General features: G+C 42.6%; 2 protein-coding genes across 2 annotated transcripts; one reads left to right on the top strand and one right to left on the bottom strand.

Moving 5' to 3' along the window:
* Positions 1–5,806: 5,806 nt before the first annotated feature.
* On the bottom strand, positions 5,807–9,529 carry LOC117253784 (uncharacterized protein K02A2.6). Its single transcript, XM_078168398.1, is given in 2 exon segments — positions 5,807–6,073; positions 6,745–9,529. Coding segments are annotated over 2 exon segments (3,048 nt in total). The 5' UTR covers positions 9,526–9,529.
* Positions 9,530–27,106: 17,577 nt separating this feature from the next.
* On the top strand, positions 27,107–51,691 carry ddx10 (DEAD (Asp-Glu-Ala-Asp) box polypeptide 10). The gene is made up of 2 exons (XM_033622205.2): positions 27,107–28,558; positions 50,345–51,691. Exons 1-2 carry the CDS (start codon positions 27,209–27,211, stop codon positions 51,548–51,550), a joined length of 2,556 nt encoding a protein of 851 aa, XP_033478096.2. The 5' UTR covers positions 27,107–27,208; the 3' UTR covers positions 51,551–51,691.
* The last annotated feature ends 20,398 nt before the right edge of the window (positions 51,692–72,089 follow it).

Below are 72,089 nucleotides of genomic sequence, written 5' to 3'. Positions count from 1 at the left end.
TGTTTACTGTGGGACTATGCCTCACCCAGGGGCATCATTGTTGGGATCTAAGCCTTAACACTGGCCTGATCACGTAATAGATCTCCAATTAAAGTATCAAAATGGCTATCAGAAATCATAAATAATTAATAATAATTATTAAAAAGGGAAAAATGATAGCCAGTTATTGATAATAATGATAATAAAATACACTAAACTATCAATTTGGAACTCTGATTAATAGTTAAATTAATCACCATCACCAAAATTACCATTGTAATAATAAAGGCTGAAGGATTTCAGAGTTCTTGACGTAGCAGAGGTTGAGGGAAACGCAAACCTGACAGACACTGTAAAGATGAGCAACTGGGGAGACAAGGAATTCAATTCAATTCAATTCAATCCTTGCCCTCGCAAACGAAGAGGCCATTAACCATCAGATGACGGGAACGGTGAACGACGGGCCGACTTATGAGAGAATCACCGAAGGACATACCAGCCGCGGCTTCCCTCCCACGTCACTGTTTACGTCACACGCTGAGCTACACGTTTTGTTACTTGCTCACGCCCCCCATTGCCCCGAAAAAGGCACATTCTGTATAAACAAAAGTAGGTAGGCGGCATTTTGCTGCACTCCCCGATTTTGTTTTTATACTGCCAATGCTGAAAAAAGACTGACTGGGCTTTCCTGCAAATTTGCACAATTCCTATTTAAAAAGGGTGATAGACAGTGCAGGCAGTTCTGCTGCACTGGGGCCCTTGAGGCAGGGGGGTCCATAGAGAGAGTGGGCCCTCCAACAATGTGTTGGGTGAAGAATGGGCCCTCATGAGTGATTGCCACCTTGGAAAAATGCCTGTTTCGTAGAAGAAATCTCATTTGCTAATGCCATTTGCTAATATGCCTTTGGAAACAGCAATCTCATCTCTGTCATGTTTTTTTTTTCTTTTTTTGTAATTCTCTTTTTATTGTTTTTTTTAGTACAAACAATAATATCACTCAGGATACAAAATGCACCATACAAGTGAAAAAGCTCAAAACACAAAGAAAACGGAACTGAATCAGACCCTACCAATAAAAGTAAATAAAAATAAATAAATGAATAACTAATTTAATAATAATAATAATTACATGAATAAGTAATAAAAAAAATAAAATAAAAAAAATAAAAAAGAGAAGTCACAGAGTAAGCAGTATCATCATCAAAAATCGGCATATAACATCATTACAAATCCCAATGCATATCACATTTTCCTTATAAAGCTTCGCTATTCACATCACATCTCATTCACAAGTTGCATAAATCCACATGGTCAGACATAATCACAAAGAAAATACCACCCAGGCCGTCCCAGGAAGGAAATAAGGCACCAAAAGAGCAAGAGAAAGAGCCTTAACTGTATTACCTTATTGTCAATCAGTCAATCATTCAATATCATGTTTAAGTAAGGGCCCCATATTTTAAAGAATACCTCCAGTTTGTTGTTCAGTTTAAAAATGAGTTGTTCATAGTTTGCCATTTTAGTCATTTCTCCACACCATTCATTAAAAGGGATGGCATTTTTTGTTTTCCAGTGCCTAAGCACTATCCAGCCAGTGATAAGAGCTAATCTACACCATAAAACTTATTGGCCTGTCAAACCTGCCCCTTCTGGTATTATACCTAGTATGCAGAGTGTTGGGCTTTGTATCATTTCAGCACCAAGTACCTTGTTAAGGAAGAATATTATATTATTCCATAAATTCCTGGTCATTTGACAATCGTATAACATGTGTTTAAATGTACCTTTGTCACTATCACATCTCCAACACAAATCAGATTCCCGTAGCTTGAGTCTTGCCATCTTACATGGAGTCCAGTAGCTCCTATGAATAATCCTATAAGTGATTAATCTCATCTGTATTTCTCTTGATGTTTTACACCAGGAACCCACAATTTCTCTGAATCTCTCATCAGTTATTTCTCTTTCTAAATCCTCTTCCCAGGCTCGTTTGAGACCACTGAGTTTTGGTGGGAGAGATTGTCTCATAGTACTGTAAAATCTCAAAGCCCCACCCTTCACCTGTTGTCTGTTCTGTAACATTTCTTGTATACTAGTTTGATGTATTAAGGGAAGTTTTCTTGTCATGGACATTATACAACTTCTCAGCTGGAGATATTTCCAAAAGTCTTTCTTAGGAATTTTATATTTAATCATTATCTGTCCAAATGACATAAAATTATCATCCTCGAAAACATCATCAATAAAAATTATACCTGCCTCGACCCAAGTTCTCCAATAAAACGTCTTCTTGCCCACTTTTAAGAGTTTGTTGTGCCAAAGAGGCGATTTTTTGGTAAAAGAAGGCTTTTCCCCAATAATTTGGTGTGATATTTTCCAAGTGTCCCTTGCAAACTCAAGCAATGGGTTCCTAAATGGTATTTCTCCTCTTGTTTGTGATATAAAAGCCTGTACCAGAAGGGGTTCTGTAAGTTCCTTTTCAATTAAAACCCATCCTGGGACTTGGTCTTCTGCCACATACAGTTTGGACATCTGATTCAAAGAAAAAGCATAGTGATACCAGTCAGCTCTCAGTAGACTGAGACCCCCATCCTCATTAGCCCTGCACAGTTTAATTATATTAAAAAAAGGTCTTCTGCCTGCCCATAGAAATTAATTTATTGCCCTATTGAATCTTGATAGTAGTGGGGGAGGGAATCTCAAAAATGATAAGAGTTCCACAAATCAACTATATCACGTCTTTTACCTTTAAGATGTTTATTTTGCCTAATAAGGATAGTCCTAGCTTTGTCCAATTTTGTAAAGTACTCTCAATTTTCTGAATAAGGGGGAGGAGATTTTCCATCATTATATCATTCAAGGCTGGGGTAATCTTAATGCCTAGATAAACCAAGCCTGAAGGAAGCCAGTTAAACTGTGTTTTTTCTAATCGCTGGTGGGCAAATCTTTGACAAAGGCATTGCCTCTGATTTCCCCCAATTTATCTTATAGCCTGAGATCAGAGAAAAGGAATCAATCACTGACAGTATATGAGGAACGAAAAGTTACAGTTGTAACTACGGTTCTATGAGTCCTGGATGACCGCCAGAGGCGGTGCATAAGCACTGGATAACTCCGCCCGCGCTAGCGCATGTTGAGTACGAATATCAACAACGTCACCCGTGACCCCTGCATGAACTCTGGGAGGCTATATCTTCCGGTGTCAGCAGGTGTTCCCAAAATCTGCTTGTGAATGTGCGAGGATTCTGAGTGACCAGACACTCTAGCGGTCATCCGGGACTCATAGAACCGTAGTTACAACTGTAACTTTTCGTTCTATTTCGTCCCTACTGACCGCCAGAGGCGGTGCATAAGCACTGGATGACACATACCAACAATGTCACGAAGAATCCCCCATTCCTACCTCACTGATGAGAAGTCCTGGGGCGAAGGACCACGCCCAGCGGGTGGGGAGGAGCAACACTGAGGCGATAAAAGCGATGGAACGTGGAAGGCGACGCCCAAGAAGCCGCAGCACATGTCGTCCAACGAAACACCCCTCAAAGCAGCCCAGGACGTGGAAACCCCCCATGTTGAATGGCACCTGACCCCGGCAGGCAATGGACGGCTGGTGACCCTGTAAGCATAGGAGATGGTGTCCACAATCCAATCCAACAGACACTGTTTAGAGAGGGCACAACCTCTGTTATGACCCCCATAGCACACAAACAATTGGTCCGTTCGTCGCACAGGCGCAGTGGCGTTGATGTAAGCAGCCAGGGCCCGTACAGGACACAACAACCACGCCCCACAGTCAGCTGATGGGGGGTCGAACCGAGCCAGATGAATCGACCGGTTGAGATGGTTGCGTGGCAGCACCTTTGGCAGGAACGCAACATTTGGCCAGAGAGTCATCCCTGAACCATCCGGCCCCCAACGCAGGCAGGACTCACTGACGGAGAGAGCATGCAGCTCCCCGACCCGCTTTGCTGACGTGACAGCAAGGAGAAAGACTGTCTTCATCGACAGCCACTTAAGATCAGCCTGGGCTAAAGGCTCAAAGGACAAGGAAGACAGGGCATCCAGCATCAGGGAGAGATCCCATGCTGGAACCCTGGGGGCCACCGGAGGTCGCAGCCTCAGTGCCCCCCTGAGAAAAGAGGATACCAACCGCTGGCACCCCACGGTGGCATTCTCAGTCAAAACATGTCGTGATGAAATTGCCGCCACATACACCCTCAAGGTGGAAGGAGTGCGACCGTCCTCCAGAAGAGACTGGAGAAACTCCAGAATGGTGGCGACCGTACAAGAGGTGGGATCCTCCCCCCTGTCTGCACACCAGGCAGAGAACCTCCTCCACTTGCACTCATACTGGAGGCAGGTGGATGGTGCATGAGCATGCGAAATGGTGCACATGACCGACTCAGTGCAACCAGTCAGGAGCGGGTCAGGCCCTGCAGTGGCCAGACTCAAAGCTGGAGAAGACAGTGCCAAATCCGACCCCCCAGCTGTGACAAGGAGATCCTTCCTCTCTGGGAGGTGCCATGGCGAGCCGCAGCAAAGCCTCTGCAGCAGTGGAAACCAAAGCCTCCCCGGCCAAAACGGGGCCACCAGGAGGATCCCGTGGCCCTGTTGAAGGACCCGCTGCAGCGTCGGGAGGATCAGAGGCAATGGTGGAAATGCGTATAGGAGGCTGTCGGGCCACTTGTGCCCCAGGGCATCCTGTCCTAGAGGACCATCCCTCCCTATGGCGGTCAGCTTGCCCAGCAACTGAAGAAACAGGACAAACGGCAGCTGCTTGCCTCTCCTGAAGAGGGGAAGGAGTTGGAGGATGTTGGCCACACGACGCTCTGACAGGTAGGCCCTCATGGCCACAGAGTCCAGGACCAGGCCTAGGTAGGCAGCCTGCTGGGTGGGGACCAAACAACTCTTTGCCACATTGACCGTGAGGCCCAGCCAGGCCACATGTGTCAGAAGGTGGGATGTATCCTGGATCACCTGGGCCCGGGAAGATGCGCATACCACCTTCATGCCTCTAGCCTGTAACGGCGCCAGAGCCACTGCCATGCACCGGGTAAAGACCCTGGGAGACAGGGAGAGCCCAAAGGGGAGCACCCTGAACTGATAGTGGCGGCCCTGAAAGGCAAACCACAGGAAGGGCTGATGATGAGTCGCAATGGGCACATGAAAGTACACGTCCTTCAGGTCGATGGATGTGAACCATTCACCTTACCGGGTCACGCGCATCACATCCGCTGAGGTCAACATATGGAATGGTAGAACCTTCAAGTACCTGTTTAGGCTGCGTAGATCCAAGATGGGATGGAGTCCGCCGTCCTTCTTGCCGACAAGGAAGTAGGTTAAGTAGAATCCCCCGGGTTGAAGGAGGGGGTCCACCGGTGTGATGGAGCCCTTGTCCAGGAGGGTAGACAGCTCCTGGGCTAAGGCTTGGGCCTTGGCCGAGTCATTGATGACCGTCATGTTGACCCGGCCAAAGGCCGGGGGCCGGCGTCAGAACTGCAATTTGTAATCCCGGGTCAAGGTGGCAACTACCCAGGGGTCTGGCGAGCAGGCAGCCCAGTGACTGAGCTGCTGATGCGAAAAGCAGCCGATGACCGGCCCCGTAGCCCTAGCACCGAGGCCCCCAGCCCCTGGAGGAGCCGGAAGTGCGGCGGCCAGGCTTGAGGTCCTGAGGCTTCTGAGGTGAGGGCGCAGAGTGGAACGAAAGTCACCTGCGGACTTCCTCTCGTCCCACCGCTGGCATTGGCCACCCCAGGGAGATGGTCGTGGAGGACCCTGAGGGGCAGATGGAAAAGTCCTCGAGCTGCTTCTGGAAACAGGTGCTCTTTTATGGAAGCCGCCGCCTGGTCTCATCGGCCTCAGCGGTGTGGTCCAGTGCGTCCAGAGCAGCAGAACCAAACAGCTCCCCAGGTTCTGCTGGCACCCGGCGAAGGACCCTGCGAGTTGCCTCCGTCAGAGGTGACTGTGCCAACCAGACATGACGGCGAGTGTGGACAAGTGTCAACATCAGTCGTCCCAGCTGCCTCATCTGGTAGGCAAAAGCCTGCAGTGATACATCACAGATGTTGCGGACGGAGTCATCCACCTGTGCTTCCTGCAGGGAGGCCGAGAGAGCAAGGAGTAAGTGGGAGAGGGTGTTCCCCAAGCAGCCGACACGTGCTGCTGTGTTGTAGGCCTTGCAGACGTAATTGTTATGTCTTGCCTTTACTTGTGCCACATAACAATAATGATATAAACTCTGGTCAGCCGAACTCATGGTTTATTTCTGCACCAACATCCTAATACATCTTCACATGGCTAACCAGCCATGACAACAACTTGTGTGTACCCATAATGCCTCTCGTCTATTCTGCTACAGTGGCCGACACAGTTCAATACATAACATCTCCTCCCCTCTTACAAAAGATGTCATATTAAAGAAACAACAGGAAGGTAGTTGACTCTGCAACATTAAACATTAAACATTTACCATATCACGGTATCCACATGTTATCAACATAAACACATAGCTCAACTCATAACTCCAATGTTACCATACATCAGGTTTCTCTCTTTGTTTTTCTAAAACTGAACATGAAACCTAACTAAGGGATGAGGGTAGACTGCCTCGATCTCTGGACTGGTCCCAAGGGGATTATTCTGCCCCTGATAAGATGGGTCAGTCACTGAACTAACCTAATAACTCAGGCGTGCAGGAGAGCGCCGCTCTCTTGTGGGGTATCTGCGCCCTGCAGGAACATCCGTCTTATTAGTCACTGGCGGTACATTGTCTATATGGTCTGACAATAAGATAGGTGTCTCTGTTCCACCTGCAGCCTCATCCTGAACAGGAACAGTTATCTCTGGGACAGCAGAATGTGGTACTTGTGCAGGAAAGGGAATTGGCATGTTGACAAGTGCATCTGAAGAACCCCCAGAGAACAGCTCTGATGACACTGGTGGAGTCTGCAGAAGTTGATCGGCGTGTCTTCGCCAGACACTGTCCTTTGTCTGAACGGTGTAGGAGACCGGTCCTGTCTGAGCAATAACAGTTGCAGAAACCCACTTAGGTTCTCCACTGTAGTTCCTTGCTAAAACAGTCTCTCCTGGTGTGAAAGTTCGGTCTTTGGCATGTTTTCCTCTGCGCTTTATCTGTTTCTCTTGTTGACCTTGGACAATGTCCTTCACCGCTGTAGGCTTCAAGAGGTCAAATGTGGTGCGCAGGTCTCTCTTTAGCATCAGGTTAGCAGGAGATGTCTTTGTGGTGGCATGTGGGGTGTTACGATAGTTCAACAGAAAGTTGTGCAGTCTCTGATGTAACGTCCCTTGTCCTTTTGATGTTTTCAGTGCATGTTTTAAAGTCTGAACAAACCTTTCGGCAAGGCCGTTGGTTGCAGGATGGTAGGGAGCTGAAGTGATGTGCTGAACTCCATTGGCTTGTAGAAATGCAGACATTTCCTGAGAGACAAGTTGGGGTCCATTATCAGAAACCAACTGAGTAGCAGACCCAAAACGACTGAACATTTCACCTAGCTTTTCGATTGTCTTCTCTGTGGTTGTTGATCTCATTATAGCCACTTCAGGCCATTTACTGTGTGCATCAACAGCAACCAGAAACATTCTGTCTTCCAATGGTCCTGCGAAATCAATGTGCACACGATGCCAAGGTTCTTGTGGGAACTCCCACGGATGAAGGGGAGCTGGTGGCGGATTATTTCTGACTTGGTGGCAAGATGGACAGGTTGTAGCCATTTCTTCGATTTGCTTGTCCATGCCTGGCCACCAAAAGTAGCTTCTCGCCATTTCTTTCATTCTAACTATTCCACTGTGACCTGCATGTAGCTGTTGCAACACTTTTGCACGAAGTGACAGCGGAATGATAACCCGCCTCCCCCACAACAAACACCCGGACTGGACAGAAAGTTCCAACCTCCTCCCGAGGTAAGGCTTTAGATGCATGTCATCACCAGCAGGTTGACCTTTAACAACAACGTCCATGACTTTTGACAATTGTGGATCATTGAGAGTCTCTTTCTTGACCTGCACAGCTGAAACAGGTGCTTTTGTCACCTCTCTGAAGTAGCATATGTCCACAGTGTTTGACTCAGGCTTGGTGACAGGAAGCGGCAGTCTGGATAAACCATCCGCGTTGCAATGAGAGTCTGATTTGCGATACTTGATATCATATGAATGTGCAGACAGCAACAAAGCCCACCTCTGCAGTCTTGATGCAGCCAGAGATGGTATCCCTGTATGTGGTCCAAGGATGGTTGTGAGAGGTCGGTGGTCAGTTAGGAGTGTGAACTTCCTCCCATACAAGTACTGATGAAATTTTCTGACTCCAAAAACGATGCTCAATGCCTCTCTCTCCAACTGAGCATAGTTAGTCTCTGCCTTGTTCAGTGTTCTTGATGCGAATGCAATCGGCCTTTCTTCGCCATTTGGCAGGATGTGTGAAATAACAGCTCCCACTCCATATGGAGATGCGTCACAGGCAAGCTGGAGTGGAAGAGAGGGGTTAAAGTGAGTCAGAACCTCTGATGTGGTCAACACGCTCTTAGCTTTCTGAAAAGCATCCTGACAATTTGCTGTACATTTTCATGTCTTATCTTGGCGTAGCAGCTCATGTAGCGGCTGTAGCAGTGATGCCAAGTTGGGAATAAAACGTCCGTAATAGTTCAACAATCCTAAGAAGGATCGCAGTTGGCTGACGTTCTGAGGTGGAGGTGCATCCACAATAGCTGCGATTTTTGATGGTGCAGTATGGAGTCCTTTAGCATCAATCACATGTCCAAGATACTCTACAGATGGTTTAAAGAACTCACATTTCTCCTTGCGAACTCTCAAGCCATATTCTTTCAGTCTTTGTAAGGTAGCATCCAAGTTGCGCAGATGCTCCTCATCGTTTGCTCCTGTGCAAAGTATGTCATCAAGGTAGCATTGCACTCCTGGCAAGCCACTGAGGATCTGATCCATTGCCCGCTGAAACATCGCCGGGGCTGAGGTGATGCCAAAAGGCAGTCTGCAGTACCTGAAAAGTCCTTTATGCGTGTTTATAGTCAACATTTCACGTGACTGCTCCTCCACATGCATTTGCAGGTAAGCTTGGCTGAGATCTATTTTGCTAAATTTTTCTCCTCCACTCAGTCCCGCAAATAAGTCATCAATCCGGGGAAGGGGGTACTGCTCTACTGTTAGAACAGGATTAAGGGTCACCTTAAAGTCCCCACAGGTCCGAATACCACCATCTTTTTTTTGCACTGCAACAATGGGTGTGGCCCACTCACTTGTTGTCACAGGCTCTAAAACCCCATTCTTGACCATGGCATCCAGGTCTGCTTCCACCTTTGGTCTAATAGCATATGGTACTGGTCTCGCCTTCAAAAACACAGGTTTGCTTCCAGGTTTTACATGCAACTTCACTGTGATATTTTTCATGCTGCCTAATTCCTCACGAAAGACCTCTTCATGTTTTTCCAGTATCACCTGCAGTTGAGTGGAGCTGGGTGACAGCTTCCTCACCTCTTGCCAGTTAAGGCGAATTTTTTTTAGCCACACACGCCCCATTATGGCTGCATAGTTTTTTTTTGGTGACATAAACTGGAAGTCTCACAGTTTGGTTGTTGCACTGTACCAGTACATCTGTCATTCCTTTCATGTGCACTGGGTGTCCCGTATATGCTCTGAAGGTTATGTCGGAGGGACGCAGTGGAAGATGTTTCATACATTTTCTGTATATCTTATAAGACACTAGTGAAGCCTTCGATCCAGTGTCTATTTGCATTTTCACTGAATGTCCTTCCAACTTTGCTTTAGTCCAAAACCCGTCTGAGCTCTCATCCACATTCATTATCCGTACCATATTTACTGTAGTGGACATTTCCTCTTCTGAAGAATCACTATTTCTCTCCTTTCCATGTTCAAGTGTGCAAACATGTTTTTTCTTTTTATATTTTTCACTGTCCTTTTTATTGTCAGTCTTTGAGCTTTTGTCTCTGCTCTTTTTGTTTCTGCATGCCCGCATCACATGGCCTTTTTTTTCCACAGTTATGACAGTCCATTTCTTTGCACCAGCATGCAGACGCCAGGTGACCAGATTTCCCACAGCGAAAACATGGGCCTTGAGAGTTTTGGTTACCACTGCTAAGTTTGTGCACTTTCCCCGTAGCATGTAGCTGTTGGGCTTCTTTAGAGGCCATTTCCATGGTTACACTAATATTAATGGCTTTTTCAAGAGACAAATCACTTTCAGTTAGCAATTTCTTCTGTGCTGCTTCATTTCTTAATCCGCAGACAAGCCTGTCTCTTAATGTGTCATTTAAGACATCCCTGAACTCGCAATGTTCTGCTAGTTTGCGTAAAGCTGCAACAAACATGGTAACAGACTCACCCTCCTCTTGATTGCGTCTGTGGAATCTGAATCTTTCAGCAATCACCAGTGGTTTCGGAGAAAAGTGGTTGGTTAAAGAGTCCACAATTTCTTTGTATGTTTTGCTTCCTGGCTTTGCAGGCTGCAGGAGATTACGAAGCAGATTAAAAGTCTTTGGTCCCATCACACTTAGGAAAGTGGGCACTATCTTTTCATCACTTATTCCATTTGCTGCAACAAAGTAGTCAAACCTCTCTGTATAGGAGCTCCACTGCTCGATGCTCTCATCAAAGGGACCGATTGAGCCGATAACTCCAGCCATTTCTTTTATGCTCCTGGTTACCGCTCAGTCTCTCTGGCAGACGATCCCCTTCAGACTACACACAGCATTTTCTCCTCATTGTTACTGACCGCTGTCCACCTGTACACTCCTCCCCTCGTCGCTGGCAGCACCGATAAAACTAGCACAGTCACACGCGGCGGCTAGCATTAGCATGTAGCTCCCGCGACGAACACAGGAAAAATCCTTACTTTGCCGTGGACAAAATGCGCCGGTCCAGACGTCCTCGTCGCCACTTTTTGTTATGTCTTGCCTTTACTTGCGCCACATAACAATAATGATATAAACTCTGGTCAGCCGAACTCATGGTTTATTTCTGCACCAACATCCTAATACATCTTCACATGGCTAACCAGCCATGACAACAACTTGTGTGTACCCATAATGCCTCTCGTCTATTCTGCTACGGTGGCCGACACAGTTCAATACATAACAGTAATCATCAGTGACCTTACACTGGGCAGGAGGGCACTTAGGGTCAGACTTCATCGCCTCATCTGGAGCCACAATCAGGGCTGCGATTGGAGGCTCAACCGCCGGCATGTGGAGGAGCCCCACCGACTCGGCATCCTCCATGGCAGCCAAGACCCATTCATCTGACCCCGGCCTGGTGAGGGCTGAAGTGTCCCTCCAACAGGAGTGCAGCTCCTTCAGGAAGTCGGGAGAATGCGGCACCGTAACCTTCGCCGAGGGAGGGTTGCGCCTGTGAAATGCACTGGGAGCCTGCCCCTGACTCGGGGCATCCAGCTGCAGATGAGCCAGGGCTGTCCGGATGATCGCCCCCATGGAAGAGTCATCAGACCCCTGCCAAGAACTCTGGGCTGAGGAATGGGAGGAGCCTGCTGCCATCAGAGGGGCCGGACTACCCTGTGAGTCCCGAAACTGACTCGACGAAGCCGCGATTGGAAAGAGCATCGTCCAGTGGCAGTGGTGACTCCAGCAGGGGGCGCCACCCCACCAGCAGGCTGGAGACTCATGGGGAGCACCTTCATTTGCTCCATATCAGCAGTCAAGCGGTCAGCTGTGGAGGAGAGCTGGTCCTTGGCAGTCGCCTTCCTCCTTTTCGCAGGAGCACCGTCCCCACCCCGTGTGGCAGACCTCTTCTGCGCAGGGGCCCCACAGAAGTCTGCCCTCTCAGACTGGAAGGAAGGGAGGCAGGCCAGAGGATCCAGTTGGGCCAGTCTGGCCAACCTCACTGACTGAGGCATGATACAGCAGTTCAATTCAATTCAATTCAATTTTATTTATAAAGCCCAATATCACAAATCACAATTTGCCTCACAGGGCTTTACAGCATACGACATCCCTCTGTCGTTAAGACCCTCACAGCGGATAAGGAAAAACTCCCCCAAAAAAAACCCTTTAACGGGGAAAAAAAACGGTAGAAACCTCAGGAAGAGCAACTGAGGAGGGATCCCTCTTCCAGGACAGACAGACGTGCAATAGATGTCGTACAGAACAGATCAGCATAATAAATTAACAGTAATCCGTATGACACAATGAGACAGAGAGAGAGAGAGAGAGAGAGAGAGAGAGAGAGAGAGAGAGATGCAGGTAATGACAGTAGCTTACAACAACATTAATGAAAGTAATAATATTATAGTTATAGTTCTGGCTACTGTGGTACAATATGTTGAAAGTATGTATTAATATCTGACAGTATACTTGTGTGACAATAGTCATATGTGTATAATAACAGTAGAAGTATGACTAATGACTAATGATGGCAGCAGCAGCAGGAGGCATCTGGCAGGACCACGGCAGCAGCACAACCACACACGTCACGCTGTCCAGGCACCGCTGCGGTATGAGTTATTCAGTTCATGCAGGCTTTGTCAGTGAGGGCCTCCTGCAGGTGGTCCACGCCAAGACAGGCCACACAGTGGTCATGGCCGTCCTCAGGTTCAAGGGAGGTCATGTAGCTGCCACAGGCGTGCTCCATCTGTAACCATGTGGAGAAAGCCAGCGAGGAGCCCAGAAAAGTGTGACACTGCCGGGAGCGGAAGCGTCAACGCAGTAGAAAAGACCACCAGACCAAGTTGGGAGAGGGGGCGGGCACGCAACCGTCACCAACAAGGTTATCAGCCTTCTTACCTTCTTTTTTTTTGTCAATTTATTATTATTATATATTTTTTTAACTATATATATATATACATATATATATATATATGTCTCACAAGCACAACTGAGCTGGGAGAGGGTAGCGGAAACACCACCGTCACCAACCCAAACTGCAAAAAAAAAAAAAAACAGAAAACATTTATCAGAATCCACTTACACTGACCTGCTCACACAGCCTTCAGTAGCTGCAGGCAATGCTGGATGCGGGGGGCGGGGACGCCACCACACTGGCAAAGCCACAATACCAGAGCAGGGATAATTACATATAATCGTGCAACACGCTGGCCACAGCCTCTTGGAGGATGAGCGTCAGCCCGTTACTCCCACCACAGAGGCACGAGGCTGCACAGGGCCAGCAACACGTGAAATCAACAGCAAACGACTTACGTACACCTCGACACGCGATTCGCGAGAAGAATGAGGGAACAGATCATCTGCTGACACCGGAAGATATAGCCTCCCGGAGTTCATGCAGGGGTCACGGGTGATGTTGTTGATATTCGTACTCGACATGCGCTAGCGCGGGCGGAGTTATCCAGTGCTTATGCACCGTCTCTGGCGGTCAGTAGGGACGAAATAGAACAGCTATTTCTGGATTCGATGATAATAACAACACATCATCTGCGCATAATAGCAGTTTATGTTCTGTTTTTCCAGCATGAATTCCCCTAATATTTGTGCTGCATCTAATGGCGGCCGCTAAAGGCTCTAATACTAACGCAAAAATCAGTGGGCTAAGGGGGCACCTTTGCCTCGTGCCTCTATGAAGGTCAAAGCTTTTAGACATCTTTCTATTTGTTAGTACTGAGGCTTTAGAATTGCTATACAGTAGTCTTACCCAATTTATTAATGAAGACCCTAATCCAGACCTATGTAACAACTTGAATAAATACCTCCACTCTACTCTATCAAATGCTTTCTCAGCGTTAAGCGAGAAAGCGACAGTAGGTTCGATGTTATTCCTTGTATGCCAAATCAAATGTAATAACCTGCGTACATTGTCAGCAGAAGACCTCCCCCTAATAAAATCCAGCTGGTCCGGGTGAATAAGACTGGGCAAGTGTTTCTCCAGTCTTAAAGCTAGAACCTTAGCCAATATTTTGGCATCTACATTAATAAGTGAGACTTGTCAATAGCTTCTGCATTGCTGGGGGTTCTTGCCTTTTTTATGTATGAGTGTGATCACTGTGGATTGCATGCTCTCTGGCATACGGCCTTTGTTAAGTGCATCCTGAAATACTGTGTGTAGCTTTGGTGCCAAGATGTCAGAAAATGCTTTATAAAAATCTGTGGGGAAGCCATCCCCCAGGGGACTTCCCAGAATTCAGATCTTTTATCGCTTGCTGGATTTCTTCTAATGTAATATCTCCCCCAATTTCTTTCTGTATTTGTTCTGACAGGGATGGCAAGAGTACCGCTGACAAAAAATTGTCTATATCCACCTCTGTTTTGGTGCACTGTGATGTATACAACAATTGGTAAAATGTCCTAAATGTCTCATTTATCTCCCCACTATCTGTGGTTAAGCCCCCGTCATCCTTTAACACAGATGTTATTAGTGTTTGATTGTATTGTTGTTTTGCTCGTTGAGCCAAAAACCTGCCAGCTGTTTCCCCTTGTTCGTAGTACCTCTGTCTACACCTAAACAATGCATATTCTGCTTTCTTCTGCAGGATGGAATTTAATTTGTATTTTAGTTTATTTAGATGAGACAGAACCCCCGGATTAAGTTGAGATGTATGTGACTTTTCAATCTCCTTAATTTCCTTCTCTAAATTGAGTAAGCGGATAGTAGTTTGTTTTTTTAGGTAAGAAGCATGTTGGATTAATTGGCCCCTTAAACAGGCTTTGAACGCATCCCACTCCAGACCAGGATTAGCAGTTGATCCTTCATTAAATTCCCAGTATTCCAAAATTTCTTTTTTGATGAAATTGTATGATTTCTCATCGTGGAGTAGAGAAGTATTAAATCTCCAACTACTTATAAAATCTTTAAATCCTGAGTTAAAACGAACCACCATTGCCACTGGAGCGTGGTCTGACATAACAATATTACCAACTGATGCACTCACAGTCATATTATCATAGATCTACCAACTGCTTAGATACCAAAAAGTAGTCTATTCTAGAATAGGAAGAGTACGGATTTGAATAGAAAGAATACTCCCTTTCTTGAGGATGTAAGAGCCTCCAGATGTCAACCAACCCCAGCTCTTCTTCCAGAACATCTGTTGCTAATTGAGATTTCTGTGTTGTTCTTGTGTTAGGGTTATTTGATTTACCAAGTACCAGGTTTCTCACCTGGTTAAAATCCCCCCCAAGTATCACATATTCCCAATGGTATTCCCAATCTGTTTCACGGTATTGCAAATGTCAACAAAAAAATCTGGAGAGTCAGTATTTGGGGCATATATATTAATAAAAGAACATCTAATGCCACCAAAACTTGTGTCTAATGCAACCCATCTGCCATCCCCATCAGAAAGTTGCTTATGGATAACAATGTTAAGGTTCTTACAGATTAGTATGCACACTCCCCTCTGTTTGGAGGAGTAGGCACTGAAAAAAAACTTTACCAACCCAGTCTCTCTGGAGTTTTGTGGATTCCTCATTATTTAAATGAGTTTCCTGCAAGAAGCAAAGATCGACCTTTTTTGTTTCAAGTACAGAAGAAGTTTTTTCCTCTTAATAGCTAAATTTGCCCCTTTAATATTCCAAGAGAGCACTTTAAGTGTTTCTGTCAAAATAAGCTGTATCTGTTATCTCGATCTGTGTCCCTGACCATTGGCCTAAACATTGTTCCAAACTGCATATAAACATGTCATTGTAAGCCACATTCTTAATTATCAGCTGTGACCAGCTGTGTTACTCCCTGAGCCTCCCTGAGCCTGAGTTTGACTCCAACATGGCAGCAACAGGTCCCTAAAAACATCCATGTCTGCTGCCTAAAAGTTTGCTGGAAACACAGTGCACACTGCAGCTTGGCAGCGTCTCACCAGGGTAAACGGAGGACACGGACCGTCTGTCCCTCGGCAGGAGAAACGCCCCTGGTTATCTTTGTTACCGACTCCACGCTTACGTAGTTTTAGCTCGCTAGCTAACTGCGCTAGCTCGAAAAGAAAGGCCGTGTCGAGTTGACTCAGTTATTTAACGGATAGCGGGATCTTTCTGGCATATCACGGTTGCCTCCCACTGCTTGGATTGGAAACCCTTTAAGTGAAACATCAAGACAGGATGGCCCTGAAAAGGATTCACAAGGAGCTTAACGACCTGGCTCGTGACCCTCCAGCACAGTGCTCAGCCGGCCCAGTGGGCGATGACACCAGCAGCATGTCCGGGGGAAGAAACCAAACAAATTCCTTCTGCGAACGCTGTCGGAGATATCAACAAGAAATTAATGAGCTACAAGCACAGATTTTTGCTTTAGAATCTGAAAAAGGACTTCACAAGACGCTCCCAGTGACATCCGGTGGTAAGAAGCCCAGTTACTTTCAGTAAAAACGGTGAAATACCTGCTACTTTCATCTTAAACCTGAGTGATACTGTGTCTTTTCCAAAATTCTGTAAAGACCAAAATGCCTCATCCTGGAGAGAACTTGGTGCTAAGCCAAAGCAGCACAAAGTGATGAGAGACAATGTTAATACCTACGTAACATCACCCAAAATACAGCTTACAAACAGATTTTTGCCACTGTCAGAGACTGAATTTAATGTTTCTAACGAACAAAGAGAAAATGGATTATCTTCATGAAACTGGAGCCATAAAGTCGGCAAAAGACAGCAGGCAGACAGACAAGCTGGACCAAACGTCAAGGTCAGAGATACGCTGCTGATAGGAGACGGTGCTATCAGTGGCATAAACCATGGAAGAATTCAAACATGCTGCTGTCCTAGTGCCACTGTCTCTGACATGACAACACTCCTCCAAAAGTTTTGTCTACACACCGAGGAGTCAGAGCTGATCGTGCACGTGGGTGCAGTGGACATCAGAAAGGAACAGACTGAAGACTTGAAAAGGGATTTCACTAAGTTCTTCAAGGAGCTTGATAAAGTGGAGGTCAAGGCATTCATTAGTGGACCTCTTCCAAACATAGACAGGAAGATAAACAAGTTCAGCCGGCTGCTTCAGCTGAACACATGGCTGTTCAAAGAGTGTGCGCACAGAGGATTGCACTACATTGAGAACTTTTATCTGTTCTGGAAACGAGAGGACCTGTCCAAGGGAAAGGGCCCACACTTGTGCAGAGGTGGGAGGAGAGTGCTGACGGAACACCTCCTCCACGCTCTGAGGCATCAAAATGGGCCGGGACAGGGTCCTGAGCGACCAGTGAGAGAGGAGAGGAACGAGAGAAGCATCTCTGTCGCAGAAGCCAGAGATCAAGCCAGTGTTTCAGCACCAGCTGCACCACAACAGCCTCCACCGCCTCCAGCGAAGGATTCAGCTCCAGCACCACAACGGCCTCCACCGCCCCCAGTGAAGGATTCAGACCTGCCATCGGTTCCACCTCCCCTCGGGCCCTCATCACAGGCCTTGGACTCGTCTGTGACGGCCCCAGCGAAGGTTTCAGGCCCACCATCGGTTTCACCTCCCCCCGGGCCCTCATCACAGGCCTTGGACTCATCTGTGACGGCCCCAGCAGAAGTTTCAGACCTGGCAGCACCCCCATCACCTCCTCTACCCACAGACCAGCCCTGGGCCCCCCCTGCCACATCTACCCCCTCTAGAGACTTGTCCCTCTCCTTTTCATCCCCACCTTCCCCCATGGGCCTTCCCAACCATCTTGAAAGCCTGATCAAATCAGGGATTAAGATGGTTCCCCTCACCCCTAATATAGCAAGGTCAAGACTTCTATCACCAACTATGCTGAACTCTTCTCTGTATAAAACTGTGCCCCTCAAGTCACACAGGAGCTTCAACTCTCCTGCTTCACAAACTAAAGCTCCCCCAGTTCCTCCCCCTCGGTTTTCATCTGGTCCATCACCCAAACTTCCCCCTGCTCGTCCTCCCCTGCCTGCCCCCAGAGCTGGTATCCCTAAGAGCTAGGATGCACAGGGCCTCTGCTGTCCCAGGACTTACAGCCATGATAAAGGTAATATCAAGCTGGGGCCCTGTGAGACAATATTCTCCCCTAGTACTACATCTACAGCCACACCACATAGACCAGATTACAGAAGGACAGTTAGACTGTCCAATCAGAGAAATTTAATCCATATCCCTTGTAAGAAGATAATGTCCAGTCCTACTGAAACTAATCTGAAACTTGCTGTGCTTAATGTCAGATCCTTGTCTAACAAATCATTTTTTAATTAATAATTTGATCTCTTCGTATAATCTTGATTTTATGTTTTTAACTGAAACATGGCTTGACAAAAACACAGGTAATGCTGTTCTAATGGAATCAGCTCCACCCAACTACAAATTTGAATCTGAAACACGAGAAAACAAAAAGGGTGGAGGTGTCTGTGCAGTATTTAGAGATCATATGGTTATGCACAGGCTGTCATTTGGGGTGTTTTCATCATTTGAGTATGTATCCTTTAAAATGGAGCTAAAACAATCTCCGTCCATACTCTATGTAGTTATGTACAAGCCTCCCCAGCACCGTCAAAGTTTTATTGATGATTTTACCAGGATGCTTTCAATTGTATGCACAGACTTTGATGGTTTGGTCATTACAGGTGATTTTAATGTACATGTGGATAATGTCTATGACAGAAATGCTAAAGAGCTCAGTGCTGTCCTTGAAACCTTTGGCCTGACTCAGCATGTGTGTGAGCCCACCCACAGCAGAGCGCAGCACAGTCTGGACCTGCTCATTACAAAGGGGGTTAATATTTCAAACGTCAATGTGGTTGATGTTGCTCTGTCTGATCATTTCTGTGTCTTCTTTGACCTGTCTGTTTCTCCCAAACCACCGGCTGGTCCTGCAGTTGTTCGGAGGAGACACATAAATAACAGCACAGGTGCTCTGTTCATGGAAATGATAAACTTTGAAAATGCCTCATGTTCTAATGTTGATGATTTGTTGAACTCTGTTACTCCGAGTGTTTTGAATGTTCTGGACACCATTGCCCCTGTGAAGGTTAAAATGGTTAAAAATAAGCAGAAGGCGCCATGGAGGAATGACGACTCGGTCAGGGCACAGAAAAGGGAGCGCCGGAGGGCTGAGCGGAAATGGCGCAAGTCAAAGCTTCATGTTCATTATGAAATTTATAAAGAAAAGTTGTACATGTTCAACCAGATCTTACGTAGAACAAGGGAGAGGTACTTTTCTGAAATTATTGGAAACTGCAGTAACAACTCACGTGTCTTATTTGCAACAGTGAACAGATTAACAAACCCTCCAGCTCAACTGCCGCTGGAACTGATCTCCACATCTAAGTGTAATGAGTTTGCAGTATTCTTTTGCGACAAGGTTCAGACCATTAAAAATGCCATCAATTCCACAACACCAATAACAACCCTGCAGCCACCTAGACACTTAGAGCTGACTCATTTTGCACCTGTAACTGACAAAACTGTCCAAGAGATCATCACCAGTCTGAGTTCATCTACATGCTGCCTCGATGTGTTACCCACTAGATTTCTAAAGTCTGTGCTGAGCAGTTTGTTACCACCACTCGCTCACATAGTTAACATGTCACTACAATCTGGAACATTCCCAAAGGCTTTGAAAACTGCGGTCATAAAGCCTCTCCTAAAGAAGAGCAGTCTCGATGCCACAGTACTGAACAACTACCGGCCCATTTCAAATCTGCCGTTTTTAGGCAAAGTCCTTGAGAAAGTTGTTTACCAACAGCTTACTGACTTTCTCCTAATGAACAACTCCTTTGATGTTTTCCACTCAGGTTTTAGACCCCATCACAGCACTGAGACCGCTCTTATTTAGGTGACAAATGACATCCGCCTGAACACTGACGCAGGCAAAGTCTCAGTTTTAGTCCTGCTAGATCTGAGTGCTGCTTTTGACACTGTTGATCATGAGATCCTTTTACAGAGACTAGAGGACTGGGTGGGCATCTCTGGCACTGCCCTAAATTGGTTGAAGTCCTATCTAGAAGACAGGAAGTACTTTGTTGAAATTGGTAACTGTGTCTCAGACCACATGGCCTTGACCTGTGGGGTGCCCCAAGGGTCAATCCTGGGACCCCTTCTGTTCAATCTCTACATGCTGCCTTTAGGCCAGTTAATACAAAGTAATAATGTGTCCTACCACAATTATGCAGATGACACTCAGATCTATGTCTCACTGACAGCAGGTGAATATGGACCAGTGGATTCACTCTGTCACTGCATCCAACAGGTCAGTGTGTGGATGCAAAACAACTTTCTCCAGCTAAATTCAGACAAGACTGAAGTCATCGTATTTGGTCCACAGAAACAAAGACAAAGTGTCAGCAGTCACCTCCAGTCTCTCTCTCTAAAACCTACAAATCAGGTTAGAAATCTCGGGGTAATAATGGACTCAGACTTGAACTTTAACAGCCACATCAAATCAATAACATCAGCAGCTTTTTACCATCTAAAAAACATTGCCAAAATCAAAGGTATAGTGTCTAAACCTGACTTGGAGAGACTTATCCATGCATTTGTCTCTAGTGGGTTAGACTACTGTAACGGCCTGCTCACTGGCCTCTCCAAACGGGCCGTAAGACAGCTGCAGTACATCCAGAATGCTGCTGCTCGGGTCCTGACCAGAACCAGGAAGTACGAGCACATTAGTCCTGTGCTCAGGTCTCTACACTGGCTTCCTGTGGCTCAGAGAATAGACTTTAAAGCAGCTCTGCTTGTGTACAAGTCTCTCCACGGCCTAGCACCAAAGTACATCTCTGACATGTTAGTGCCATATGAACCATCTCGGACTCTGAGGACCTCAGGGACCGACCTCCTGCTGGTGGACTAAACATGGGGAATCAGGGTTCCAGTTTTATACAGCTAAAATCTGGAACAGTCTTTCTGAAGATGTGAGACAGGCCTCTACTCTGACAATGTTCAAATCTAGGCTCAAAACAGCTCTATTTCACTGTGCATATGACTGAAAGGATCTTATCTGCACTCTTCTCTTTTAAAGTTCATTTTATAATGATTATTTATGTTTTTATTTTGTATTGTGATTTTAATGCATTTTCTTGTTCTGTAAAGCACTTTGAATTACTTTGTGTACGAATTGTGCTCTACAAATAAACTTGCCTTGCCTTCCCTGTGCTAAACATATACACACAAAAAGAATAAAAACATACACATAAAAGAAAACACTCAGCTGGCAACCGAACAAGATGGTTTGCCATACCCTTAACCCCTAAACAACACAATGGAGTAATACGTCCATGAAACTCGAAGTCCCATCCCCGCTGGACGCGCCCCCGGAACCCCTCCTTTCTTTTAACATTAATATTTCTCAGTTTTTTATTTTTTATTTTCTTCTTCCTCTCCCCCCTCCTATTTTAGCTCCATCCCTGTATATATGTTTTTAGTGGAGAACTATAGTAGTCCTTCCCCATGCCTTACTTTGACATAGCCTACTGATATAAAGCTCATAGTCCATCCAAAACCCTGCAAGTTATAGCCAGATATATCTGGCAAATAAATTCCAAACCTAGGATTCATTCTCATAAAATGTTAGAATCTTCCCTTCTTTTACATAGCAGCTCCCAACATTGAGTCCTGTAAGCAATTTATGCAAATATTTCAGTCTTTCACAGCCCTCACTATCAAGTTATTCATAAAAAATAAATAAATAAATAAATAAAACAAAGTCAGATGCTGCAGGAAATCACTTATAATCCCCATAGTCCTGTAAATTAACTTAAAATATGAGTCAGTTTGTATGTTCAAAGATGACACATGTATAGTTCACCAGTTCAGATGGTTTGTCCTGGTCTTTCAACCCTCATCGCACCTTGCAGCATCCCAGTAAAGAAAGAAAATAAATAAATAAATAAATAAATAAATAAAAATAAGTAAATAAATCCAATTTCCTCGAGTGCAGTGAGGGGACTGCAATGTCTGTAAACACTGTCTTCCATCGTACCGGCTGAATCAATGAGGAGGAAAAAACAACATAAAACAAATCAGGGTTTGAAGACGGCTTGTCTAGTAGGTCATTTCGTCCACTTTGTTTTATCAGCCTCTTGACGAAAGAAAAACTCCATCATCCTCACGTGAAGTGAAAGTGTGTCTAATGTTGTCGTCGACGACTCTCAGCATGGCTGGGTATACCATAGTGTACCGCAGCCCCTTTTCCTGCAGCTTCTTTTTCACTCCATCAAACTTCTTGCGTTTCTGGATAACATCCTGAGACAAATCCTGGAAAAAGGAGACCGGTTTACCCTTCCACGTCGCTCGTCCTTTCTCTCTCGCCGCACGTAGAACAGCCTCCCTGGCTGTGAATCTCAGCAAACGTACCAGACTGTGCCGGTCTCTGCCTCCTCGTTGGCCGGTTCTGTGGGAGCGCTCGATTTCAAAATCCTGTGTCAGCTCGACATCCAGTGTTTCAGAGATGAGTTTCTGTACAAACCCCTGTATATCACGTCCTTCAGCGCCTTCCTCTATCCCCACAGTGCAAACATTATTATGCTGCCCGGCATCCTCCAGGTAGATAACCCGCTCCTGCAGCTGTGTGACGGTTCTCATCGCTGTGTTCACCGCTGTTTCTCTGACCCCATCTTTATCCTCCAGCGCCGAAATCCGTGTTTCCGCTTTAGTCACCTGGTGTCCAAGCGTCTCCTCTGTAGTTTGGACTGCATCCATGCCTGCTTTCAGCCCGCTCATGTCCGACATGATGGTTTGGAGCAAAGTTTTAATGCTAGCTAGCTCAGCTGCGGTGTCTATCTGCGGAGGCGCCATGTTGTCGTCTGCATCTTCTGCGGTCGGTCGACTAATTTGGCTTCTCAGACCATACTGTGTGATGGATTTTTGGACTCCCTGCATATTTCTTCCCTTCTTGTTCTAATATGTAGTTATTTTATCTATCTTAGATATCTCCAAAATCGTTATAGGAGGGTGAACTGGGTGAAGCCCCACGGAGTGTCGCGCTACGTGGCCATCTTGGGTGCTCGCCTCACCGGATGTCCATTTTTCTTTTCTTTTTTATAAAAATAGTCAGTAGCATCTATAACAAAAATATATGCTTATTTCAAGTAAACTATAATAAACCATTAAAATTGTTAGATGAAATGAATAATTTCTCATTTTCTTCTGCATTTCTTGTGATATACAGATATCCAGTGATGATTGCTGGGTAATATATATGTAAATGTTATCCAGTGTCAAGTCTCAGGTCGTGTAACAATATGATATCTGCACGATAGCATGCACTGGGGTCCGTCGTGGCTACATTACGCCACTGGTTCCTTCTTAAAGCTGGTATTTACTATGTGTGCTGTCTCAGACCATCTATTCTAGTAACAAATGCACCGTCTCATTCCAGGTCCTGTAATCAAGTAACTACTTGATTATTTCCAAAGACAGTAATCAAGTAGTTACTTGATTACAGGACCTGTACAACAAAGCATTACTAAGCAGATAATATGCCCAATGTCCCACCAAACCAATGAACCAACCACACGGAGCAAAAATTATAAATATCACTAGAATACATTTAGACCTAAGAAAACATGGTGTGTTAAACAATAAAACAAAATGTTATATACTTAGTGACTTCAATAGGCCCTTTTTTTTAAAGATATTTTTTGGGCATTTTTTGCCTTTAATGGACAGGACAGTTAAGTGTGAAAGGGGAAGAGAGAGAGAGAGGATGACATGCAGCAAAGGGCCACAGGCTGGACTCGAACCCGGGCCGCTGCGGCAACAGCCTTGTACATGGGGCGCCTGCTCTACCACCAAGCCACCGACGCCCCCAGTAGGTCCTTTGTTTGAGTAAAGATTACTGCTTGGTACTCACAACCAAAATACAAGCCATGGGGAGACTATTCTTTCACAAAGTCACCTAATTTTGTTTGCAACACATTAGATAGTACCACCAAGAAAAACCTGACAGTAATTCTTACTTTTAAGAACTCACTCACACCCAGCCTCTTGTGTGAAAGTCCAGTGTTTAACCCCTTCATTCATCACATATGTGTGCACTATTGTTCTTTTACACTACATCACCTTACTAGCAGTGCATTTGTGATTTTTTTTTTCTCGTACATCTGGTAAGGTGATTGGAGAAACTAACAGAGTGAATAGTGTGTGTGTGTGTGTGTGTGTGGAGGTCAGGAGGTCGTTTGACTACTGTAGGTTCACGCTTTGGGTTGTTCAGTGACAATTGCTTGTACTTTTCACAATAATGTTTAACCGTTCATCTTTTCAGTCGTTAGAACTCATCTTTTCACCCTCTGTAACTAATATAATTAACGTGCTGAAACTTTTTCATGTCAAAAAAAAAAAAGAGTTTAAATAAACTGAATATTTAATTGCTGTGTGTGTGTGTGCGTGCGTGTGTGTGAGACAAAGAGAAAGAGAAAAACAGGAGATGGTGAGGACGTGTACAGAGACTTTGATGATGATGTTTCCAATTTAACCTCCTTTCTACATCACCATATCGTGATATTATGAATCATGAATATCATGAACATACAAACATCATTATTGTGCCTTTTTTTAACCTCTCTTTTTCCCCCTCCCAACATCCTGAGTTCCAACATCTAAACAAACGGCGTTAACCCGGTGTTCACCCTGGAGGAAGGAGTGATGTGAATACCTGAACATCAGAGTTATTGTGCCTTTTTAACCTCCCTGTTTACTTCATCAACATGCTTTCTGTAGGTCGACCGTGCTCCCAGATGGGTGAGACCTTGCGTTCAATTCTGAGGAATGCGTGGTGTGAATGCCTGAACATCGGACATCATTATTGTGCCTTTTTTTAACCTCCCTGTTTAGTTCATCAACATGCTTTCTGTAGGTCGACGGTGGAAGGTCAAAGGTCACCATCCATCATTTTGACAGAAGCGGAATTATACTACTCTCTCCTGAAGCCAGGAGGAGATACCCCTGTGAGGGTAAACAGACGACCTCCTCAAAGACTTTTGACTGAACTGTAGCAAAGGCTATGAAAAGTGATGAGACATTGATAAATTCCCACTACAGCCCCTCATCACAGTTATGTTTTGTGTTGCTGACTAAACAACTTTAACCTGTGTTCAGAATTGTTCAGAAACATTATTTTTAGTTAGTCATATTTTAGTTATTGTTCAATGTCATATACCTGATTTTGAATTAATGGCACACTACTGAATCTAAGATACTCCCATTTTTGGAAAAAACAGTTATTTTGTTTAATCCAAGTCCCATCAGATTAAGTAATGCTAAAACCAAGGAAGGACATTTCATTTGAAAGAAAAGGAGGGATGTAGTGTTGTGAGAATTAGGCAGATTCCCTTTAAGACTGAGGAAGTCATGTTGTGTTTACTGTCGGCGTTAGTAGCTGCAGCAGGAGCTGAGAGACTGACAATGAAGCATGCTATCTGTGCTGATTTCATGTAAAAGAAAGTTCATTAAAGCTTCAAGTCCAAACATATGAAACGGTGAGGACATTGAGTTTCTACACGCACCACTACTGATCTTGGCCTTTTTAAATCTAAGCTGAAGACCTACCTTTTTAGAATTGCTTTTAATTCCGACTAGGGCTATCCTTTTTTTTTTTAATGTGTATTTATTCTGTTTTAATGTATTTTATCTATGTTGAAAGGCTTTTAATGCCCTGTAGCACTGTTTTTCTTTTCTGTATTGTCTTATTGTTCTTTTTTTTTTGTGTGTGTGTTTGGTACTTCATGTACTTTCATTGTTATTTGACACTGTTGTTAAGCACTTTGTGTACCTTTGGGTTTTGTAAAGGGCTATAGAAATAAATGTTGACTGACTAATTGATTGATTGAGGCGAAACAGGAGGGAGGAAGTTAAATTAACAAGACTAAGATTTGATCACACAGGACTTAATCAGACATTATTGATGATAGGGAAATCAGGTCAGGTGAATGTTTACAGTGTAAAAAGACAGGAATTACAGAACACATAATTATGGAATGCAATAAATACATCAAGGAGAGGGAACAGCTGCAAAGATGGATCAGGGAGGTAGGAAGGGAGTGGAGTCTAGAGGGGGATGTATGGAGATGGGGGTAAAAGGTGCCCAGAAAGTCTTGATTCATTTTCAGATATAGAAGAATATAGTAGGTAATCCTTTTTTTTTTTTAAAAAAAAAAAAAAAAAGAATTCATTTATTTTTGTTTGTTTGTTTGTTTGTTATATCTCGGTTAAACAAAAGCTGCATGAAATAATAGTAACTCATCTGCATACTCCGGTACAGGAGGTGGCGGTATGCACCTTCTAAAGCTAAGATTGCAATCCGCCATAAAATGAAAAGAAGAAGAAGAAGGAAAAAAAAAAAAATCTGAGGGGAAGAACGTCTGAAGGCCCTACTTTAAATTTAATTCAAGGGATTGTTTCAAACTCGACTCACATCACTTCTAATTTTTCACATCTCCTAGTTGGAAGCTATGACTTTGAGAGTATTAAAATTCCTAATGAAACAATTAGAAAGATATTTGATGACATCACACACCCTTTATTGTCTTGTCGAAACTCCATCAAACAAAGTTTCTCCAAAGATATTTTATATTCTTTGCGCTCTAAATACTTAAAATTTCCCATAAATCCAAAAGCAAAAGAAATCCAGTTTAAAATTTTAAATGGTGTGTATCCGTCTGGTGAACTATTACGACAGAGATTTGGTTTTGAAACAAATAAATGTGTGTTTGGTGATGATATTGAAACCTCTGATCATTTATTTTTTCAGTGTATGCTTTCTGAAACACTCTGGACTGATATACATGACTGGCTGCACTCAAAGATCCGACTCGAAGCCTTTTCTCAAAAGGACATTATTTATGGTGTTGTTATGGACAATAATGAATGGGACTTTCTGGTAAACAATATACTAATTTTTACATACACAAATGTAAATATATGAATGTGAAACCTAGATTTAATGTGTTTCATAACGAGTTTCTTTCCTTCACCAAAGCCCTTAACATAATGAAAGATAAAAATGCAATGAAACTTTTCAGTTTATTTGAAAAATATGATCTACGACAAAAGCCCTAGCTAACTTTTTATTTTATTTTATTTATTTCATGGATATTTCATTTTCTCATGTAGATTTTCTCTTTTGTATTCTTCCTATGCACCTGCTCATTTGAAACGTAAAAATGATGCTAGCCATGTTGTTTGTACATGATTTTGTTAAATAAAGTAAAAAAAAAAAAAAAAAAAAAAAAAGAAGTGTGAAGGTCGCATTGTTATGGCGTCATGCTAGGCGCGACCAAAAAAAACTGTCTTCTCCACGCTGTTTATTAGGAGGGTAGCGTGTGTGTGTGTGCGCGCATTTTACTTTCTCTCTCTGTTTTTATTTTTAATCATGGAGAAAAGAGGCACAAGCTCCTTCGGGAAGAAATGTAAGCCCGTGAAGATGAAAGATGGCGCCGACCCTGTCAAAGATTTCGAGAAATGGAGGAAAAGATACAACAAGACCAAAGTACAAGTTAAGCGAGACAGAGCGAAGAGGGAGGTTCCTGAGTGGCAGGTCGAACGGGAGTACATCGACAGGCTAGTCAGCAGGTACGGCGACATTAACACCAAGGAGATTGTCAAGTTTTCCGACTTTCCCATTTCAAAGAAGACCCTGTTAGGTCTGCAGGAGGCTCAGTACAGACAGCCCACAGAGATCCAGAGACAGACCATCAGCTTCGCTCTGCTCGGTAAAGATGTCCTCGGCGCAGCTAAGACTGGCTCTGGGAAGACTTTGGCCTTTCTCATACCGGTGCTGGAGTGTCTGTACCGCCAGCAGTGGAGCTCCATGGACGGCCTCGGTGCTCTCATCATATCCCCCACGAGAGAACTCGCCTACCAGACCTTTGAAGTCCTCCGCAAGGTGGGCAGGAACCACGAGTTCTCCGCGGGGCTCATCATCGGCGGGAAGGACCTCAAGAGCGAGTCGGAGAGGATTCACCGCACCAACATTGTCATCTGCACCCCGGGACGACTGCTCCAGCACATGGACGAAACGGCCACCTTCCACGCCTCTAATCTCCACATGCTAGTTCTGGATGAGGCGGACCGCATCCTGGACATGGGATTTGCCGATACAATCAACGCCATTGTGGAGAACCTTCCGAAGTCCCGACAGACGTTGCTGTTCTCTGCTACACAGACCAAGTCGGTCAAAGACCTGGCCCGGCTCAGCCTTAAAGACCCAGAGTATGTGTGGGTTCACGAAAAGGCAAGGTTCAGTACGCCGGCCACCCTGGAGCAGAGCTATGTAGTGTGTGAACTCTATCAGAAGGTCAACATGCTCTACTCTTTCATCAGGAGTCACCTGAAGAAGAAGATAATTGTCTTCTTTGCCTGCTGCAAGGAGGTGCAGTACCTGTTCCGGGTCTTTTGTCGCCTCAGACCTGGCATGCCTGTCCTGGCTTTGCATGGTAAACAGCAGCAGATGAAGAGAGTGGAGGTCTATAGGGACTTCCTCAAGAAACAGAACGCCGTGCTCTTTGCCACCGACATAGCCGCCAGAGGCCTTGACTTCCCTGCCGTCAACTGGGTGCTGCAGTTCGACTGCCCGGAGGATGCAGACACCTACATCCACAGGGTGGGTCGGACTGCCAGGTACAAGGAGGGGGGAGAGGCCCTACTGCTGCTGCTTCCCTCAGAAGAGAAGGGCATGGTCAGCCAGCTGCAAGAGAACAAGGTTCCCATCAACAAGATCCAGGTGAGACATCATGCATCCACAGCATCACAAGTCACACCCATTGCGCCGAAAAATAGAAACCAGTCTACAGTGTAGCAATCCAGTACAGTACAGTTCATACCTATGGTCATTTTTTGGTCATAGTTTGTGTTGATGTTATATTGGATTGGAGTTTAATGCCAAAGACACAGGACAATAAAACACACAATACCATCACAACACCCAGACAGCCAGGAGCCTGTCCTGTAATAAAGCACATATAGGGATAAGTTAGATCACACATCATATATAAGAAATAGAAAAAAGAGATGTTGCTGTAGGATCTTTTTAAATGTGAATTTTCAGTACTGTAAGCAATGCAAATGAAAAATGCTGAGAAATCAGTGAGAAAACTTTTTTTTTTTAAGGAATGTCTGATAAATTGGCAGTGGAATAATTTTGGCTGATTAGACAGAGAACGTAGTTATTGCTGTTGTTCCAATTCTGAAATTTCCACTGATACCTATGTCTGGTAATGCAGACCCCCCCCCCCCCTTTGCAAATTTGCTCTCAGTAACATATTGTACATATGCTATAATAAACATATAAATCAATAATCAATAAAAAGAAAAGGAATTACAAATTGACTTGTTCAGAAGAATAAAATGAATAAAACAAGGGATGCACTGATTTTGAAATCCTGGGCCGATACTGATACCAATGTTTAAAATAACAATTTCTCTAATAGCTGATACCAATGTTTTTATTTTTGTATTTCTTTTGTTTTTTGTTATTTATTATTCTTTTATGCCAGGGAAACAGAAATCTATACTATAAAAAAGAAATTAACAGTTTTAAAGTAATTCAGTCCTTCATTACACTTCACACCTTTGAATGAGCACAAATTCAGTAATACACATTTATGAAACAACCTTTAACATAACCTTCTTACACATGAAAAAACATGTTTAGAAAATAAGCCAAAAGCTTTTTTACTATATATGATTCATCATATTCCCTCTCTACCATCTATTTTATAGTGCTGTGAAAACATCAACAAATTTCTCCATTTATACAGCTGGATTTAGTCATTTCTCACCAAAAGCTACATTTTGCAAGATTCCATTGAACACATCATGAGAATGTTATAATACCTTTGCCCAATACTAATTTTTACTGAACAGAGCTTCAACGCTTCACAGTGTAAATCAATACAATCTCTGTGAGTTGTTCGTTGCGGCCACCAGCACCTTATAGGTAACGAGAACTAGCTCTCCTCTCATCCACTCCTCTCAGTAGTGTAGTGGTAGTTGTGTGGGCACCAGAGAGCTTTTGTCGTTTTATTTATTATGTATTTATTTATTTTATTAATCACTTTTAGAAATACAGTAGTGGATACAGAAAAGTGAGATTACACATATTATACATTTTCCTATTTTTTTCCCAACTCCCAAAACAAAACCAGGCCCTCACAAGGGGGGCTGACAGTAGGAGCAGTGGAACAGAGTCCAGGGTTTCCTCTACATGTCGTGGCGCACTGCCACGGCAAAAAAAAAAGCCGCAACGCCTTCAGAATGATGATGGTTTTTTTTTTTTTTTTTTTTTTTCCCCAGATGTTAAAACAATGTAAAGTATACTGTATGAACTGATATATATATATATATATATACATATATATATATATATATATATAGCCGATATTTGCGCACATACCATAATCAGAGTTTGAAATGATAATTTAAATATCATATTTTGAAAAATCATCGGAGTCATCACCTGTCTGTCTGGCTGTACTGCGGCGCGCTCAAGAGTGGGGGGGCGGCAAAGAGATGACAGTCCAAAGTAGAGGGAGAGAAAAGGGTGAGAGAAAGGTACCTAAGCAAGGTTAAGTTTGATGCAATTTTTGTTTAAGCCTGTGAAAACGACCCTAATGTGATGCATCTGAGCAAACGGCATTGAACTTTTTTGTGCTCTCATAGCTCCTTGGCTTTATTTTAAACAATCAGTTCTGCATACACCTCTTAATTTTTCTCAGCATCACCTGCTGCACCGGCACCATCATCATCGGTGCCGTCCTCACCGGGCGGCTCATTGAGTATGGTGTAGTGCTGCACGATTTGATAAAAATGTGCAATTGCGATTTGAGTGGGCAATATCGCGATTTGTGATTGCGATTACAATATAATACATAAATGGTATCATTAGTCTTCTTGCTTGATTCAGTGTTTCCCCTACATTAGGGGGGCACTGACCTGACCTGACATAGTTATTAGGGCTGTAGACAACCAAAGAAAATCTTGGTCGATTAAAGTCGCACATAATCTTCAACTAATCAATTAGTCGTGGGGGGAAAAAAAATCTGCACGTTATTTTTACTTCTGCAGTGGTATGTCTGTCTCACTCTGCAGTCCGGTGGAAACGGGCCTTTTAAGAAAGAAAAAAAAAAAAGAATGCATCCAAGTTGTCCCATAAGGTTTTTATTTAAATAGTATCCAAAAAGTTTATTGTGGTTCAGCAGCACAAAATGTAAACAAATTCAATATCTTCTTCTTGTCTTCAACAAACAAAATAGGCCTATTGTATTTTCTGGACTATAAGTCGCTCTGGAGTATAAGTCGCATCAGTCAAAAAATGCGTCATGAAGAGGAAAAAACATATATATGTCGCACTGGACTATAAGTCGCATTTATTTAGAAATTTATTTCACAAAATCCAAGTCCAAGAACAGACATTTAATCTGGAAAGGCAAGTTATTCAGCTATACAATGGCACACAGAACAACAGGCTGAATAGGTCTCCGGTATGTTAATGTAACACATTAACAGTTATTCCCTATACAGTAGCATAAAAAACATACCTGGGAGGCTGAATAGGCTAAATTAACATAACAAGCCAGCGACTCCAAGCAAGTTACCGGTAAGCAAGTTCACCAAGCTCCCGATCTCATTCCACATCACTGAATCCATTGAATTCTTCATCCTCGGTGTTGCTGCTGAACAACTCCGCCAACTCAGGAGGAAGATGAAGCGCCGTCTCCTCTTCTGCGGGGCTGTCGTCAGACTCAGCATCAGTTCCAGTTATTCCGGCAGGATGGTTTCGGTTGTCCAGGGCTCGACAGTGCGAGCATTTCACTCGCATTTGCGACTAAATAGCTGTGTGCGAACTGTAAAAAATATTTAGGGGCACATGTGCGCATAAAAAAACAGCCGAAGCAGCCTGTATTTTTGTCAGTAAAAAAATATGATAATCTAACAGCAAATGTTGGAGGAACTCCAGCTGCCTTCCCTCTTCCCCGTGTGACACGGTTATGGGTGGTTTTCCAAGCCACTGTCGGCACAATGAATATAAGTCCCACTGTCGGCACAATGAATATAGTCCCACTGTCGGCAGCATGGAAATAAGTCAAAGTGTGGAGGAAGCTGCGGACCTACGGGAAAGCCTGCTCCGTTCTCCCTGCAGTTAGGGGCCGTTCTCCACGGCCAGGCTGTCGGCTGGGTGGAAATAAGTCAAAGTGTAGCGGAGACGAGGGACCGGGTAAAGCTGTGGACCTCCGGTGAAGCCTGCTCCGTTCTCCCCGCAGTTAGGGACCGTTCGCCACGATACCGCTGCTGGACAGGATCGAAATAAAGCCCTTTTCACACAGAGCGCAGACCTCCGCTAACGAACCCATTCATTGTGTATGTGCTACGGCATCTGCGCGCCGCCAGCCTGCACTGGAATTGAAATTTTTTAATTTCACCGCAACATGCTGTGACGACACCTCGGCGTGTCCAATAGCAGAGAAGAGCCTGAAGTAGACCCGGAAGCGGTCACCATGGAGCTGTAGCTCCTGAACGAGCCTGTACCCCAAATCCTGTCTTGCGCGCCTTGCTCTCTGCTTGCTCTGCGCCCTACCCTGTGGTGGGTGCCGCGAAAATCGCGCTCTGTGTGAAAGAGGCTTAAGTCCTGCAGAGTTTCAGAGGACCTGGAGAATGTTTTCGGATAGTAATAACATTATATAAGATAATCATATTGCAAAGATAATATATATAAGATAATAACATTAAAGACAAAATTAAATTGCAACACTTTTTCAAAACTTGATGATTTTACCTTTCTGTACATTTTGTGTACAAATTCATCAAATAATTTTGCTTGTAAATGTCTATTTGCATCACGTTTATTACGGAAAACACATTATTTGATCAATTTACATTGTGCCCCCAAAGTTCTTTGTGCGCTCCTTACTTTTTCAACTTAGGAGCACATGTGCTCCTTGGGAAAAAAGTTAGCGTCAAGCCCTGTTGTCACTGAAGCCCATGCTTTGTCGATCCATCCAAGGACTTGCTGGAATAGTTGCATGGCGCATCCTCCCGGTTGCCGTGAAGCTGTGCTCTCCATCCACCATCCACTCCTCCCACAGGCGCCGCAAGACTGCCTTAAAGCTCCGGTTCACTGAGATGTCGAGTGGCTGGAGTACTTTGGTTAAGCCTCCAGGGATGATGGCAGGTATGGAGTTGCAAGCTTTTATTTTATCTTTGAACTGTGGCGTTATGTGCTCTCACATACTGTCCATCACAAGCAGGGCTTTGTGTGTTTTAAAGAAGCCATCAGGACACTTAGTGTAGCACTTTGTAAGCCAAAAGTTAATCGTTTCTTGATCCATCCACCCTTTTTCATTCACGGCCACGACAACTGTGGGGGGGAATTTGTCTTTTGGCATGGTTTTCCGTTTGAAAATGACCATCGGTGGCAATTTCGATCCATCTTCACAACATGCCAGCACCACTGTGAAGTGTGATTTCTCATGACCAGTTGCCACTTTCTTTGTTTTCTTCATTGCAGTAACAGTAACCTCTGCCTTTCGCCAGTCCCTCACAAGTTTCTCACTCACTCCAAACTTTCTTTCACGCTCGATTACTGTTTTCGGTTGCATATTTTACTACCTGCAGATTGTAGTCTGCAGAATAGGATTTTCTTTTTGGGGGCATTTTGTTTGTGTTCAGTCTTTCTCAGTTGTCTTTAAATTAATGTTTCATTTAATTTTTTCAGTGGTCCGGGAGCAGCATATAGTTGTCACAAGCCTAGAGCGCCCTATCGCGGCTGTAGATGGTAATGTTTACTCCTTGGTTCATGTCAGTCAGTATGAATTAACATTTAAAAACATGTTAAATTATATATATTTTGATATATACAGTACAGGCCAAAAGTTTGGACACACCTTCTCATTCAATGCGTTTTCTTTATTTTCATGACTATTTACATTGTAGATTCTCACTGAAGGCATCAAAACTATGAATGAACACATGTGGAGTTATGTACTTAACAAAAAAAGGTGAAATAACTGAAAACATGTTTTATATTCTAGTTTCTTCAAAATAGCCACCCTTTGCTCTGATTACTGCTTTGCACACTCTTGGCATTCTCTCCATGAGCTTCAAGAGGTAGTCACCTGAAATGGTTTCCACTTCACAGGTGTGCCTTATCAGGGTTAATTAGTGGAATTTCTTGCTTTATCAATGGGGTTGGGACCATCAGTTGTGTTGTGCAGAAGTCAGGTTAATACACAGCCGACAGCCCTATTGGACAACTGTTAAAATTCATATTATGGCAAGAACCAATCAGCTAACTAAAGAAAAACGAGTGGCCATCATTACTTTAAGAAATGAAGGTCAGTCAGTCCGCAAAATTGCAAAAACTTTAAATGTGTCCCCAAGTGGAGTCGCAAAAACCATCAAGCGCTACAACGAAACTGGCACACATGAGGACCGACCCAGGAAAGGAAGACCAAGAGTCACCTCTGCTTCTGAGGATAAGTTCATCCGAGTCACCAGCCTCAGAAATGGCAAGTTAACAGCAGCTCAGATCAGAGACCAGATGAATGCCACACAGAGTTCTAGCAGCAGACCCATCTCTAGAACAACTGTTAAGAGGAGACTGCGCCAATCAGGCCTTCATGGTCAAATAGCTGCTAGGAAACCACTGCTAAGGAGAGGCAACAAGCAGAAGAGATTTGTTTGGGCCAAGAAACACAAGGAATGGACATTAGACCAGTGGAAATCTGTGCTTTGGTCTGATGAGTCCAAATTTGAGATCTTTGGTTCCAACCGCCGTGTCTTTGTGAGACGCAGAAAAGGTGAACGGATGGATTCCACATGCCTGGTTCCCACTGTGAAGCATGGAGGAGGAGGTGTGATGGTGTGGGGGTGTTTTGCTGGTGACACTGTTGGGGATTTATTCAAAATTGAAGGCACACTGAACCAGCATGGCTACCACAGCATCCTGCAGCGACATGCCATCCCATCCGGTTTGCGTTTAGTTGGACGATCATTTATTTTTCAACAGGACAATGACCCCAAACACACCTCCAGGCTGTGTAAGGGCTATTTGACCAAGAAGGAGAGTGATGGAGTGCTGCGGCAGATGACCTGGCCTCCACAGTCACCGGACCTGAACCCAATCCAGATGGTTTGGGGTGAGCTGGACCGCAGAGTGAAGGCAAAGGGGCCAACAAGTGCTAAACACCTCTGGGAACTCCTTCAAGACTGTTGGAAAACCATTTCAGGTGACTACCTCTTGAAGCTCATGGAGAGAATGCCAAGAGTGTGCAAAGCAGTAATCAGAGCAAAGGGTGGCTATTTTGAAGAAACTAGAATATAAAACATGTTTTCAGTTATTTCACCTTTTTTTGTTAAGTACATAACTCCACATGTGTTCATTCATAGTTTTGATGCCTTCAGTGAGAATCTACAATGTAAATAGTCATGAAAATAAAGAAAACGCATTGAATGAGAAGGTGTGTCCAAACTTTTGGCCTGTACTGTAGTTGTGCTACAGTTGTGTAGTGAACAAATAGTTTATTTATAAAAGCATTCAGTTTTAAGTTGTCATAATTTCACATGTCAAATTTCACATCTCACAGGAGACAGGAGGAGATTAGGCTACAGCTGTGTATGTAGTTGTGCTACAGTTGTGTAGTGAATAAATATTGTATATATAAAAACATTCAGTTTGAAGTAGTCATAATTTAACATTTCAAATTACGGGGTTTTGGTTATGTGGGCTCTATGCAGCACTTTGAATTGAAGAAGTTCTTGTGCTAGACTGTGTGCTAAGGACAGCTTTATTCCACAACTCATCTGTGAAGTCCAGAATTGTCCAAAGTGAAATCTGATCTCAGATCTGATAATGTGGAAAAGATACCATCCTTATAAAGATCTCTAAAGTGCTTAATGCCTCGACTATGCCAAATCATAAAAGTGGTGTTGATTAGTGATGGGGGAAACAGATGATTTTTAGTTACAGGTGTGTGGGTGGATGATGACACAAATTTAAAATGGCGCCTGAACTGTATCTGTAAACTGTAATCTTAAAGGCCAATTTCCACCAGATGCGTGTTGGTTGCGTCTGCGCTCCGGCACGGCAGCGGAGCCGATAGGATTCCATTCTAGTCAATGTGTGTGTTTCCACCGGCTGCGGCGGTGCTGCGTTCCAGCTCCGACTCAGCTGCGGCGCTCCGGAACCCTCCGCAACAGATACGCAGGACTTCTATTTTTGCCGGACGCCGGAGCACAACGCAGCAATTCAGCACAGAGCAGATCGTGCGGGGCAGGAAGTCGTGCACAGAAACACGATAAAACATCCGGTTAATTTTCAAAATAAAATACACAGTGTTCACGGCGGATCATATTTCTCTGCACTACACCTTAAAAACTACATAATGGGCAGAGGCAGGCCTGAAGTCAACAGGTCAGAGGTTTTCAGACGTCATTTCACCCACTGACACCATGGACGAGGAGATATTAATCATGGCAGTGCACCGAGATGTCTTCCGGCGGAGCTGCACCGCACCGCACAGCAAACGCAGCCGGTGGGTATTGACGGACGGCGGAGCACACAGCGGATAACCAGTGCTGCCGTTCTGCAACGGACACGCATCCAGTGGAAATCCGGCGTAAGGCAGGAAAGCACCACAGGATTACTTGTAAAATTAGAGGGATTCAATGGTAGGGAGGAGGAGAGTAAGGCCGTTAGAGAAGATGAAGAGAGTGACTGAGCCTCTAATCTACACATACATCAGGGCTCAACAATAACCATTGCCCCATTGCCCCATTGCCCGGGGCAAGTCAAACTCAAGGTCGGGCATGTAAACTAACAACTCACTTGCCCCATCAGGCAAGTTGCTAAAAATAGTAAAAGTTAATAACTAATTGATAAAATAAATGTATTTTAAAACGTGCTCCTTCGGCTCTGATGCAGCGGTCTCTCTGCTTGAAGTCACAGGCACAGCTGTGTAACAATGTCCTGCCCACAGCCCCCATTGATTGGTTACATGGCACAAGTGAAGCACAGAGCAGCAAAGAGGAGAGGAGAGAGCTCTGTCTTACCTCTTCATAAACTAAAGTCATATTATTTTGTTGTCACGTAAATAACGTAAATAACAACTTCCAGCACTTAAATAGATCATAGCACAAAACAGCAGCATGTCAAGTGACTTTTTACTTTATTATATTCAATACAATTGTATGTTCCTAAATCTTGAGACACCTCATATGTAAGCTAGACAGACATTTCACCTGCTCATACTGTGCACACATGTACTGTATGTACTTAGTCCTAAAGAGCCCTTCTGGTGCCAGCAGATACATAGAAACATCCCAGCAGGCTGTGCTTTGCAAGCATACAAAAAAGTTTCACGCATGTGAAAATTATTTTTCATGCGTGTGCTTCACCTCCGCTGCTACAACTCCATCCTAGGGGAAACACTGCTGTGTGCGTTTTGTGCAACAGGTGGATGTGGTAGTCTACTGGTAGAGTAGAGAGAGCTAAGTAGTGTTGAAGTACAGTAGAGCAGGGCAGAGAGATGGAAGCAAAATATATTAAACCCAGTGTTAATACAGCAGAACTGGAGAGAGGGGTGAAAAATAAATAGAGGTGGGCATGGCTCAAGTAGGGCGCAAAATTATAGACAGAGAACGACTGACAAAAATTGCTGCTGACCCCCAGGTTTCAGGTTTCAGGCTTCAGGCTCAGCAAATTTTTTCACTTTAGGCCCTGACTCTGTCATTTTTGTGTAGGAATTAAGCTACAATACATGACATATGTTGTTTTAATTAATAAATACAGTGTGAATAAAGATTACATAACATAGAAATAACTGCAGTCTTTGTTATTTGATAGCCACTTAAATTAAACAGTTTTTATAGGGCAAGTAAAAACTGACTTCGGGCATGTAGATCTCTGACCAACTTGCACGACCAGGCAAGTGAAAAAAAAAACCTTAGCGTTGAACCCTGCATACATACATAATAACCCCGGAGACTGAAGCCAATATATAAATTTGTGAATATGTACTGACCAGTAGTAAAGCAGAAAATTGGGTAATGCAAGACCCCCATTAAATTTAAGCTTTTGCAGAAGTGAATATCTCACCCTGGAAGTCTTACTGCCCCACAAAAAGGTGGTAACAATTTGGTCAAGCGATTTGAAAAATGTTTTTGGAAGAAACGAAGGAATTGGAACAAAAAAAGAAATTTAGGCAATACAGTAATTTTCACTGCGTTAACTCTACCTATCAGCAACAATGGTAAGGAGTTCCACCTCTGTAAATCTGCCTTCACCTGATTTACCAGTGGGGAAAAATTAGCGATGTAAAGAGAGGATAGAGTGCAGGTCACGTTAATTCCTAAATATCTAAACCCCAACAGGGAATATCAGATTGTTTGAGTAATAAAGCAGAAGAGTTTATGGGGTAGTATTCACTCTAAGAAGATTGACTTTATAGCCAGAGAAGGAACCATAATTCTTTAACAGAGATAATATTGACGTAATGCTGGTTAGTGGATCTGATACATATAGAAACAGGTCGTTTGTGTAAAGTGACTATTTGAGTTCAACATCGGACCGAGAGACTCTGCAATAAAGAGGAAGAGATTTAAAGCAATCGACAGTAGTTCAATGGCTAGGGCAAAAAGTAAAGGGGAAAGAGGACACCCCTGTCTAGTGCCATGTGATAACATAAAATAACTGGAGTGAGTGTCATTAGTGTGGATGCTAGCCTGGGGGAGGTGTTAAGTCTAATCCAAGACATTAATCTGTTTCCAAATCCAAATTTATGAAGTGTAGCAAAAAGATAATTCCATTCAACATGATCGAATGCTTTTTCGGCATCGATTGAGATGACAACTTCAGGGAGTGGAGAAGAGTTTTTGAAAATCACATTCTAAAGTGTACGAACATTTTGAAAGAACTGGTGTCCTTTGATAAATCCATTTTGTTCTTCTGATATCATGGTAGGAGGAATCTTTTCAAGATGAGGTGCTAACGCTTTGGCCAAAATTTTGACATCTACATACAATAAGGACAAAGGTCTGTAAGAAGTGCATGATTCAGGGTCCTTGCCCTTCTTTAAAAGAAGGGTTATGGACACCTGGGTTAAAGTTGGAGGCAATGAACCATGTTCAAGGGACTCATTATTAGGGATGTAACGATACCAGAAACTCACGATATGATATATATCACGATATTTATACAAGGGGAAAAAAGGAGAAAATTTATTGTTAAAAATAGCTATTTTATTAAAAAATATTGCATGTACACTGTACAGCATGTTATTTTTTAACTTGGAAGCGTATCATAAAGTATCATAAACAAATCAACACAGTTGAACATGTGCTTTCAACAAATAGAAATAATGTAAACTCAAAAACACACAATCCCTCACTCACAGAGACACAGAGAGACACAGAGAGACCGAGAGAGAGAGAGGTGGGTAGAGATGTGTGTAAAAGAAAACCAAAATAAATAAAGTCCAGCCATTTCCCTGGAAGTCATAGAAAAACTCAAAAACACACATTTACTCAGTTTGTTAACGCCAGGTTGACAATCTTGACATCAAGGAGACCCTAACACTTTCTCAGAACAGGAGATGAGGAGAGGAAAGCTCTGGTCCTGTGCTTTCATGTGATATGCGTGGCATTTCTGTGCGACCCTGCATTCGCGTGTAATCCATCCAAAAGTAATGTGTGTGCAAAGCTGTATGAAAGCTTTGTTATACATTATTTTAATGTAACATTATCTTTTTTTTTTTTTCGCTGTGAAAACATTGGACTACCGACAAGTGCTTGGTCTTGTCGGAAAGCTACGGTTTCGCTGATTCACGTGATATGCATGGCTTCTCACGGTCATGGAGAAAATCCACAGAGAAAAACAATCAATCTCCTTACTTTGTTTGCCATTCTAGCATTTCTGTTCACTTGTCTCGTTTCCTCTGGTCACGCACGGGCAGAGTCGGAGGCTGAGAGGCTGAGCTGCAGGAGGAGCTCTCACCTGCGTGTGCAGTTGCATGCAAAGGATTATGGGGAATGTAGTCGCACAGTCATATTACCAGCTCTGTAGGAGAACGCAGCTATATAACTACTGTGGCATTCCCACGACGGTATCGAGAATTAATTTTATTGCGACACCACGAAATTCGATTTATCGTTACATGCCTACTCATCATACATTGAGAGGAGAAGAGTGGCTAGTTTGTCTATGAATTTTTTTTAAAAACGCGGCAATTTCTTGCAAACTAAAGGGAGGATCAAGCCCATTAGCTACATCTGGATCAACAGTAGGAACATTGAGATTTTCAAAGAAGGAGGTCATCTCTGCTGCGTCAGGTGGAGATTCTGATTCATAGAGAGAGGAGTAATAGGACTTAAAAATTGTATTGATTATACTTGGATCGGTGGTGAGCGAGTCAGTAGAATCTCTAATACTAGGAATCAATCTGGATGTCGCTTGTCTTTTTAATTGATGAGCCAATAATCTACTTGATTTATCACCATATTCATTCGAAAAACTGGTAGAGTCCTTTTTATTTAGAGCAATGAAATCATCTATTGAGGAAGATATTAACCCATTTAGACCTAATCTCGCCTGGAAAAAAGGCATTATAAAGCCTGTATAAAACCCCTAATCCTGAGCATATTCTGAAAAATGTAAAAGAACTGACCTCGCCTACTAAAACCTTATTTTCTCAGGCTCTGGAGCAGATAGAAACATGAAATAAAAAGCATTTGAGAGCTTACAAGTGTAGCGTTTATTTGTTTGGTATGTTGATACCGAAAGGAAACAGGAAACTGGCTTCGCCTCTCGGCGCCCATGTTAACCGATTGTGTCATCCACACCAGCTGCGCGGCAGCCGGCTCGCACCCTGCAGCGATCGTTTTGGCGTCTTGTCTATTTTCTGCGCGAGCCGCGAGCGAATGTGTCAAGCCGGGCAGGAAGTCAGCTGGTTAGGGAGCTGAACCGCTTGTCGACCGGTGTGGAGAAATGCGCGTCTGATGTGAACGGAGGTGCTCCGGCTCGCACGAGAATTTCGGTGCGCTGCGCTTCGCAGCACTTCCGCGGGCGGTGTGGCCCTGGCGTAACCCTAACCCCTCACTTGACTCCATGATTGACAGCTGTCAAAACACCGATCTGTTTTCCCGGCAGAAAATATAAACGGGGAGGGGTCAGGTGCAAGCATGCTACACGTGTAATTCAACCAATAACGAGGACTTTGCATTACTTTGTTGTTGACCTATTCTGACCAATCACGAAGCTTTTTTCTGTCACGTGACCTCACTGACAAATAGATAGACATCCCTTGCACTCACCCGTGGGGTTTCAGCCAATCGTGGCGCATATCATCAGTCACATGCCTCGAAAAAGATGATAATGTGGAAATACACACACGTGTATTCCGTCCTTAATCCCTTTCATTCATGGGTATCCCGTCCTTAAAGTGATATACACATAGATGTGTATTCCGGTCTTAATGGGTTAAGACATTAAATGCATCGTCAGATAGCAACAATGGATTAAACCTCCAGGGCGAAGAAAAACGGGGCCGTTCAAAAAATGTTATGTTTGGAGTTAGAGGGGCATGATCTGAAATAACAATTGGGTGCTATTTAGAAGAAGTTACTTTGGGGAGAAGAGCGCTGTCAACAAAAAAAATAATCAATGCATGAATATGATTGATGTACTTGCGAAAAAAAAGAAAATTCCTTAGCTTGAGGATTGGAGAACCTTCAAGGATCGACAAGCCCATTCTTAACCATAAAATCAGAAATTGATTTTGACACCGAGGATTGAGTCAAAGTACAAGGATTTGAGCGGTCTAAAGAGGGATCAATAACACAATTCAAATCACCACCCAGTATGATAAGATGAGTATTTAAGAAAGGGAGGTTACCAAATATCTGTAAATCTGTAAAATTAGGGTCATCAAAATTTGGCGCGTATACAACAACAATACAGGGTTGCAGTATAAAGTGCCTTTAACAATTATAAATCTACCATTTTTATTGGTAATTGTCTTCGAGACGGAGAAATTAACCTTTTGTTGATCAAAATTGCCACCCCTCCGGACTTGGAATCAAAATTTGAATGAAAAATATCATATATCTGAGTCTGAATTGATCTCTATCACGCAAATGGGTTTCCTGAAGGAAAGCTATGTCGGTGTCTAAACGTTTCAAATGTGAGAATATCTTTCATCACTTAATTGGGTTATTCATACCTTCAATATTCCAGCTTACGAATCTAATGTTCGATCCAGTATCAGGGTTGTGCGGATTAATATTGCTCATATAGTGTTGTTTGAGAGAAAATATAACTGTCTCACCCACCACAACAGGTGATATTGGAAAAGGGAAGAAAAGGGAAAACAAAACAAAACAAAACACAACACAAACACATATATACAGAGACATAACCCAAGAACCAACAAGCCATACCCACACATCAGATGTTCCCATCCCCAAACGATAAGAACAACCGTGCGGGCTTCAAAGGGAGCCATTCTCAAAAAGAGATGCTTTCGACTATGTAGCTAAGTTTAACAAATGAGCACCCGCAGAGAATTAAACTTAAGAGTATAAAATATGAGGCACATAAAACCAACAATCTGAGCTGTTCTGACAACTGTTATCCTGTTAAAGGGATAGTGCACCCAAAAATGAAAATTCAGCCATTATCTACTCACCTATATGCCGAGGGAGGCTCTGGTGAAGTTTGAGTCCTCACAACTTACGGAGATCCGAGGGGGGAGTGGGTAGCAGCACAACTGCACACCTAATGATTGACGGTGACCCAGATTAAAACGTCCAAGAACACATAATTGAAACCACAAAATATCTCCATACTGCTTGTCAGTAGTGATCCAAGTGTCCTGAAGGCCCGACATAAAAAGTTGTTTGGAAAAATGTCATTTGAACTCTTTGAACTTTTTAGCCTCATTGTAGCCTGCAGCTCTAACTGCCTCTCTGTGGACTGTGCTCACGTGTGCGCGCTTGCGCGTGAGACCAGCGAAAGCACGTGAACACACATGAAGGCGGTGCCCATGTCTCACGGTCTCGCACAAGCGCACACACGTCAGAGCAGTGTACAGAGAGGCAGTTAGAGCTATAGACTACAATGAGGCTAAAAACAGAGTTCAAATGATGTTTTTCCAATCAACTTTTTATGTTGAGTTATGTTCACTCATCCAGTACCTGGGGAAGCGGGAACATTAAAGCGCTTTGTGTTAACCTGGACACATCAAGGCATATTAAATTTACAGGAAAGAAAATAAAATAAAGCCAGACACATTAAAGTGTCTGACATTACTAAAATGTTTTATGTAAACCAGGACAATGCTTTCTGATTCTGAACAGCGAGTAGCAACTTTATATGTAAACTTGGGCCCATTTCACTTATTTCTTAACAGAATAAGAAGAAAATAAAAATTAAATGAAATCTTGGGCACATTTCAGACAGTATGCAACCAATTATGTACACCAGTACCTGGGAACATTAAAGCGCTTTATGTTAACCTTGACACATCAAGGCATAATCTTCTTGAGGAACACTAACTGATCAGCATGCTCAGACGTAAGAGCACTCCTCTGAGCAGAGATTATGTCACCAGCAGTAGAAAAGATTCTTTCTGATGGCACACTAGTCCCTTGGACACACAGGTACCTCTGGGCCAGCTTGGCAAGGTGTGGGTACTTGCATGCCTCAGATTTCCACCAAACCAACAGTTCATCAGACAGTGGTAGAGGTGGAGAATCTTGATATTGCTGGACCTCCTTTGCAGCCTTGGAGTTAGGTGACAATGGGGTTGGGGAAGATCTGCCGTGCTTGAATGTTTGTCCAAGGAGGTTAGCAAGTGCAGATCTCCTTTTTTTGGTGTGTGTGTGGTGGTTTGTCCTCATCACTGATGACATCAGCAGGAACACTTCCTTCAGTGCTTCCTCCCTCCTCGTCACCATCAGACTGCATTACCACGTCTGCATCCTCCTGTAAGACAATAAGCATTTGGCACACCATTATTATTTTTGTTATTAATAAAAACATGTTTATCACAACATCAAATCTTCAGCCGCTGCTATTCATTTTAAAATTTCACACATCTTTTTTGCACATGGTTGGATGTACGGATGACATTTTTCTACCAGTAGTGTTACGGTTTAAAGGTACAAATACAACTAGAATTCAAATGACCTAACTACTGTTCAGTGTGTACAAGTTGTAATTACCATCAGGGCAGCAGCCTGGGACACCACCGTGGCATACGTGTCTTGCACATCTGAGGGCACCAAGAAGAGCATCGACTTAAACCTGGGGTCTAAGGCGAGTGCAACATAGAGGAAGTTTTTCTCCTCTGCAGACATGTAAGCGCTTTGATAGGTCTTCATGGATGACACGCTTTATGTCTTTGATAAGAGGAGCATCCTCAATGGTGTTGACTGTGTCACTCAGAAGTTGGGCATGAAGTGGAGCGATGATGGAAACAGTTGGGCTTTTCTCCTCGCACATGCTCTTTGTTGCCACCAGCATTGGCTTGAGGGTTTTCACAACCTCTTCTGCATTCCTGATGTCTCCATCAGTCAGGGTAGAGATGTCAGCGGTATTCTTTCTGACCTTTTAAAGAAAGGAAGAACAGAACAGAACAGAATGGAAGGTTAATTAAAACTAATTTAAAATATATTTTGTGAACAAATTAATATATCATTAGCATTATTATAAATCATAAATATATATCACGTTAACAATTTTATATAAGTAATACCAATTTTTAGGCTGTATCATTCACAAATGTTCAATAGAAACACATCACACACTACAGATTTTCCATACAATTCAATAACAAGATAGAATAAACACCTTACCTCTGGAGATAAGAGGGCAGCAGTAACAGCAGGCTGTTGCTCAAGAAACCGTAGTTACAAAGGACTCCTTGACCCTTGAAGTCTAGCCATCGCAGGTCAGTGCAACTCGTTTAGCAGACTGAAGTGCATCCTCCACTTTTGCTCTCGTCTCTGCATACAATGCGGGAATGGCTTTTTCTGTGAATTGCTTACGGCTCAGTACCTCGTATCTCGGTTCCAGTGTAGCTAGCATTCGGCGAAAACCATCATTCTATATATATATATATATATATATATATATATATATATATATATATATATATATATATATATATATATAGGGTGACAGTGCTGACGTATTGCGGTAAGCGAGTTGTGTCATTTCCGGTGTTTCTGTGACAGCGTCTCTGTACTGCTCTGGTGAATTCTGCTAGCCTGCTTTCTCACCTCAGTTGCTTTAACGCTGCTTTAACGTCTACTTCAAGTCATAACCCACACTGGTTCTGTTTAAGCACTTATAGCTCTCCTTCTTTCTACGACTTTCTCGCTAATCTCTTAGCTGTTGTTTGCACGCTCTTAGCCTTGTTAGCTACTTTAGCTTAGCCATGGCTTCTCCTTCTCCTGCTCTTTCTTGCCCGGTGTGCCAAATGTTCAGTTATGCCTCTGCCTCCTTTAGCGACAGTGGTAATTGTAATAAGTGTAGCTTATTTGCTGCGTTGGAGGCGAGGCTTAGTGAATTAGAAGCGCGGCTCCGCACCATGGAAAACCATTCAGTAGCTGCGGTAGTTAGCCAGCCCCCTGTAGCCGGTGCGGAGCCACATAGCATAGCCTTAGCCTCAGCTAACTGTCCTCCGGTAACTCCCGTTCAGCCGGGAGGTTGGGTTACGGTTCGCCAGAAGCACAGCTCCAAGCAGAAGCCCACGGCTCACCACCAGCCTGTTCACGTTTCCAACCGCTTTTCCCCACTCAGCGACACAGCCGCTGAGGATAAAACTCTGGTTATTGGCAGCTCTATTCTGAGAAACGTGAAGTTAGCAACACCAGCGGCCATAGTCAAATGTATCCCTGGGGCCAGAGCGGGCGACATTGAATCAAATTTAAAACTGCTGGCTAAAGCTAAACGTAGATTCAGTAAGATTGTTATTCACGTCGGCGGCAATGACACCCGGTTACGCCAATCGGAGGTCACTAAAATTAATATTGCCTCGGTGTGTGAATATGCAAAAACGATGTCGGACTCCGTAGTTTTCTCTGGACCCCTCCCAAATCTGACCAGTGATGACATGTTTAGCCACATGTCATCATTTAACCGCTGGCTGTCCAGGTGGTGTCCAGCAAACGATGTGGGTTTTGTTAATAATTGGCAAACTTTCTGGGGAAAACCTGGTCTTATTAGGAGAGACGGCATTCATCCCACTTTGGATGGAGCTGCTCTCATTTCTAGGAACCTGGCAAACTTTATTAGTAATTTAAATCCCTGACAACCCAGAGTTGAGACCAGGACAGAGAGTTGCAGTCCTAAACGCCTCTCTGAGCTTCTAGTTCAGTTACCCAGCCATAGTTTTCATAGTTTTATACAAACGGTGTCTGTCCCCCGACCACCTAAATTATTTAAATCTAAAATTAAACAAAGAGGAGTTGTGCATAACAACCTCATAAAAATTAAAACCTCTTCTGTGACAGAAAGACAAAACAGGAGAATTAAATGCGGACTGTTAAATATCAGGTCTCTATCGTCTAAAGCAGTGTTAGTAAACGAATTAATATCAGATAATCATATTGATTTACTCAGTCTCACTGAAACCTGGCTGTGTCAAGATGAATATGTTAGTCTAAATGAGTCCACTCCTCCCAGTCATAATAATATCCACATTCCTCGAGGCAGCGGCCGAGGAGGGGGAGTTGCAGCCATTTTTAACTCTAGTCTGTTAATCAGCCCTAAACCTAAACTAGATTATAATTCATTTGAAAGCCTCGTTCTTAGTGTTTTACATCCGACCTGGAAAACCTCGCAGCCACTTTTATTTGTTATAGTGTACCGTGCTCCTGGCCCGTATTCTGAATTTGTATCTGAATTCTCAGAGTTTTTATCCAGTTTAGTTCTTAAATCAGATAAAGTTATTATTGTAGGCGATTTTAACATTCATGTCGACGTTGATAATGACTCCCTGGCTACCGCGTTTATCTCATTAATAGACTCCATTGGCTTCAGTCAGGGTGTACATGAACCCACTCATTGTTTTAACCATACCCTCGATCTAGTTCTGACGTATGGAATTGAAATTGATAACCTAAAAGTCTTTCCACAGAATCCCTTGCTATCAGATCATTATCTGATTACTTTTGATTTCTTTTTACTCGATTACACGCCACTCAGCAACAGTTACTATACTAGATGTTTATCAGATAGTGCTGTCACAAAATTTAAGGAAAAGATTACTTCGTCGTTAAATTCAATACCAATACCTTCAGTAACAGAGGTTTCCCGTGCCGACTTTAACCTCTCCCAAATTGATCATTTTGTTGATAGCGCCGTAGGCTCGCTGCGAACAACGCTCGACTCTGTAGCTCCTCTTAAAAAGAAGTTAACAAAGCAAAGAAAGTTTGCTCCTTGGTATAACTCTCAAACCCGTAGGTTAAAACAAATATCGCGAAAATTTGAAAGGAATTGGCGATTAACCAAACTGGAAGAATCTCGTTTAATCTGGACAGACAGTCTCAAAACGTATAAGAGGGGCCTCCGCAATGCCAGAGCAAACTATTACTCAGCATTAATAGAAGAAAACAAGAACAACCCCAGGTTTCTTTTCAGCACTGTAGCCAGGCTGACTGAGAGTCAAAGCTCTATTGAGCCTTGTATTCCTTTAGCCCTTAGCAGTAATGATTTTATGAGCTTTTTTAATGACAAAATTCTAACTATTAGAGGCAAAATTCATGACCTCCTGCCCTCAGATGGTAGGCCTACCTATCTAACCTCAAACACAGCTGTAGAATCTAATATATATTTAGATTGCTTCTCCCCAATTTCTCCAAGAATTGACCGCAGTGATTTCTTCATCTAAATCATCAACGTGTCTCTTAGACCCCATCCCAACTAGGCTACTTAAGGAGGTCTTTCCTTTAGTTAACACTCATATATTAGATATGATCAATATATCTTTATTAACAGGCTATGTACCACAGTCTTTTAAGGTAGTTGTAATTAAACCTCTCCTAAAAAAGCCCACCCTGGATCCAGAGGTGTTAGCCAACTATAGACCAATATCTAATCTTCCCTTTCTGTCAAAGATCCTTGAGAAAGTAGTCGCAGACCAGCTGTGTGATTTTCTCCATGATAATAATTTATTTGAGGAATTTCAGTCAGGATTTAGAGTGCATCATAGCACTGAGACAGCACTAGTTAAAATTACAAATGACCTTCTGATTGCTTCAGACAAAGGACTCGTCTCTGTTCTTGTTTTATTAGATCTTAGTGCGGCGTTTGACACAATTGACCATCAAATTCTACTGCAGAGACTGGATCACTTAATTGGCCTAAAAGGTTCAGCACTAAGCTGGTTTAAATCTTATTTATCTGATCGTTTTCAATTTGTTGACGTTCGTAATGAATCATCCTTACGTACCAAAGTTTGTTTTGGAGATCCGCAAGGTTCTGTGCTCGGACCAATCCTATTTACTCTATATATGCTTCCTTTAGGTAACATCATTAGAAATCACTCTATAAATTTCCATTGTTATGCGGATGATACACAGTTGTATTTATCGATGAAGCCAGAAGAAAGTAATCAATTAACTAAACTCCATAACTGCCTTAAAGACATAAAAAATTGGATGAGCACCAATTTCCTGATGTTAAATTCAGACAAAACTGAAGTTATTGTTCTTGGCCCCAAACAACTCAGAGACTCTTTATCTGATGACATAGTTTCTCCAGATGGCATTGCTCTGGCCTCTAGCACTACCGTAAGAAACCTCAGAGTAATATTTGATCAAGATTTGTCTTTTAATTCTCATTTAAAGCAAACCTCACGGACTGCATTTTTTCATCTGCGTAATATTGTGAAAATTAGGCCTATCCTGACCCTAAAAGATGCAGAAAAATTGGTCCACGCTTTTGTTACCTCAAGGCTGGATTACTGTAACTCTCTATTATCAGGTAGCTCTAGTAAGTCCTTAAAAACTCTCCAGCTAATTCAGAATGCAGCAGCACGTGTACTAACAGGAACTAAGAAACAAGATCATATTTCTCCTGTTTTAGCTTCTCTGCACTGGCTCCCTGTAAAATCCAGAATTGAATTTAAAATCCTACTGTTAACTTATAAAGCTCTAAATGGTCAAGCTCCATCATATCTTAGAGAGCTCATAGTGCCATATTATCCCACCAGAACACTGCGCTCTGAGAACGCAGGGTTACTCGTGGTCCCTAAAGTCTCCAAAAGTAGATCAGGAGCCAGAGCCTTCAGCTATCAGGCTCCTCTCCTGTGGAATCATCTTCCTGTTACGGTCCGGGAGGCAGACACCGTCTCCACATTTAAGACTAGACTTAAGACTTTCCTCTTTGATAAAGCTTATAGTTAGGGCTGGCTCAGGCTTGCCCTGTACCAGCCCCTAGTTAGGCTGACTTAGGCCTAGTCTGCCGGAGGACCCCCCTATAATACACCGGGCTCCCTCTCTCTCTCTCTCTCTCTCTCTCTCTCTCTCTCTCTCTCTCACTCTCATCCTATTACTGCATCTTGCTAACTCGGCCATTCTGGATGTCACTAACTCGGCTTCTTCTCCGGAGCCTTTGTGCTCCACTGTCTCTCAGATTAACTCATATCACAGCGGTGCCTGGACAGCGTGATGTGTGTGGTTGTGCTGCTGCCGTGGTCCTGCCAGATGCCTCCTGCTGCTGCTGCCATCATTAGTCATTAGTCATACTTCTACTGTTATTATACACATATGACTATTGTCACACATGTATACTGCCAGATATTAATACATACTTTCAACATATTGTACCACAGTAGCCAGAACTATAACTATAATATTATTACTTTCATTAATGTTGTTGTAAGCTACTGTCATTACCTGCATCTCTCTCTCTCTCTCTCTCTCTCTCTCTCTCTCTCTCTCTCTCTCTGTCTCATTGTGTCATATGGATTACTGTTAATTTATTATACTGATCTGTTCTGTACGACATCTATTGCACGTCTGTCCGTCCTGGAAGAGGGATCCCTCCTCAGTTGCTCTTCCTGAGGTTTCTACCGTTTTTTTTTCCCCGTTAAAGGGTTTTTTTTGGGGAGTTTTTCCTTATCCGCTGTGAGGGTCATAAGGACAGAGGGATGTCGTATGCTGTAAAGCCCTGTGAGGCAAATTGTGATTTGTGATATTGGGCTTTATAAATAAAATTGAATTGAATTGAATTGAATATATATATATATATATATATATATGTATATGTGTGTGTATATATATATATATAGCCTTGTTTCACTGTCAAACCCTCCACATCGCAAACCCACCACTCCTGAGTCCTCTGTCTCTTCACAGAAGTAACAAACGTCCATTGCTCTGAAGGGCCATTTTTGCAACATAATACCAACACAAACAATACATACATATTTATTTGAGTGTTATTTACAACAGCAGTAGAGCAGTAGGCAACGTGTATTAATTCATACTATTTTCTGATTGATTGCAGGTGAACCCAGACAAAATGCAGAATGTTCAGCAGAAGCTGGAGGCCTTCCTGGCCCAAGAGAATGAGCAGAAGGAGAGAGCTCAGAGGTGTTTTGTTTCCTATCTGCGCTCTGTCTACCTGATGAAGAACAAAGAGGTGTTTGATGTCTTTAAACTCCAGATTCAGGAGTATGCTGTTTCTCTGGGTCTTGCTGTGGCTCCGAGGGTGCGCTTCTTAAGTAAAGCTCAGGCACGGAGAGCAGAGAAAGAAGCACAGCAAGAGGAGGAGCAGTCCAAAGAAGAGGAAGAGGTGAGGAGCTTTAAGGCCCAGCTGAAAGGAAACAATCGCCATGAGGAAAGTCAGAGCTCTGACTCAGAAGATTCAGTCGATGATGAGGAAAGCGGGAATGAAGGGGAGATGGATGAGTCCAAGACACTGCTTTTGGTTGCAGATGGCATTGAGGATGATGATGATGATGATGATGATGATGATGATGATCTGAGAGACTTGGACCTGCTGACAGTCAAAAGAAAAGATGTCTTCAATTTGACGGGGGATGAGGAGACTCTCAAGGAAGTGGTCAAAAAGAAAATGGATAAACAGACAAAGTTCAAAGAAGCCAAAAAGGTCCTCAAGAGAAACTTCCAAGTCAACACCAAAGTGGCTTTCAGTGAAGAGGGTGAGGCTTTGCAGGTGTGGCCTCCAGTTCAACGGGCAGTGACTGGTACAGAGGAGGAAGATGAGGAAGAGGATGTTTCAGGTATCAATGTGGAAAAGGCCAGGGAGAGGCTAAGACAGGAGGACCAGGAGTTTGACAAGCAGGAGTATAGTCGCAAAGTGAAAGCCAAACACAGGGAGAGGAGGCTGAAGGCAAAGGCAGCCAGGAGGGAGGCCAGCAAGCGGCCCGGACAGAAATCGGACGAGGACACGGAGGACGAGGTGGTGGCGTACGTAGCCAATCACAGTGAAGACGAATTTGACCCTAGCACCCTGCCAGATCCTGACAAACTGCACTTGTTGTCGGAGGAGGAGGAGGAGGAGGAGATGATAACGTCAGACAAACGGCAGCATAGCAGTGAAAGCAGTGATGAGGAAGAGGATGTGCTCACAGCAGGGAAGAGGAAGAAAGCGAGGCAGCAGAATAATGAGCATGCAGCCCTGGACACTGGTCTCTCTCTGGCTGAGGATGAGGAGTTAGTCTTACATCTGCTAGCAGGGCAGAGGTAAAGAAAACACAGGGTTTTTCAAACAGTATGAACTGGTCAGTTGAAGTTCTAACAGCAGAGTCAGTAATTAAATAAAGAGATGTAGAATTACAGAAGTCTGATTTGTGTTCACATTTGAAAAGAGACAACATTTAAAGGGGTACTCCAGCATTTTAGTTTTGCATGTCCAGAAAGTTGGAGGACTAACAGGAGACAGATTGTAAAAAGATGGCGAAAGTGAGCATCAGAGTGCGATATCCTGACTTTAGTGTATAGTATAGATAATAATCCTACAACTCACATAGTGCAACCATCTCTTCATTAAACCTCCTGAACACTTGACTTTAAATCATGTGTTGTAACATAAATAAATTTGTCTATACAGACATACACGAGGAATAAGCAACAAATAAAGTTATATAACATCTTTAAGTTTTTTTTTTTTTTTTTACATTTCTATTTATTGAACATTTTAACATACATTCTGCATACAACTGGTACACAATAACTTTTTTTTTCTCAACTGCATTATCTTTCAATTAAACATGACACCCTCAGTCTTTTACTTTGAATCAAAATAAAGAATAACTGTACCTATTCATATACACAAATAAAATTATGCCCAGAACATAGTAGTTATTAACATTCTACCATACATTTTGGCCAGTTAAACTAACATAGTTTTACCATGTTACCAGTGTAGCGAATATAGTAGAATAAAATTAAATAAAAGGAAACAAAACATTTCAACTTCTGTAGCTGTGGACTAGGGTTTTTTTCCCCCGATGTACATCTCATAAAGTCTGACCTAGTTGGTTTTATGTTCTCGATCCAGTTTTCCCAAATTCTTTTAAATCTGTCCACCTCCAGTCTCACAGAGAAAGATAACTTTTCCATCACATATATATATTGTGTATTACCTCAACCCAGTCCTCAGCCTTAGGTACCTCATTCTTCATCCATTATCTGGTAATCCCTTTTTTGCTTGCAATCAACATTATTCTATAAATATGTTTGTCCCCAAATCTTGCCAAATCTATGTCCAGTTTCCCCAAGGATAATACCTCAGTTGTAGGTGGAAGGTCCACCTTCAGTATTTTATCCATACACTTTTTAAGCTCCTGCCAGTAGCTGCCAATGGAGGGATGGGGACCAGGCGTTAGTCCGACCTCCCATAGGTCCGACTACCCATAACTCCGACTACCCGCTAATCCGACCATGCAGGTCTATGGCGAGTTTTATCCTTTTAGTCCCATAATGTTGACCGCCCATTAATCCGACCATTTTAATACCATTTTCATACCCAGTAGTCCGACTCCCTGTTATTCCAACCACAGCACTTCCAACATGAAGCAGTTTGTGCATTTCTCCCTCACTGCGCCAGCACGGACTGTGGCGTTTATCTCATCGACAGGAAATCACATCCATCTGCTATATGTGACATACATGCCCTTATTTGGATAAGACATCCTGGTATTGCCCACACATAAAGCCTATTGACAGTGCGATGCCCTCTGGCTGCAGATGTATATTAAGCATTAATCCTTCTTGCAGCACGTCTACAAGTATTTTGTTAGAGATAAACCATCCATCTGTCTGTCATCTCACCTGTACTAACGTTTTGCCTAGCCTTGACCAGCCAATTCATCAGCTTGTAACAGTTCGCCAACAACAGAAACTGAGGCTTATGTCACAGCACTACTTTTACAGGTCACGGAAGGCACAGGTTCACGGTGCCAAGCTGAAACCCCTGATATAACATGAACCCCCCCAAAAAACGTAACTCTTATGCTTTCAAAATGCAGTAATAAATTGTATAAAAACGAAAAGGACGCGTATGGTTAGTTTAACTCAACAACTTTAGTGTAATTAAATTAAATCAAACTCAAATTAACACACGTCTGGCTCGGACGATTCACTCAATTAACAGCGTGTCACGGCGATACAGAAAACAAATAACCCCACAAACAATTCCCCTTAATAAAACACAAACCCAATGTCCTTCCACAATCCCCAAAGTCTCTCTCAGTTCCTCAGAAGACCAAAAGAAACAAATGTCCACTCCGAGGTAAAAAACAATAATCCACAAAAGGAAGGAAAAAACAGGCGGCGGAGTGTGGCGGGAAAACAAAAGATAAAGATTTTTGCCAATGTTCACCACATCAGTCCCGTTAGCAGATGCTGGTCAGTCTTGCAGCAGTCCAGCCGAACAAGGGAAAAACATTTAATCCTCACGGAAAAATCTTCAGGAGCTGAGCTGACAAGCAGACCTGTCCCAGTGCCGACTTGACCTCCAAAAACCACCCTGTTTCACCCCGTCACTTCCCCTTAAGTAACCTCCCAGGTGACCAAAACACTAGTGATGGTGAGATGAAGCCTCATGAAGCATTGAAGCTTTCCAGCAAATTGGTTCAGAAAAGGGTTCATTTCTTGAGGCTTCATGTGCACACGAAACCACCTGCTGGCCAAAGTGTGTAAAACAGGCAGCTGTGATCTTAACCATGTAACCTGTGATACACGGTATTTTGTGTCAGTAACAGCTGTTGGGAATGACTATTAATAATAATAATAATAATAATAATATTCTTTTTTATCAATATAGTGTATTTTCTAGTGAGTATATTATGACTATACTGTATCAAATACATCTACAATAAACTGTTATTGTTTTGTGAATGCATCCTGTGTGTTTAAACCAATCATTTGGCTAAAAATTGTATTGTGGTGTAGTGTCATATAATATAATAATGACAAAAGGGGTAATATTCGTGTTCTGTGTCACTTCTGTGCAAACCTCACACCAAGATCTGAACCGCTTCCCGAATCAGTCATGTGGTACAGCCGGGCAGCGAGGCTTCAGACGTCATCAATGACGTCATTCGTCTGAAACGATACAAGCCTCGATACGCGCATCGCGGAAACACTTCCTGGATTACTCGACGCATGCTTCGAAGCATCGGCACAGCACGTAACATCACTACGAAACACAGGTAAAAAGAAAATAATAGGCTATCGGTGATCAGAAATGAAATTATTCGGTCCACATACACCCTTGTGACTAAACACATGTTTAACCCATAACATTGACAAACAGTGAAAAACAAGGAGAAAGCAGATAGGCCTAATGTAACAGGTAAAACAATAAAACTTTTATTCCATATCTCCGTCACCTGTCATGAAGAAGGACCTAGGGGACCCTTACAAGCTGTCATCTAGTGACTGTCAACCCTGTCCATGGTGCTGAATCCGCGGAGTTTTCAGTAAACTGCAACACAGCCCCTGTGTGGAAATAGCCTCTGAAAGGCGAAATAACAACAACTCAAAATCAAATTTATTTCACAGCCTTTAGCACTAGGACCACCAACGGGTCAAATTTCCCGCAGCTGTGTTTTGATTGTATGTAACGTTGTTTTGATCAAATATTCAAGTCTCTCATAGAAACCCTGCATAGAAAACAGTCATGATCAAGCTATTACACATTTGTATAGGAGAAGAAGACAAGAAGACAATTGGAGAATAAGAGAAAGAGATTTACTGTCAGGCACTGCTGAACAGCATGAATGGGGGAGAGTCTGATGGAGGGGAGGTGTCTGGACTCAGTGACGTATCCTGTGTGGATTCTGCCGATGGGTCATCATCGGACAGTGAACGAGAGCCTTCCCGAAAAGCTTTATATATTTTTCGTTGAGTAAAAATCTACTTTGAATTATGGAATTGATTAGAATTGTTTCTTGTCAATTAATATTTTGTTTGGACTTTTAAACTTAGTTATGGCTGCATAATTGTTTCTCTCTCTCTCTGCTTATAGTCCAATCATTATATGAGAAAAAGGGGGTCAACCTCCCACAAATTGCAACAGAAACTCTTTCAACTGTTTTAGACTCATAATTATGTTAGTTATAACATAGCAAGAGTCCTAAGAAATCCTAGTGGTGGAAAGTATTGAAATGTGTCAATAAAAATCAATAATCACATATATAGCCTATGCATTCCCAGACAGCACACATACATCTGGCCGACGTCGGCCCGATGTATCAAGTTTAGATCGTTAAGACGTAGCAGGCAGAGCATTTGCTCATTGCCAACCCATCGCTGAGACGTCAGCCTTTAATTGAAAATGACCACCATGCGACGTTCAAACGATCAATAAAATAAGCTGCACTAAGTGGGCGCTCCTTCATTAATATTCATTAATATTCATATGCTTCGTTAACTACGACCTTTATTCATTTAGGTCGGACCTTTCAAACTACAAATATTTCACCATTCATTGTGAGAAATCAGTGCTAACATTCAAAAATAGCTGACTGTTACCATATTTCGTGTGTAAGTGTGCACAATGAAGAGACAAAAGTCAGTTTGACAAACTTTATTTTCAAATTTCCACAAACAATATCTGATGGCCAGTCCGCTTCTCCTGGCAGCCTGCAAGACACAGAAAAGACGATGAGCACATAACTTCAAGAAACAAATCCCAACTTCACCACTGTATTTTTTTTTGTTTAGCATTTCAGCTGTCTTTTAGCCAGATTGAAGGCTTTGGGTCCGTCACTCTGCTTCATTTAGTGTTGAAACGGTTAAATAGAGTGAATTCAGGTAATGTGGGACATCAGGTAATGTGGGACGTTTATGCATTGTGATGATTTAATATGGTCAAAATCAATACACAATGATCAAAACTGATCTTGAATTGTTGCTACAACACTTCTTGCCACTAAACAATGGTTTGGGTTGGTCTGACATCATCAGAGTGGGCGTGGCCTATCTTCACAGGAGGTCTGCACAGCACAAACGCTTGGTAAGTTCAGCAGCAAGTGGGTTTCAATTTTTCAATGTTAAGGCTTTTAATGAAATTTAAATTAGGTAAGAACTTATAGCCTACTTCTGTTTCATAATGAAGTAGGTTAAACACTGGTTGAGAAACAGGAGAAAAAAGTGTAAAATAATCCTTTGTTTTTATGAAAACATGATTTATGTCACTGTCCCACATTAGCTGAACATGTTAGATAATGTGGGACGGCATTGTTCAGGTAAAGTGGGACAGCGTGTTATGCTTTATTTATGCTATAAAACTGGCCCTAACCCTAACCCTCCTAAGTTTTAACCTTTGTAGAACTACAACTAGGCCTACTCCATCATTTCATTTAGCTAGCTATAGGTAACATTGATAGCTATCTTGTGTTAGCTAGCAAGCAGTCAATGCTTTGTCACGACACAAATACAGAGCACATTTAAACATAATCTGTCACAGCTGTGGGTGTTTATCAGTGTTTTCACAACGTTACCACTTTGAAAATATTCAGAAATAGTGTTTTAATCTTCTGTTTCATAAATTTATGCCTAGCAAGACTCTCGCACACAAACGCGCACACACACACACCATCACACACACACACACACAGGCAGTGCTGGGAGCGGGAACAGAGGAGGGGGGAGGGGCGAACCTCAGGTGTGTTTGTTTCTAAACAGAGCCTGCATTATCTGACTTTAAGATTTTCAAACTAATTAAAATGGGTGTCATACATAGAGTTAAACAATGCTTCTTAATTAATAAATAATTTCATACAAAAATACATCATGCAGTTATTAAAAATCAATGTTAGTTCAATCTTTATCACTCAATAGCAAAATTAATTATTTAGTAATTACTAAATAATTAATTTTGCTATTGAGTGATATTTCTTTGATGTCAGATTTTCTGTTGCAATTTGGTTCACCCCCTTTATCCCGTCACAAATGCCCATAATACCCTCATATCCCTATCTCTGCACGCCCAAACACAACCATATATGGTCAGTACAAATTAGTACCTGAATGAACTACCATATAAAGTAGCCATGTGCGCACTGGAACGTGTGGAGTGAGAGAATCATGACAGAGATAAACACATTAATGTTGGACCAAACATTTTCCCCTCCAGAAATTAAGACTATCTCATCTAATCAGCCACAGCCCCGGCCTCACCAACAAGCGTAAATATGCTTGTCCTCGACCTTATGGTCATCCCCAGCAGTGCGTCGGACCCCGGCACCGTCCCCAGCACCAGCCGTTCGTCGGACCCCGGCACCAGCCGTCCGCCGCCCACCGGACCCCAGCACAAGCCGTGCACAGGTGCCCGAGGGCGACCGGTTGGGGGTCCTCACGGACGCGGTGCTGGAAGTGCAGAGGGACACGGCACCACTGTCCTAGACAATAAACAGACGCAATTGTGACGCAAACAATGTTTACTGTCTTTTTTATACACTGTAAGAAAAAAATCTGTAGAATTTACGGTGAAATACTGGCAGCTGTGGTTGCCAGAAATTCACCGTAAAAATTACGGTGACAATGTAGAGGACTTTACGGTATGCTGTTTTGGCGACTGTAAATTTTGCAGAACATAACTGTTATTTGTTTACGGTAGTTTGCATAAACCTGTTTACGATAATCTGTCAAAATTACAGTCTATCTCAGTAATAAACACGAGAGAAACTGTATGATATATTACGGTACTTTATTGCAGCTAGTTCAAATTTACGATAAATTACTGGCAGCTGTGGTTGCCAGAATTTCACTGTAAAAAATACAGTACAACATATTAGCAATTACAGTTGGTTTTCCAAATTTACGGTAAATTACTGGCAGCTGTGGTTGCCAGAATTTCACTGTAAAAGATACAGTACAACACATAAGGAATTACAGTTGGCTGGCACAGATTTTCCAGTCAGCAACAGCCTAAAACCCTATAGTGATTGTAAACAAAATAACAAATAAAGCCCATTGTGCCAACTATCATTGAGAAACCTGAAGAAACTGTTCTTGCATTAACACATTCTCTGAAAAAAAGATGGAACTGATCCAACATGTCAAGTGTACTCACAAAGCATCATGTGTCCATATGAGGGATAGTCCATGAATAAACATAAAAAAATGAGCCACTTGACCTGGGTTGATCAAGGGTAAAGAGTCACTCAGCATTCACCAGTCACCAGCTCTGATTGTAGAGTCTCATGTTGTCCATCAGGTCTTCACTATGGAATTGGCATGATCATTTCTGCAGCCAGAAAATAGAAACAAAGCAAAAGTTAGATTGATGCAGTGTTTGAGCATCATGACTACACAGAGAAAAACTCTGCCTTCTGTTTTTTTAACTGAGCTCCAATGAGCTAACCATAGAACCAGCCATCTGGAATATAGTTCTGCAGGTCACTTCTACAACATGCTTCTGCTTGACTGATTTCGTTCTAACAAAGACTAATGTGTAGCTTGCAGTCCATTATTCATTTTATCTGGAAGTTGTTTCTGTATTACTGGATGATTTTTGTATGAAATGGGGCTTTTTCATACTCTAGTGCTGAGCTGCCCCGGTTTCCTGAACCAAAATCTTCAAGAAACACAAAAACAGCTTGCTTGTATTTGTAATCCAATATTTACTAGACATACCAGTCTTTGACTGAAAGAAATCGGTTGTGTAGAAGCAAAGACATTCCATGCCAAAATGACAGTAAAATAACTAAAAGAAGCCAAAACAGCAAAAAAGCCAAAAAATGAAAGCTAAGAAGCTAAATAAAACATGCACACACATATACATATATATATATATATATATATATATATATGTACACACACATGCACATAAAAAAATCATTAATTTATATTTTTATTAATTTTTAGTAACATTTTTTTATGTTACTAAATGTTGGTCCTTAACCCTTGTATCACCTTTTAAAAAAAGTTACGTTCTTACTGTTAAGGGACAAAAGTGTCCTCTTCCAAAACGCCATAAAAATATCATACGTTAATATTTTTTTCCGATTTTTTTTCATAAATCTTTGAATCAACTCCAGTCCTAATCATAACTACCAAATATTCAATTATTTTCAGAATTTTAACCCTTTAAATGCTAGTGTTTATGATGGCATCGCAAATTTTTGTAAAAAAAAAAAAAAAACACAAAAATTGAAATATTTTCAATATTTCAAATGCTAGGTGGAATTTTCTTGGGGGGATTATTACTGGTGTGTGTTTTTTTTGTGTGTATGTGTGTCTGTGTGCGTGCATCCCTGTGTGTGTGTGTGCGTGTGTGTGTGTGCGTGTGCGTGTGCGTGTGTGCGTGTGTGTGTGCGTGTGTGTGTGTGTGTGTGTGTGTACGTACATGTGTGTGTGTGTGAATTCAGTTCCGTTTTATGCACAGGAGCTGCAGCACGGGGATGCATACTTTCCACACTTGCAGCAGGTGTTAGAGGCCCTCTTTTGCTGGCCAGTGTACTGCACACACAGTCACCTTTTTGGGGTTCTGGAGGGCCCTGGATCCCGTACTGGCACTGGCACTGTCCTTACCTCGCTGTGGCCCTCGTGATTCAGCCACCCTGGCAGCGGAGCTTGGCTGCGCGGGGGAGGCGCTGTCGTTGCTGCATCTGCGGAGTCACCAGTGCTATTCCCAGCTCCTCCAGGAACAAGTGGCGCTTGTGCAGTTTACCCTGCATCCAGGTTGGATCCACAGCCATCCACAACACAAAGGAATTGAAAGCAGAGGTGTTGTGGACAACCTGGATAAGGTATGTGTCACTATGCATCAACTATGCACAAACTTTATTACTGAATTTCTTTGCTGAGTGATCATGGCTATATTGTTTCAGAGTCTCCAAGAACACTCAAAAGGAAAGCCTCTGCAGTACGGGAAAAGCTATGTGCAGCTCACAAAAGGTTGAGGTTGCAAACCCAGCGGTCAAGGAGACTGAAGGCAACAGTTTCTTCCTTGAAAGGTTTGATAAAAGCGCTTCAGAAGAAACTTCTATTTTCAACTGAGTGTACCTCTCTTCTTGACGGTCTTGATGATGTTCCACGAGACATCTTTCAGAGAATCCAAAAGAAGAAAAGTCAATGTTTTCTGAAAAATTGAAGCAATTCGCTACCACACTACACTTCTGCTCTCCAAAGGCCTATGAGTATGTCAGAGAGAATTTTCACTTGGCTTTACCTCATCCTCAGACCATACGAAAATGGTACAGTAGCATCTCTGCAGATCCTGGATTTACTGTTGCTTCATTCACAGCTTTAAAAAGTCATGTTGCTGAACAGAAGAAAGAAGGAAAAGACATAGTTTGCTCATTGATGATGGATGAAATGTACATTCATAAGTAGACTGAGTTTGGTGGGGACCAAATTCATGGCTATGTTGACATCGGTGCTGGTGCAATGGAAAACGTTGTGGCAACACAAGCATTGGTCCTCATGGTTGTTGCAATCAATGAGTCTTGGAAGATCCCCATTACCTACTTTCTTATCAACAGCATGACAGGAGTAGAGAGAGCAAACATCATTCGAGAGAGCCTTGTTAGGCTTCATGCAATCGGAGTAAGGGTTGTCTCCTTGATGTGTGATGGACCCTCCCAAAACTTTGCAATGATCAGGGAGCTCGGTGCCAACCTGGACATCATGGATATGAGATCTTACTTTCTCCATCCTGAGGATCACACACAAAAAGTCCATGTGCTCTTGGATCCATGTCACATGCAAGCTTCTTCGGAATGTGTACTCAACAGTTGAGGTTCTGGTAAGAGAAGATGGTCAGCAGATAAGGTGGCAGTATATTGAGGAGCTCCACAAGCTTCAGGAGAAGGAAGGTCTGCGTCTCGGCAACAAACTAAGAATGGCGCACATTCAGTGGCGAAATCAGAAAATGAAGGTCCATCTTGCAGTTCAGCTCTTCAGCAGCAGTGTGGCTGCTGCCATTGAGTATTGTGATCAGGAGCTGAAGTACCCCCAGTTCAGTGGATCTGCAGCCACAGTTCAGTTCCTGCGCACAATTGATGCAGCCTTTGATGTCCTAAACAGCCGCAACCCACTTAGTAAAGGACCCAAAGCACCCATCAAGCCAGCAACTAAACTCCGTGCTAGGGGTATTTTAGAAGAAACAGAGGCACTTCTCCGTGGGCTCAAAATGAAAGGGAGAGACAATAGACTTGTACATGTGCACTCCACACAAGAAGACACCCATCTATGGTTTCATAGCTTGTTGCAGGAGTGTGATGGGCATCTACGAAGACCTGATAGAGCAGCCAACTGCCCCATGCCGATACCTTCTGACCTACAAACTCAGTCAGGACCACTTGGAGCTGTTCTTCTCTGCAATCAGAGCTCGTGGAGGTTACAACAACAACCCCAATGTAAGGCAGTTTCGAGGAGCATACAAGCGCCTCCTTTTAAGGCACCAAGTGAAAAAGGGCACAGGTAACTGTCTCCTTCGTGACAACACAACCATCCTGGACTCAACACCTGCGACTGTGAACATCGCACGCAGGGTGGAAGTGGAGCCTGTGGAAGTGCTTGTGCCTGGTGATGACACCGTCTCTGACCTTCCAGATGTGGACAATCTGTCTGAGTAAAAGGAGGCAGCAATCTCATACATTACAGGCTTCATTGTGAAAAAGATGAAACAGAAGCTTACTTGCATGCCTTGTTCACAAGCACTGACATCAGATGACTTGGTGCATCGATTCCTGACTTTGAAGGACAGAGGTGGCCTACAGAAACCATCACCTGGCATCACCACAGTTTGCTAAGCTACTGACAGATGCTTCCAGCAGCTTCTAAAAACCAATGAGGGAAAGGCTCCATGGGGAAGGGGAACAACAGCAGCCATTGTCGCCCAGGTTCTTTCTGATTGTTCGGAGAAGAATCTCTTCCCACAGCTGCACAGCCACATGTTTGACATGTGTGTTGAAGCTAACCATGTCCATGTTTTGGTGAAGATGGCTTCCGCGTGGTACTGCAAAATTCGGCTAAATCATATAGCAAGGCGGGAGACAGATAAAGTAAAAGACGGCAAGGTAGCCCGCAAAAAACTCACCAAACTAATCCATTTTTATGGAGATTAAGGAAAAGTTGTAAAACTTTTGATCTTTATATAAACTACTAACATCTAATAGGTCAATAGTCAAGATAACTAGCAGACTACTGGGTCTGCTAGTTATCTTGACTATTGACCTGTTAGATGTTCACTATATGTAAATTAGATCCCAAATTATATTATTTATAGCATATCATAGATTTGCCTTTGCAGTCGCTTTAAAAGGAGATATGCTAACATACGCTTCCCAAACGCTATTGATTTCGGAATGAATGGATATTTGGCATTAGTTTTGGCATTCAAAAAATTCTTTTTTGGCCTGGCAGGGGTTTTCATTAACCTGGCAGCCCACCACACCTGTACAATTATAGAGGAAACACTAGAATTTTTACCTGTTGGACAGAATGTGGCCAACAGCTTTTTGTAGTTTTCACACATAGAACATGGAAAATGGCAAGTATAGAGCCTATCTCTCTTTGGACAACATTGTAAATGTTACTTTGAGCCTGCATGAAAGGGGCCAAAGTACCTTTCAGTGTCTGCTGCAAAACAAGTACATGTGTTGTCTCAAACTAACTCCAATGTCTGATATACCTATCTGAGATATGATCAATTGTTGAATATTAACTTAGAGTCTGCATGAACTAAGTATATACTGAAGAAGCACTTGTATGTAGACAACCCAACCAATTACCAGGATGATTTTCAGTTGGAGCATGCATGAACGGGGCCCAACTGACGAGGAAGTCATAGGACGCTGAGATGCTACACTAATGCATGCAAATATAACATACAAAGCTGCACACAGAGCCTTTACTTAGGGAGTCTGCTGTAAACGACACAGAGTGCGCTACTCAATGTCATAGCTTGCATGGGGTTCAATATCTCTTAGAGTCTGCATGAATGGGGCCTAAGGTGATATTGTTAACCATGTATCATGTTAAATACATATGCAACCTCCCTGGTTAGTGTTTCTGTAGCTAGTTTTTGGAATTGTATCTCCAAGTTCAGGAGCTACTTAATGTCATAGCTTGCATGGGGTTCAATATCTCTTAGAGTCTGCATGAACAGGGCCTAAGGTGATATTGTTAACCATGTATCATGTTAAATACATATGCAACCTCCCTGGTTAGTGTATGTCCAAGTCCCGAAACAGGTAAGTGCATATTTATAAAAAAACAAACAAACATTAGGATAAAAAGCATTACAAAAAAATAAAAGTTTTTCTTATACAGTCATTTACTTAAGTTGCACGCAACTTAAGGTCCATGGTTCGTTTCATTTTATATCATAGATATTTAAGTTATTGAAGTGTGTTACACGTTATACAGTAATTTAGTTTTGTAGGTTATGTTATAGATAATTGAGTTGTATATTGTATCTGTATTGTTATTGTATATAGGTTCTCCAGTGTTGTATATGTATTGTTTTGTCTTTTTTTCTCCTTATGTCTTGTGCCCATGCTTTTTAGTTTCTTGTATGTTTGTCCCGTGTTATATGTTCCCACTCCTGGCCTGGACCTTGTCGTGGTGAGTGGGCTTTTAACCAAGACAGGCCGTACTCAATGTTTTCTACATGTGTTTTTAACCTGTCATTTTTCTCTCATGTAGGACAGTTGAGGAAAGTTACAACGCCTAGGCCAATGTGATATTTACTCCACAGTAAAGAGGTTGTTTCACAAGAAATTAAGATTTTGCAAATTATGACACTGGGTCTTAATCCATATGTTTTATAATTACTGTTACAAATCTATTCATTTATTTCATATGTAATTTTTGTAACCTTTTATTGTGGATGTTTTCATGAATGCAAGCTTTGGCTTTATCTTGTTAAAGTGTTGTTTGTGTAATGGTTATAGTTTTAGTTATATAAAATGGATCAGACAAAATGTACTTTAGAGTAAAAGCAATTTTTTTGAAAGCTGTCTTTCATCAGTTTCCTGTGATGATTGGAAATATAGTCGTGATTTAAACCATTAACAAAATATAATAGTTATTAATGGCATCTCAGTGTTTTCATTTATGTCATAACATTTACCCAAGTTTGCATTTATCTTAGCAGAATGTAAAAAAAAATGAAAAGCTGATGTTATGTGCTGGTTTTGTTTTGACATTTCTTAAAGACAAATGAAGAAAATTAACTGAGAAACTATTCTCCTTTTGTGAAAAACAAGAATTATCTGCACACTGAATACTTTTACGTCCCATAGGAGGTATTATTTATTTGTGACGTTGTGACATATGAGAAGGTTCTGTGGGTACTGTTTGGTGTTAAGGCTTATATAGTGAGGCTAAAAAAACGTAACACACAATTGGCCGATTATGTTTCTGTTTGCCTCAACGTCACAATACCTTTGCCTGAGGAAGACCCTCTCAGAGTTGGCAACATAGCGAACAAGTGATACCTCCTTGGGGGCTTCAAAACTATTGTGTCCAGCTAATTGTTTGTTTTTCACTTTGAGCCCTTTTATCCAGTCACATTCTTCTGTGTTACAACTAGACTTCTAACAGAGCAGTAAACAAAGGTTACTCTCCAAAATCTTCTCAGGCTCTGCTGCTGGGTGTAAGGTGCTTAGTTATCTTCAAGTACAAAGTTAAAATAATCAGGCCCACACAGAAATGGACTGCTTAATTATTTGTCAATGACAGTGTTAAACATTAATGCTTTATGTTTTATCTGTAGTGTATGATTTGTTTGTCCTTTCAATTGACAGTCAGATTTGATTGTGAAATACAACATTCAGTCAGTAACAGAGACAAAAGGAGTGCAAATAGAAATGGAATTTATTAAAATGTCAGTTACATGTTTAAAAAATACAACCAGAAAGACTTGGCCTATGAACGTAACAGCCATGCCCAGCATGGGCCCAGAGAACTGCAGAGTACATGGGGTGGTAGGGGAAAAGGGGATAAAGGGTGAGATTATGGGGATGAGGAAGAGCAGAGGTGTTAACAGTGTTATGGCTACAGATGTTGTTTTGTTTTTTTTTGTTTTTTTTAAACAAACACAGAATATAAAAAACTCAACATTAGTCATGACAGCCTGGGCTATGTTCAGGCCTAGCAAAATGTGTCCTAAAGGCCAAATTCAAACACAGTGACACTGCCAACTGTAAGCAGTTCACTGCGTTTGGAGGCGGTCTTTAAGACAACTAAAAATCTACTTAAAAACATTTCATTTCCCCTAGGTGTGAAATAAACTCCATCTTTCAAAAATAGCCCAGGACTGTCATGTCTGATGTGAGGGTGCTCAGTTATGGCACCATTCAAACTCTGAACAGATGTAGCCATAACACTGTAAATTTCCTGGCCTTATCAATTTTGGCAGGTTTGGCACCAGCCTTCCACCTGCACCTTTGGGTTATTGAAGATAATAATATCTTAATAGCAGGATGCAGGTGGTGAAGCTGGTGCAGGTCCTCCTTCATCATGCTGACCAGCTTGACACCGCTGACTTTCCCCAGGTCACTGCCGCCACAGTGGATGATGAGGACATCCAGTTCTGCTCTTCCTCGCAGGGAGTCGAAAAAGAAGGGGAGAAGGCCTTTCCACTGCAGTCCACACCAGCCAAACCAGGAGACATGGACGCCTGGCAAGCTGAGGTTCCTTCCCATGGTCTCTGCAGCTTGCTGGGCACCACGCCGGTCATAGCTGTCACCAATGATCCACGCCATGCCTATGAAAGTAAAATGAGTGTAATTAATGCTTCAGGTAATGAAAAACAAAAAGTTAACTATAAAGAGTGAATCACTTCTTTTTGTTGATAATACTATTATGTCACATCTGTAGGATAAAATAAAACAGGGTGCAACACTTCAACATATAGATGACAGTCTTTTAAATGCTCTCTTTTTGTGCTTGGAAGACAATGTAATATTAGCTGTCTAAAGTCATATAGCCAAAACAGATACTTACAGTTTCTGTTGTGTGTAGCAGGCATGGTGGAGGCGTCGCACATGGCCATGACCTCAACTGTGTTGATGTACTGAAAGAAATTAACATCTTGTATCAAGTACAACTGCCTACATTTCTACATTTCTTTATCATATTCTAGATGATAATCTCGCACTGTGCTGTTGATAACAGTAACAGTATCAATAAAATATTCTTGGTAAGAAAGAACACTGCCATTAAATGGCTAACATCACGTGAGTTAGTTATTAACATCTTATTCAAAGTATAATCAAGTGACATCCAAATAAACAACTCGTAACTACAAAGTTATGTGAAAATCTAAAGTCAGATCAATTGATTTGCTTCAAATTATTCGTTATATATGTATTAAATTAACGTAATGCTGATTCACTGTAAAAATGGCCAAATTACTGAAAGTCTAGACAAAATCAAGTGTTGCAAATTAATGTACCAAAATTAACTTTATATATTTAAAAACGTTGAAGCATTTTTAATATTGTGTCATCGCAATAACAGCTGAATCATTGTTTCAAGTTTTGCTGTAGGTAAGCTCAATTTACCTCAAGTTTCGTGAGGGAGCTGCAGGGGAGCTGGCGGCAACCAAGCGGGAGCATGAGTGGGAGTGGTAGCCTAGCTTGTTGTTAGCCCTAGCTTGTCAGCCTAGCTTGTTAGCCTTAGCTAACTTAGCAGCGTCGCGCGAGGTGGGCGCGTTTAAGCAACCAGGCTGCCTTCGGCTCGCCTCTTTGATCATTTTTGATTGTCCGGGAGTTGGGCGGAGTCAGGCACTGCCAAGATGGCGACGTCCAGAGCGGAGTATTTTGAGCTTCAAATACACTCTTCAGAAATGGATGGGTGACGTCACAGTGACTACGTCCATTATTTTATACAGTCTATGGTTTGGAGGCAGGGGCTGTGAGAAGTGGATGGCTTGTTGGTGAGCATCTTTTGTTCTATTTCAATTGTTTTTAGTTAGCATTTTTAGTAAGTCTCTATTCCGTTAATACTAAAATGTTAAATTGTTTGGGTGACCAGGGATATGGCCTTAAAACATGGCAGATGACACCATACGCAAACCCTGAAACCCCTCAACAGAGCGCACTTTTGGCGTGCTTAAGGGCCATTGGATGTGTTTGGATACAGCCAGTGGCAAACTACTGTATACCCCTGAGAAGGTGTGCAAGATCATCCTGGCATGCTGTGTCCTCCACAATCTTGCAGTGACCCATGGCATCCCTGTAAGACCTGGCGTGGAGCCACAAAACTACGCGCAAAAGGACGCACTGCCACATGTGGGACCTCCTATCAGGGCTGCAATTCAGGCCCGTCATGAATTGATGCAGCGTCTTTAATGATGGTAAGTTACAATGCGTAATTTCAAAATGCAAACTGAATAAGTTATGATTCTTCCTTCGGCTTCGTCTACATTTTTATTAAGTAAATTAAACACACAGCACTTCAATACACATGCACTTATTTATTGGCAAGGACATTCAATTATTGTTTCAGTGTTTCGTTTATGTTATTTATGCCTGTCGCTATTTCCTTCACTGCATCCAGGAGAGCCAGCTGATTTTGGACAACCTCCTCAGTCAGGACGTGGGCATGCTGATGAGACTCCTGAGGCGTGCTCTGAGGCGTTGACTGTGGGGCTGGCAGCTGGGAGTGAGAGGTCAACGGCACTGCTTCATCCACTGCATCGTCTGGGCCTACGATTCATATTAAGTTGTTAAATTGTTGCAAACGGATTTGCCATTTTCATTTGAATAAAATGTTTTTCGGATTGACTTGTGCCTGTTAGGAACACAGATAATTGCAAATATAATAGTAAAGTTACCTTGGGGTTCTCCTTGGATGTCATCACTTTCACCTTCATTTCGTGGACACATTCCATGAATGGATGTTTGTCCAATTATTGCTGCTAGTCTCTCATCATGTGGCGTTAGATCAGGTGGAAAAAAGAAGAAAGAAAAAAGAAAAGCCAGCACTCACAAATGTCCTTTTGGTAAATTTAATAAACCAACTTGGGTGGCGTTACCAGAAACACAGACGTTTCGACAGAAAGTCTTCTTCAGTGTGTAACTCAGGTTACGGAAGTGGCGTTTAAGTACGCTCGAAGCGATCAGAGCAGGTGTGTAGAAAGACAATTTACACTTCCGCCATACAATATAGTGCCAACTCACAGGCAAAGAAAAACACAATAACAATACAACAATCTTAAACACGCGTGTCACAGCAAAATAGCAGTAGATACACCGAAAAGCGATATACATATGCATAATAAATTCTACAAAAAGGCACTGTGAACAACAGTAAAACGTGTGCTTGAGGGGGCAAATAAAGTACCCAACTGTCAAATAACCATCAATTAAAATCAACAAATTGTCCCTCAATTAACAATCAGATCACAAGTGCACGGTAAGAGGAACGAAGTACAAAAAGGTCACTGAGTAGCTGTCCTTCAATTAACAATCACAAATGCACAGTAAGAAAAATAAAGTGCAAAGAAGTCACTGAGTCGCTGTCCCTCAATTAACAATCACAAATACACAGTAAGAAAAATGAAGTGCAAAAAAAGTCAGTGAGTCGCTGTCCCTCAATTAACAATCACAAATGCACAGTAAGAAAAATAAAGTGCAAAAAGGTCATGAGTAACTGTCCCTCAATTAGAAAATAGATCACAAGTGCACAGTACAAAGGATAAAGTACTGAGTAGCTGTCCCTCAATTAACAATTAGGACATAAATACATAGTAAAGTAAACAACCTGCATCAAAACACTGTGAGTAGCTGTCCCTCGCTAAGAGACAGATGTCAAAATACATTAAAAACAGACAAAGTGTACAAATACACTCTCCCTCACTGTCCCTTACTTAATCAAATGATGAGTGCACAGTAAAATGCATAGAGTACTGGAGATCTGCATCTTTATCCCATAAATAACGGTTGGGAAAGAAGTAAACAAAGAGAACTTCATTAGAAATAGTTGCCCCTCAGTTAACATTTAGATCATAAGAGCGCAGTGAAAACAAAAATTGCAGATAGTCACTGATCGGTTCCAGTAACAGGTCATCTAAGTATGCACCGTCAGCAACAGAAAATTCAACGGGTACAAAGCCCAGTGTATAGTGCAGACACCGTATCATGGGTGATACCATAAGTCAGTCTATAGTAGTCACAGAAAACAACTTAACAGCAACTCTTCATTCATACCTTTAGGAAATTCTGTCTGTAACCTATGGATCCAAAAAAGCCTCTCTCTGTAGAAGAGCTTTCTCTCTATCTCCCCCTCTTTTAAGTGGTTTGACCTCTTCTATTCCCTGAAATCTTAAAGAGCAAACCTCGTGACCTGCTGCAGTGAAGTGTCTTGCTACAGAAGATTTTTCGGCTTTGGTTCTGATGTTGCTTTTGTGTTCGGAGATATGAGTCTTAAGCTCTCTTTTAGTCTTACCAACGTAGCATAAGCCGCAAGGGCATTTCAACAGATACACAACAAACTTAGATTTGCATGAAATTCTACCTTTAACTTTAAACTTTTTACCTGAGTGGGGATGTGTGAACGTATTACCCTTAATCATGGCGTTACACTGAATGCAACTGTGGCAAGGAAAATTGCCAACAGGTAAAAGAGACAAAAAATGTTGGGGCTGAATAAAACAATCAGCTCAAACTAACAGATCTCTCAAATTAGCAGCACGCTTCTGAGCGAAAATAAGAGTGTTCTTAAAAATATGGCCTACATTCGGATCGCTAGCCAGAATGTGCCAGTGTCTCTTAATACAGTTTTCAACATCATAGGACAAATCAGAAAAAGTAAGCGCACAGAACAGGTTAGCAGTCTTAGAGGAGGATGGTTTAAGTGTTAATAAAGTTTTCCTATCAATTTTTCTCACTCTCTGGAGACAGTTGTCAAGAATGTTCTTATCATAACCTTTAGCACTAAAGCGGGCACATAAATCAACCGCCTGCTCTTCAAAGGCAGATTCAGTACTACAAATTCTCCTGACTCTAAGTAACTGGCTATAAGGTAAGCCTTTCTTGAGGCCCGGAGGATGGTAACTGGAAAAGTCAAGAAAGCTGTTAGTGTCTGGTTTTTTTTCTATGAACTTTGGTCTCCAGGCGTCCCCCTTTGCTAACACAAACATCTAAGAAGGAGACAGAGTCATAACTATACTCCAAAGAAAATTTGATAGAAGGCATCCTGGAGTTAACATGTTCCTTAAAGCATTCAAGTTGTTCTAGTTAGATCAGGTGGACCTTGTCCTCCACCAGTCTCCTTCTTTTTCTTGTGGTTCGTAATGCATTTTTTGGCATCAACTTTTATGTCGAACCACTTTTTTTTTTCACCTGGGCCAAAGTGCGCTTCTCCGGGGATACTACGTTGACAGCCTCGGTTACTGCAGTCCAAGCATCTTTTTTTTTTTTTTCCATGGTCAACCCTGAGGAGACACTCTGGAAAAGTATTCCTTTTCTGGCTTCCAACTTGGACACAATTGTTTCTATTTATGTGGTTGTAAAGTTCTTTTGTTTTTTGCCTTTTGGCACCATCGCTCATAACACACTGTGAAATTTACTTCTCTCCTCGCGTAACTGCTTCCTTCATTCATGAATCAGCTCTAGGCAAGCGGTTTCTTTATATGGAGAAATGTGGGTGTGGTGGTATGCTAATCACAAATTGCAAGCACACGCCTGTCAATTTAGAATGATTCTGATTCACACACATACGCAAGGTGGTGAGAACAAAATTGGCCGGTGCGCAGGTGTCATGAATCCCACAGTGATTTTGCTTATGCACTTATTTTGTGCGCAAAGTAAGAACGTTTCCACGCACATATTAGTGAATGAGGCCCAATGTGGGCAACAATGCATTCCGGCAGAAGGCGCACTTGTTGTGGATCTTAAGTAAGAAAAATATTGGCTTTCTACCTAACATTTAAAAAGTCAGCTCATTTTACACAAAACTGAACTAAGGACTTGTTAGTTATTACAGGTTTTCGAATACAGGTGTGGACAAGAAATGGTACGAACATTCCAAATCCTACCAGAAGGAAATGGGTGCTATGTACCACATTTTTATATGCTCCTCATGCCAAAGGCCATATTAGGATTGTTCAGGTCGGTGTACAACTGTATCTGAGGAAGATCTGCATTTTTGATTGACAGACTTTGAGTGCTTATGGGTTGTTGAAGAGTATGTGATTATTATGAAACAAGGATAAGCTCCATCCACAAGGCCTGGCCAGTCTGTCCACAGTTACAATGGCTTCTCTAATTCTAATTGCTGACAGTTATTTTCTTATACAGGATATGTAGGGGATGGAAAAATAGGTCACATCCGTGGGATGTATTCTGAGCATCTGCACCCTGGGTTCTGCAGCCATTATTGTGCAATGGATGCTGGTGTTTTTGAATAAGAGGTACGTTGGTTTGGCCACTGAGGGTCAAAACAAAACACTGTGTCAGATAGTGTTAGAAATAACGATTTTTTAATGCATATTGGATATTCTATGCATATGAATATTTGAAATGGTTTCAATACTTACTTTCCGCAGTATCAATACCAAGGTACAGCTGATACCAGTTGCGCTTTTTCACTTTCTCGTCTCACACTAGGAAGATCATTAGATCATGCAACTTCTTTGAATTAATTCGAATCTCCCCCCAACCCCGGGGGGGTCCCGCCAGATCAGATGAGGAGGAGGAATGGGATTAAGTATGCCGCTTGTTTACACTTGACTTCAACTCATTGTTATTAAAAAGAACTTAGTTGTTTTTGCTTGTGTGTACTGCTGCACAATAACAATGTGAGCGTCCACATGG

Source organism: Epinephelus lanceolatus, chromosome 6 (assembly GCF_041903045.1).
Source record: "Epinephelus lanceolatus isolate andai-2023 chromosome 6, ASM4190304v1, whole genome shotgun sequence".
Taxonomy (NCBI): Eukaryota; Metazoa; Chordata; class Actinopteri; order Perciformes; family Serranidae; genus Epinephelus; species Epinephelus lanceolatus.
Note: the sequence above shows the minus strand (reverse complement) of the source record. Positions and strands in the feature narration are given on the sequence as shown.

Coding starts and splice junctions, on each gene's coding strand:
- ddx10 (XM_033622205.2), top strand. CDS start 27,209: ATGGAGAAAAGAGGCACAAGCTCCTTCGGGAAGAAATGTAAGCCCGTG. Junction 28,559..50,344: donor TTCCCATCAACAAGATCCAG/GTGAGACATCAT, acceptor GATTGATTGCAG/GTGAACCCAGACAAAATGCA.